This window comes from Bidens hawaiensis, unplaced genomic scaffold (genome assembly GCF_021521415.1).
Source record: "Bidens hawaiensis isolate Kalapana, Puna unplaced genomic scaffold, B.hawaiensis_p1.1 tig00002186_1, whole genome shotgun sequence".
Lineage (NCBI taxonomy): Eukaryota > Viridiplantae > Streptophyta > Magnoliopsida > Asterales > Asteraceae > Bidens > Bidens hawaiensis.
The window spans coordinates 2,355,142-2,427,230 of NW_027491117.1; the positions used below are offsets into that span (position 1 = coordinate 2,355,142).

General features: G+C 34.4%; 3 protein-coding genes and 1 pseudogene across 4 annotated transcripts; 3 read left to right on the forward strand and 1 right to left on the reverse strand.

The window, feature by feature from the left end:
* Positions 1 to 6,368: 6,368 nt before the first annotated feature.
* On the reverse strand, positions 6,369 to 9,393 carry LOC143609940 (uncharacterized). The gene is made up of 4 exons (XM_077084555.1): positions 9,310 to 9,393; positions 8,971 to 9,214; positions 7,161 to 7,305; positions 6,369 to 6,582 (listed from the first exon to the last, which is right to left on the reverse strand). The coding sequence occupies exons 1-4, from the start codon at positions 9,391 to 9,393 to the stop codon at positions 6,579 to 6,581; spliced, it is 477 nt and encodes a 158-aa protein (XP_076940670.1). The 3' UTR covers positions 6,369 to 6,578.
* A 7,359-nt stretch (positions 9,394 to 16,752) lies between these two features.
* LOC143609948 (uncharacterized) lies at positions 16,753 to 17,693 on the forward strand. The gene is made up of 4 exons (XM_077084561.1): positions 16,753 to 16,967; positions 17,093 to 17,160; positions 17,257 to 17,375; positions 17,511 to 17,693. The coding sequence occupies exons 1-4, from the start codon at positions 16,753 to 16,755 to the stop codon at positions 17,691 to 17,693; spliced, it is 585 nt and encodes a 194-aa protein (XP_076940676.1).
* Positions 17,694 to 28,421: 10,728 nt separating this feature from the next.
* LOC143610058 (malate dehydrogenase, cytoplasmic-like) lies at positions 28,422 to 33,996 on the forward strand (annotated as a pseudogene). Its single transcript, XR_013149521.1, has 7 exons — positions 28,422 to 28,560; positions 29,387 to 29,545; positions 29,626 to 29,798; positions 32,543 to 32,821; positions 32,915 to 33,050; positions 33,575 to 33,686; positions 33,885 to 33,996. The product of XR_013149521.1 is annotated as a malate dehydrogenase, cytoplasmic-like (transcript).
* A 5,181-nt stretch (positions 33,997 to 39,177) lies between these two features.
* On the forward strand, positions 39,178 to 50,844 carry LOC143610511 (E3 ubiquitin-protein ligase BRE1-like 1). The gene is made up of 17 exons (XM_077084975.1): positions 39,178 to 39,291; positions 41,071 to 41,232; positions 41,323 to 41,410; positions 44,093 to 44,320; positions 44,406 to 44,567; positions 45,166 to 45,359; positions 45,450 to 45,653; positions 45,734 to 46,081; positions 46,769 to 46,840; positions 46,939 to 47,015; positions 47,119 to 47,313; positions 47,435 to 47,507; positions 48,182 to 48,268; positions 48,339 to 48,476; positions 48,571 to 48,773; positions 49,397 to 49,562; positions 50,502 to 50,844. Exons 1-17 carry the CDS (start codon positions 39,178 to 39,180, stop codon positions 50,631 to 50,633), a joined length of 2,643 nt encoding a protein of 880 aa, XP_076941090.1. The 3' UTR covers positions 50,634 to 50,844.
* Positions 50,845 to 72,089: the final 21,245 nt, after the last annotated feature.

Consider the following 72,089-nt stretch of genomic DNA (forward strand, 5'->3'; position numbering starts at 1 on the left):
TTTTTAGAATCATATTCTTCCATTCACAAAAATATATTACCGTCTTTTGCATATTAAGTAGTCATAAGGTGTATCTGTATCGTGCAATTGGTTTTTTTTTTTCTTTTTTTTGCTATAACTAAAACATTATTGTTTTAATTATTAAGATACCAAAAATTCTTACTACAAATATCATATTAGTTCATCATTATTTTTATTTACTTTGTTTATATAAAGCAAGTTGATAATGGATTGTTGAGTTGTATGTGCAAGTAACTAATGATGAGTGTGGTTTTTTTATAATACTATTAGAAGTGTAGGTAATTGATCATCTGTGTAGGTTTCCGATCTATTTTTATATTGTTTTTAGCTATGTAGGAATATTATGCTATGTATAGGTGTATGAAGATTATAGTTTTATGATCTATTTTATATTGTTTTTTACTGTGTAAGAATATTATGATTTGTGTAGGTTGTATGATGCTCTGTGTAGGTGTATCTTGGATGTGTTGTATATATATGTGTAGGAATATGTCGACATTGTATATATGATAAGTAGCGTAGATTTCGTATAATTGTGTAGGAATATTGTCATGGTTTGTATAGGTGTTGTATATATAATGACATACTTGTTAATATTATTATGATATGTATAGGTGTATCATGATATGTGTAGGTGTTTTAAAATGCTAACCCATACGCTTAACATAGTAAATTTGTATGTTTAATTTGCTAACATTTTAGTTACATAATGCAATTTTACTTTTAGTTACATAATGCAATTTTACATTATACAGAAAAAATATTTTGAAAGTCACATGTAAGTCGTTTGACATTAAGAGGCAGATTTAATGAATTCTTGGACACCATTTGGTGTAACTATGATGTTGAAAATCTGAATAATTATTCGGCTTTAAAATTGCTGTAAAAATAGGTAAACATTTTTTATAAACAAACAATATATCTTAATGTTGGATGGAAATATCTTGTTGAATATATATGTTTTTTTATTAAAATAATAATTAATCAAAATTAAAAAAACTAATATGATCTAATACATTAATTATAAACAAATTAATGTAAAATAATGTTAATGTATTTATATATAATAAATTAAGACATAAATTAATTAAATAGTTAAACTGAAACTTTCAGACACATTAATATTTATCAAATATAAACATTATAATCTTACTGTTATATCCTTGGATTCAATGAAAAGAAAAAAATAAAAGAAAAAACCTGATCGGTTAGAACGACTTCTCGTATTTATCGCACTAAGATCACTTCTCGCAAATATATATATTATTAGGTTCATAATTTTTCTTACAACAATATATTAAATTATTATGTCTTGTTACTAGTTATTATATAAAGGTACTAGCTTTAGAAACCCGTGTATCACACGGTACAAGTTAATGTATAAACTACAATGAATAATTTAATACAAATAAAATAAAAGATAATTAATATAAAAAATATATTACAATATAGTTGCTTTATATCATCAAATGTATTTGAATTTTAAATCGAGAATGAGCTGTTCTACCATCGGTATACACTAATGAAGCAATACCACTGGAAGCAACATTTAAAACAATGAAGTCTTTAAATATGAAAGATATAGTTAAAGTCTTTTACAAAAATGTTTTTCACTCCATACCCTAAACCATAAACAAAAAAAGACATCAGATTTTTCTTTTTGAACAGCTTTTATGATGTCCTTATAAACACACTGTTATTCAACTGTCACAATAGTTTTATACTAAATATAAAAAATGAAAAATTTGTCTATGATTTTTAAGACTTATTAAACATTGGATATTTGTAAAAAGTAAACAAAATTATTATAGTTTTTTCAATACGAAGATAGCTCAAAAATTAAATGTTAGTGTATTCTTTAAACGCAAACTCTTTTATATACTTTTTAATTTTAAAGAAAATATCTTTATGACGCGTAATTATTATATATATTAATATTTTTTATATTAAGTATACTTACAATATAATTTATAGCATTAATAATTCAATCAATAGAGATTGACCAATTAATATGTTATGTTTAATTTATAATCAATACTATATTTACAACCAAGATATTTTTTTCTTTTCCATTAATAGAAGAAAAGTGATCTGGAAGGGAATTTGACAGTGAGGATTAATCGCAGAATGTCATGTGTCCAGATTATTTTCTTTTATTAGTATAGATAGATATATTCACGTTCACAAATAACTGTTTTCTAATTTACCAGCGTGACTATTTTTTAGGGACAAATAAAATGGACACATGAAAAAGACCTACTCAACAAAACAAAAATCTAGTGTAAACAGAAGTACAAAGGAGCTAGGTTTATTGTGTTATTGAGTACTGAGCATGTGTCAACATGTGTTGACGAACACATGCGAAATGATAATCTTATTTAATTCATAAAACACCAACTCAACAAAACAAAAATCTAGTGTAAATAGAACTACAAAGGGGTTAGGTATATTATGTTATTGACTATTGTGCATGTATTAGCAAACACATGCGAAATGATAACCTTATTTAATTCGTCAATCTCCGGCTCTACTAAAGCATAAATGATAAACCTTATTTCAGTTACATGTCCTTCAAGAGTCGAACCATTCTGTGAGCTCATTCATCCCCAGTACTCTATAAAATAATACAAGTAGATCAATTGTGCACAAATGGATCAACAAGTGTGTAGACCGCTGCGCACTTGTAACGGTTTCCTTTACAAGATCTAATAAACGGGTGATAAGGTTGTTCTCTATGGTGGGGGCATCAAAGCCCCTCCACAGTGCCATGTCAGTGCTATGTGAGCATTGGGGCTTTGAAGCCCTAACCTATGATGCCCTCTATGATGAGGGGCTTTAAACCTTTTATTTATTTGTTTATTTTTGTAAACAAACACAATATAAATAAAAATAAAAAACCATACAAATAAAAAAAACAAAAAAAAACATACAAATAAAAAACATAAAAAAAACAATGAAAACATAACAACTTAAATTAACCAATATATAACTAATATTCGTCATCGTCATCCTTGTCCTCGTTTGCATATCTGGCCATTATGCTTGTTTTTTTTTTCTCCAAAAATACCCGCGTGACCGGATCTAGATGCGATAGATCCTTTGCGAGACTCGAAATCATTTTCGCTCTGCCGCTCCAAGTAAAATTTTTTTCTTTCTTCATGTATCGCTTTGTATTCCACATGCATCATTTTTCTTTCTTCATGCATTCTCGTGAGTTCATCTTTTGAGTGTTTTTTTAGCATCGGCAATCTCGTTTGGTTTAAGCTCCAAGTTGTCAAAGCGCGAGCTCAATTCGGAACTCATTGAGGATGTAGTTCTAGACGAAGATCCTCCACCTCTAGCCGCTGCCCTGGCTTTATCTTTTCCTAGTAGACGTGGAACTCATCCGGTTCATCAAAAACATATTCGGGATCAAACTGTTTAGATTAAATTGACAACGACCATCCAACATGGCTTGAGACGGCGATTGATTGGCCGAAGTAGGCATTATCTTTGACCATTTGGACGGTCGCGGTGATGATGTCGGGACCGGATGCCACTTTAGCGAGCTTGTGCGTTGTCTCCAAATTTCCATCATATTGAAATCTACATTATAAATGGCCTTGTATTGTTTTAAGCAAGCCTCTATTACGTTGGCATTGCTCATGCCGCTTTTTCTATTGTTTGTAACGCTTGTGTGAATGCTTGAAGTTGGTTATTTTTTTGCGTATTGTCTTCCATTTTTTGTAGACGGAATCATTCCTGCTGTAGAAACCTCGACCCATTGTAGCAAAGAACTTAGTACGTATTTCTTCCCAAAACTCAAGGGTATGTTTACCATCGTCACCTTCAATACATATAAAAGCTTAGTATTAGTCAACAAAAAAATAAAACATGAAATTATATATATATATATTTTTATAATTTACCTTGAATTGAGTATTTGGATAAGTCAATCCACGCACTCGTCAACTCCAATTCCCCATTTGCTTCCTACTTTTGTCTTTCGACCTTTTCATTAGTTATTTGACCGTCAGCAGGATTCTTTTTTTTTATGACTTCTTTACGACGAACTTACGGTTCTGGTATTTGGGTTTCGGGTACTTGCGAAGACATATACGGCATTGGCAGTCGAAAGAACATATCGGTGGTAAACGGTTGCATGGGTGGAGGCATTACGGGTCGATGTTGGTTGGCATAGAAAGGGTCATTAGGGTCATTGTTAGTTGAGAGCAAACTAGCCCACAACATTTGAGTCGAGTGTGGGTTCGGGTTTGAGCTCGAGCTTGTGTTCGGGTTTGGGTTTGAGCTCGGATTCATGATTGTGGAAATTTGAGAGTTTTAGAGTGAAATGATGGTGTGAAAATTTGAGAGTTTTGAATGAAATGATGGTGTGAAAATTTGAGAGTTTGTTTGAGTAATGAAAAATGGTTTGAATTTATATAGAAAAAAGTTAAATTAATTAAAAAAAAACAACGGTCAAATAGCGGTTGGGTGGAAGGCCCCACCACTTTTCACCATTTCCGCGCCCATCGTGGGGTCCGCGCCTCCACCTTTCACGACTCCACCTTTCGTGCTCCTTAGCGGTGTTCGGCGCCTTTTGCCCCCCAAGGAGCCCCCAGTGACGTCTATAGCGAACCATCTAAGAGGGACACGTATGCGATGTCTTGACTGAGACTAGAGTGAACCTCCATAAATACAAATAAAACAAACACATAAAGTAGGTATGTATCACATGCTAGTATTTCTTTTTACTTTGGCAACATCTCCATCTCGAAGGATTGAAAAAGATCCACACAAAGTTTTACTTTGGTGATCTATGATGATTGTTTATTGTACTATGACACCTTAGCAATAATATCTAAACTAACAATGTGATGAGCACCGTAGCTAACTAAGCATCAAACATGTCCAAGATGTACTTAAATCGGGAAGATGTTTATAAACCAAACTAACTCCATGACAGTTATGGATAAACTTGAAGACCAGCATCAGTGCATCACCTCAAATATAAAAATAAAATCTAACTTCACAGTATATAAAAACATGTAACGTTAATCATTATCCAAATTTCAGTTAACAGTAGGAATTCTATTGTGGTCACTGTAATTCAATCGTAAGGTAAAGCAAACCAAAAAGAATTTAAGTTGTGTCTTTTTCTGAGTTTCTATAGATCTTTTTACCATTCAGTTATTGTTGCCCGTACGAGATTATACCGTTTGGTCATCGTAAGTTTGTAACTAGGTCGCAAGGTAAACTAAAAAAATAAAATCATTTAGTTTGTGTCACCCGTGTTAGATTCTATAGTTTTCTTGATAATTCAATTTCGATTGCCCAAGTGACATCTACAGCTTTATTTGTCATCGTAAAACGCCCATTCATTAAACCAACAAAAGTTATATCGAACTTGTGTTGCCGTTTGAGATTCCATAGCTCTCTTGATCATTCAGTTTCAGCTGCCAAGTGAGATTCTACGCTTCTTTTTACATTGTAACTTGGTCGTGCAGTTTTCCATCATTATAACTAGGTCGTACAGTAAAACAAGCAAGCAATAATCATTCAATTTTAGATGGCCTGAGTGAGATTCTACACTTTTCTTAGTCGTTGTAAGGTTGTAACTCAGTCCTAGTGTCAAAACTAACAAACAAAAAACAAATTAAAATAAATAAAGGTGTCATAGCTTAGAAGTAGGGTGAAGCCAATAAAAAAACCTCTTTCAATGATATGGTGAAATTTTAAATTAACATGGACCTCATCAAAAGGCTAGATGGTTTGTCAACATATGACACTTCAATCATGCAACACCACAGATAAACGACAAGCGACATATCATATGTCAAAACAATTGTATATACATCAACGGTTGGTTTGGTATATCAACACAACAAAGAACATCACTACAACGATATGTTTATGCTTTGGTGCATCTTTGATCCATTTTATATTATATATAAACTTCGGATGTTGACAGAACAAAATCCCCAACATACACTAAACCAAAGAAATACAATTTGTTGTAATATCTATATCTCTATATTATAAAGCAAATTAGAGGTTAAAATTCCAAAGTGTGACAACTTGACTAGGGACAATCATGCAACAAGCAATGACTTATTTTTATTCCAATCATAATGTTATAAAATATTTTGAAATGCAAAAATGAAAAATAGATGTTACTTCTCCGTTATAGTAAGATTACTCTTGGCAAAGAAGGGACAAGCGGAGCCACTTCTTTGCTATAGTGAAACTGCTCTTGGCAATGAAAGTGAAAATTAGTATAATCATCAGTCATATTGTTGGTATGTATTAACATTGGTCAGTGAGTTTGTGAGTTTTAAACTAATAAAATCCAACCAAATTAGCATTAAGAGGTTGTCTGTTTTGACTCGTTAAGTTAGCCCGCATGGACCATTTATTTTGTCACATGTAGTTTTCAGTTTTCAGGCATCTGATTAAACAAATAAAGGCACATTCTCGTTCGACCTTTTACCTAGACTTTCATTGGTTCACCACCACATAAGCTTCTGTATTCGCTTTGTTGAAAACGTTTACTTCTGTAAACAGTTTAACCGTTCGTTTTATCTGAATGCCAAATAAAGGGTTGGAATTAGAACACACAATTATCAACATTGTATATGAAATAAGCTCAGACTCGTGTAAACTCGGGATTCCAGAGGTTAAAGGATTTTAAAGATTACAGATTTATAAGTATTTAAATGGTGAAAGCTATTTAGATATAAAAACCAAATTATACACGCGTGTGCGTGTGCGTGTGCGTGTGTGTATTCGAGAAAAGAATTTGATAATTCTGTTAATTTGATTGCAAACACCATAAATAAATAACAATAATTATACTAATGTTGATTGTTGAAAGTGATAACTCGGCTCTTCAAAAAAGTGTCGATTTCGACCCATTTGCTTGATGGGTCAATTTGAGCTGTGTTCTATCTAACATGGGTCAGTTACAAAATCAGCTAAGAATACGAAACTGGCCAAACGCTCAAATTTTGTTTCTAATACATATGGCCTGACCCATACTAGAAATGAGGTGTTTCGATCCAGGCCCGTCTTCACCCAACCCGCCCATTTGTCTCCCCTAAAAATACACGTTATCAATAGAGAAAAGGATTTGACCATGATATAAAGTCAACAAAACTTACTTTGGTCTGTCTTGTAACGTCACCAATGACTTCAAAACACCGGGACCAATCTTGTCAGCAAGAACCCCTTGTTCCGATATCAAAAAAGACTTCTCCTTTACGTAACTTTGCAGTTTCTTAACATCATAATCAAGCCTCGTTTGATCTACAAACTTAATACTCATTTATTAACTAATAAATGCAAAACACATGCTGATAAAAACATAATGGATACGATAAAATGGTACTGTTGAGAAACATTGATAAGACTAGTCTTTCATCAGGCCAGACCTGTATTATTGATGATAGCAGTTATTTGGCATGTATGTCGGTAGTGGGTCGTTTCTATACATGGTAAAGATAGTGATACATCTTAAATCAACTTTGCCTGGTGTGTAAAATACAAGTTAAATAAGTGGGCCATCACATTCATGAAGGTCTGTGTGTACTAAAGGAAGCATAATTTCTACAAGAACATGCACCACTTACAAAGAGAATTCAAACGTTAAATACTGTATTATGAGATGACCTGGCAAGGAGTTAAAATTAGTTAGTGTCATGAGAAAATAAACAAAGACATAGCCTGATAGACGCTTTATTATTTGGTACGTTACAGCAATCAACTATTTGATCAATCAATGCCCATAATTATGAACTCACATTCGCTTTCAGTCAAATGTGGTGTAACAATTATATAGAAGCAGAGAAACGGAAGAAACAGAAGAGAATTAAGAAGCTTTGTGGGAATTCAACTTTTGCATACATTAACTAATAAGGGTTATAAACAAATTCAAACACTAGCACACTGGCCATCATAATTTAAGTAACTCAAATAACTATACAAGGAATCCAAGAAAACAATCTTGAAAGTGCGTTAATGTTGTAACGTAGGCATGGGAATGCTACAAGGGTAAGGTTGCATGTAACAAACTACATAAACCAACAAATAGTCTGCATAATTGTTAAGAAATTCAATAAATAAATATGTAAAAGAAACTGGGATAACATCTAAATGTTGTAGTAATTAGAATGGAGTGGGGAACCCTTAGTATATACTAAACCAGAAACCTTAAGAGATACCTATCTTGGTCCGCAGACTAAATGCAACTGAAGTAATAATTATAATTAACGGTATCTAATTGTAATCAATGAACAAAAAATACAGTTCCATTTAATATATGTTATGATGATACAAGATCGGATTCATTGTTTCATTGATGCCCACATAAAAGATAGAAAAAATTGAGGTTGATACAGGTTGACTAGAAGATAAGTCAACTGCTGATTTGCATTTTCTTGCAATAACGCATACTTATTCTACCAAAAATTCCTCTAAGAGACTTAATTGAGTTGATTTACAATCAGTAAATTCAGATTTCCAACAAGAAACATTTTTTTCAATTTTATTGAATTAGGTCAATAATCACATCATCCATGTTTTTTTCTTAAATGATCAAAAACTTTAGTAAAAATGAGGAGTGTATGAACAATCGAAACCAACTGCACAAACAACCCTACTGCTACCAACTGAACCGAAGTATATATGCTACAACTGAAAAACTATCCAACCTGATTTACTTTTAGATGTATCACTAGATTATCAAAAAATTTCAAAGCATATAGGCTACAAAAAACATAGGCTTATAACAGTGATTTAGTGAATCATTTTCTGAATATAATATAATGAAAAAACAAAATGATCAGTTTGCCTATGTTAGTTTTAAGCAGCACTAACTAAATGTCTAGATGATGAGAAAACTAGGCATGCTGATAAAGTTTAATGATTGTAGTAACTTCATAATGATTGGTTAAATTGTTGAAACCAATATACCTTTCTCCAATATCATATGAGCTGCATGAAATGGAACCTGCGCATACGCGTCGGTTCCAAAAAACGCCATCCATGTTTTTTCCTTAGAATCATGATTCCCACAAGTTGCACAAATCTCCTTAACTAAAGGCCTTGATTTATCAATTTCTTTCATCACCAACTCAAAAGGTGAAGAAACGCTTGTTTTTGTGGTCTGGGCTCGCTTCCTTAATGCAGTCAATGCTTCCGGTTCCCATTTCTCATTCTATCATTCTCAACTAACTGTAATTACTAATCTATGAACTTGTAACACATGAGAAAATAATAAACTAAAAGTGATGAAAACATGTTATTAGTTACCTGATGCCTTGCAAGTAGAAGATTCTCTGCTTCAGTCTCGATCTCGATCAGCTTTTCTTGGAATTGCTTCATTGTATCGTCCATTTTTAGTCTGTTAAATACAAATTTTCATCAAGAATAAAACCTAGACTGGTTGCAATAACATTAATAACGATTTACTTATCACGTAATACTAAATATAAAATGTGTGCTTGTGTATAAGGGTAACTAGGGTGTACATGAGCCGAGCCCTCATGAGCTCAAGATCCACTCGCTAAAAGATCGAACCAAGCCAAGCTTAAACAAGCTGAGCTTGATCTCGAGCCCAAAAAAAACTTGTTTAATAAACGAGCCTGATCCCAAGCCCGAGCTTCAATTATCTAGCTCAAGTAGGCTCCCAAGTCTAAACAAGCAGGCCCACAAGCCTAAACGAGCCATATCTTTTAATCTATTAAATACATTTACATTATTATTATTATTATTATTATTATTATTATTATCATATGTAATATAATGATTAAAAATAATTGAATATAAAAAATTTTGTTAAATAAAAACTAAAATTATAAGCAAACATAAAATGTATATAAATAAAGTAAAAGAATAATTAATAGATAATAAACGAGCCGAGCTCGAGCTTTAGAAATAGAGCTCGAAACCCCTAAGGTTAACCCTGTAGGTTCCATAGTTATTAAATGTGATAGGCGTACTTAAGGGGCCCAAGCCTCCTCAAGGTGCTAGGCGCAAAAAGAGCGTGGGCCTGAGAGAAAAAAAGCGCACTTAAATAAAAAAAATTCACAAACAATATTTGTAATGGCAAACAACACTTTATTCAAATACCAAAACATTTCAAAAGCATAATCGTCATCCATAGTTTCCAAAATCATATGAAAAGCCAAAATAACCAAATTGTTCATAATCGAAAGCAAAAAAAACAAAAGGTAATAAATATGAAAACGAATGCCAAAAGATCTTCATCAATCAGAACAACCATTGTTAGTTCCTCAATTAAAAACACAAAACAAAAAACCATTAACACAGTGGACTAAATAAACAAAACAACAAACTAAATTAACATAAACAGAATATTACTAACCTCATAATCAAAAACAAAAATTAAAAAATATATATATTACTAACCTCTTTTCTTCCGGTAGGCTCTATAATCGTCTTCTTGAGATGTGATAAGAATAACCAAATGTCGTTCATTAATAAGAGAGAGATTAAGAGTTAATTTTGTTAATCCCATGAATTTTAGGTAAGTTGTTCAAGAAATTAATCAAATAAAATCTAAGGTAAATAAAAAAATCAAAAAAATATACACTTGCGATTTTTCTCCTATAATTGCAACTTAAGTCAACCTAGTCGCTGGATGTGCGCCTCGCCCTAAAATTGCGCCTAGGCGCCCGGGAGTTACGCCTTTAATTACTATGGTAGGTCCTTACAAAGGTTTTCTACAATTCTATTATTGGAAACACAAAATGTTAAATTTACACAAGTAAAAAACAAGATAGCACAGCAATCAACTTGGTAATTATAAATATCACGACAAACTTTAAGCGGCCTAAGACGCAAGTTTAATCTTTGATTTCTGGGTACACAACTTGAAGCATTCCCTAACACCATTCTCAGCAACACATTGGTTTCATTTAGTTAAATATCCTAGTTATTGACCAAAACAAATAAAAAGAAAAAGTTAAATGCAGAAAGCTTTCAGCTTGTATATTCTCTTCGTTCAACAAAGGTAACCTTTTGAGTAGGGCTGTAAGCCAACCAAATATTCAGCAAAAGGTTTGTGAACTGTTTGTTGGGAAGTTCGTTTATGTTCGTTCATTTAATAAACAAACGAACATGAACAACAAATTTCGTTCGATTATTTAAACAAACGAACATGAACAGAACCCCGTTTATTGTGTTCGTGAATGTTTGGTAATGTGTTCATGATCGTTCATTTATGTTCGTTTTTATATGTTGTTCATCAAAGTTTTTTGTACATTTATTTATGTTGTCTAAACATTTTATATTCTTAAATTTATTACATCTAACATAAAATAGTATACCATATTTTCACATTGTTTTTTCATTGCTCCCATTTCCTTCCTTATCATTCACATTGATGAATACATCGACCTCAATCTGTAGGCTCCGGCGATTTTTTATTTGCGTTCGTGAACCGTTTGTGAACACATTCATTTCCTTAATAAACTAACACAAACATAAAATCTCGTTCGATAAGTGTTCGTGAACCGTTCGCAAACACATTATTTCCTTAACAAAAGAACATGAACAAGGCATTGTTCATGTTTGTTCGGTTTGTTTGCATCCCTACTTTTGAGTCTAAAACTAGAGGCATATGCAATAGTTATCTAGGCAGATGACTGGATACAGATAATGCACAAAAGTATAACATCAAAGACGAATCAAAATAGAACATTTTAACAATAATAAGTTGAAATCATGCGTTCAACACGCCATCCAATTAGAAACTATACTTTCGCTTTGACAGCTCATTAGGCTTCATCAATCCACACTAAAAAACAACTCACAGATTGCAGCAGAACATTCAAGCCAAAAAAAGTATATAACTAAAACATCAATGAGTGTCAAAAGCTAACAATAATCAGTTTTTAAAAATTCAAATTAGAAATTCAGTTGGGTCTTAACTGATTTTGTTTCAACACTCAATTGGCCTTAATGCTGTGGAGATTTAGAGCATCGAACTTTTTTTTCATCATTTTCTGTTTTGTATCATCTTTACAAGAATAGGATGCTGTGTGAAAGAGAGATGTGTGTGATTATAAAGCTTCTTTAGTCATACAGCACAAATTGCCAATGCGCAAGAAAAAAGTTTTTCTTTTGAGATTGTTCCGAGTTTTTAGTTGAATAGTTTACAATACAACATAATTACATGGCTCGTTGAGTCAACTACAAATTTCATTTTGGATCACACGTACCAAAATCCAATACAAACGCGTTCTGGGCTCACGTCCTAAAATTGGTGTTCCAAAAAATTAATTCAACCATACCTAATGCTATTGTGATGGCAAATTCCTTGATCTTGAAGCATGTACCACCACTCAACGGGAACATCGAACCGAAATTGGAAACACCTGCTGAAATTGTAAAGCCATTGACGTTTCCAAAAATTCAATTGAAAGGTCCCTCCAATTTATGCGTATTCAAGCCTTCTCTCCATTCTCATTTTCTATTCAATCATGTTATTTGGGGAAAAAAAGTATTGCCTATGAGGAAGATGATAGAGTTGAGCAGCAATCAGAGCCAGGGTCAGATGATTTTGTTGATCTTGGCAAAGAGGAACACAACTAGAACCAGAATGCCGATAAGCAATAGTTACGACCAAGGAGGTGCTAAAAGTGTGTATTTGAACACTGCAATAATAAGTAAAACAAGTTCCTACACTCGAATACACACTCATTTTTGGAGCTCGATTGGGAAAAAAGGTTGAAATTAAAAGGTGTCCTACTCTAGTTAAAGACCAAGGCAGTTACAAACGGTTGCAAAAGAGGCTGAGAAGCTAGGAGTTTCTAAATCGTTAAAAAGCTCTGTAGATCAATTTTTTCTATAATGGAGAGAAGAGTGATTGATTTAAAATTCGTGAAGGCTTTATGTGCAAACGGAATTCCATTTAACGTTTTGCATAATTCACAATTTCAAGAAATGATAAATGCAATAAAAAATGCACCTGAAGGTTATAAAGCGTCATCTAGTTAGAACGCAAGAACCGTCCAACTAGATGAATGTGAATGTGTCAGAGAGGAGAAGGATCTAAGACCATGTAGTTGTACCGTTAGAAATTAGCTATATATCATGTTAGATCCTTCTTCACATCTCTTAACACATTCATCTAGTAGAAGAGTTCTTCCTTCTCATTAGATAGCGCTTTATAACCTTCATTTGTCTTTCTTATTGCACTTATGATTTCCTGAAATTGTGGATTACGTAAAACGTTAAATGGAATCATAAAGCCCTCGTGATTTTTAAATCAATCGTGCTTCTCTCCATTATCAAAAAAGATCAATCTATCGGTTTCTTAAAGCCTAAATTATGTTTAATTGTCACCGCTGAGCTTTTCAACGATTTAGAAAATCCTAGCTTCTCGGCCTCTTTCATCATTTGCAACCGTTCGTAACTATCTCGGTCTTTAACTAGAGCAAGACACTTCAACCCTTTTTTTCCCTAATGGAGCTTCAAAAAAATGTGTGTATTTGAGTGTAGGAACTTGTACACTTATTATTGCAATGTTTATAAATCCACACTTTGTGGCTTTTACTACTACCAGCACTTATCAAATTGACTTCATCATATAAAGACTTATCATCTACTTTATGTGGTTGTCATTGCGTACTAAATTAGTATGTCACAAAAGATAATGATTCAATCATTGCAGTATTTTGCCTACAAAAAATATAAAGTAACTAAGAAGGAAGGAGAAAAGGAAATAAGAGAAGCTAGAGGTAACACAAATGGACCAAGAAAACTATACGAGAAATCAAAAGTAAAGTGAATGGGAATGTCGTTGGCCAAGTCTACCTTGTGACTGCTTATCAGCAGCATTTTGGTTCTGGGTGTCTACCTCATCGTCAAGATCAACAAAATCATGTTGACCTACCTCTGACTAGTGTCCAACTCTCCATCATCTTCCTCATAGGCAAAAACTTCTTTTCTTTCCACATACCATGATTGAATAGAAATTTAGAATGGAAATCAGCAACATAATCTGGATTCAGGAATGGATAATTGAATAGAAATCTAGATTGGAGGGAAGCCTGATATAGGCTTGAATACGTAATGAGAAACCGAAATTGGATGGACCTTTCAATTGAATTTCTGGGAACGCCAATAGCTTTACAAGCTCAGTGTGACTAGACAATTCCGGTTCGATGTTGCCATGGAGTGACAGTACGTGTTTTGAAATCAAGGAGTTCACGATCCCAATAGCATCAAGTACGATTGAATTATTTTTGGAACACCAATTTCATGATCAGAAACGCAAACCCAAAGCGTGTTCCTACCGTGTTTTGGTACGTGTGATCCAAACGAAATTCGTAGTTGACCAACGAACCACGTTACTATGGATCAAAGATTGAAAATAGTGCTATGTGCCTCCTTACAAGTTATATGACTAATCTCCCACCATTGAAGCATTCCTTTGTTTTATCTCCATTTGTGAGTAAACAAGCCTATTTCCTTATCTAATTCAGTTTTGGAAGATTAAAGTCCTGAGATTAACTTCAACCAAAGTGGTGTATCTAATATCTATGTATTAGTTTGAATTCAATAGTTGCAAAGTTGCCCTATAAATTAGCTCAAACGATCCTATGCAAGTCATAGTAATCAAAAACGCATCGCCTAGGCGCCTAGGCGATATTTTAGGGCGAGGCGCATGTGGACCTACTTGGTTGACTAAATTCGTAATTATAGGAGGTAAAACGGCATGTGTATATTTTTTTTATTTTTTTTATTTACCTTGATTTTATTTAATTAATACCTTCAACAACTAACCCAAAATTCATGGGATTAACATAATTAAATCTTAATCTCTCTCTTTATAATGAACGGCGTATTGGTTATTCTTATCACATAGCAAGAATTAGAGAATTACAAAGCCTCCTAACAGAAGAAAATAGGTTATATACATATATATATATATATAATTTTTGTTTTTGATTATGAGGTTAGTAATATTCTATTTGTTAATTTAGTCCAACTTGTTAATGGTTTTTTGTTTTGTTTCTTTAACTGACAAACAGTACAATGGTTTCTCAACGAGATGTTGGATCATCACAATCCAGAAAAGATCCAGGATGGAAGTATAAGAACTTGAAAACCCCCGAAAACAAAAACACTGTCACCTGCAAATTCTGTGAAAAGAGTACCAAAACAGGGATATTTAGAGCGAAGTTGCATCAAATTGGGGCAACAGGAATGTTAAAGATTGTGATAAGTGTCCTAAAAATGTGAAAGAGGAGTTAAAGGCGTATGTTGAAAGCCAGAAGTCAAAGAAGTCTAACGAGGGCCTACGTGACATGGAATTTGAAGACGATGCTGATGAGGATGATGTAGTTGAGATATCCAACAATCAAAACAAGAGGCTCGGAATCGTAATCGGTGGAATAGGAATAAAACAAAAGTCTAATGTGAAAGGACCACTGGACATGTTTGTGACGAAAGGTAAAAATTGTTCACTTTAGTTTGTAATGCTTTCTTTGTTCTTAATATTTGTTTGCTTTTGTAAATTTTTTTATTTCAATTATTGTCCATAGGTAAAGGAAAAATGGTTCAAACAAGTATTAATGATGCTTGTGATAAAGAGATGCGATGCAGAACCATACAAACCATCGCTACTTTCTTCTACCAAGCAAAAATTGCTTTCAGTGTAGCTAATATGGACTGTTTTAAAGAGATGCTCGCTGCTGTTGGGAACTACGGGCCGCATCTAAAGCCTTCGAGCTTCCATGAATTACGAGTTCCTCTCCTTAAGAATGAGGTAGAGAAGGTGGACCAGTGGGTTGAGGAGAAAAAACCTGAGTGGTTAAAGTTTGGATGCTCTATTATGTCAGACGGATGGACGGATAGAAAGCAAAGAACTTTGATCAACTTTTTGGTCAATAGTTCGAAGAGAACTGTGTTTATGAAGTCCGCTGACGTTTCCTCTTATATGAAGACTGATGAAAAGTGAACCGTTCCGTTCGCCAAGCACCGGCCCGAATCACTTGCTTATCGTAGAGGCTGTAAGTACACAATGCCCTGCAACTATGAATAGTATAGTGGGGTTGAAAGACAAGAGTGCCCACCCCTTCTTTCTCAAGTAGGCTACTTTTTCCAGAACGCAGTCCGAGATAACCGTAATCGTGTGTATATATAGTTCGAGCTTCTTGACAGATTTGTCGAATGAATTTGTGAAGACAATGTTGTTCAAATTATAACAGATAACGGGAGCAACTTCAAGTTAGCAGGTTAGTATAAATTTTCGTGTTGCATATATTTTCCGTCAACTATATTTATCATTCATATTATATTTATCCGATTATTATAGGCCAAATGTTGATGGAAAAGAGGAAAACTCTGTTTTGGACACCTTGTGCAGCACATTGTTTGGACTTTGGATCTTATGCTTGAAGTTATTGGTAAGATTCCAATAGGGAGAACAACAATTGAAAAGGGTGTTTTCCTTGTTGGTTATATTTATAACCATACAGTTGTGTTGAATATGATGAGAGAATTTACGAAAAACAATGAATTAGCAAGATGTGGAGTAACTAGGTTTGCAACACCATTTCTCACATTACAAAGATTGCAAAAGCAAAAGTCGGCGTCGGGAAACATGTTTGCAAGTGAGAAGTGGACGAACGGGAAATGGGCTAAAGAGCGTAAAGGAGTAAGAGCTATGACATTGTGTTTACTCCTACTTTCTAGAAAAATGTACTTCTCACTCTCAAAATCATGGGACCTCTGGTGAAAGTGCTTAAACTAGTCGACAACGAGAAGAAACCTGCTATGGTTTATGTGCATGAAGCCATGGAAAGGGCTAAACTTGCAATTTCATCAGCTTTGGGAGAAAATAGCAATGAGTACTCGATCGTGTCCAAGATATTGACAAAAGGTGGAACAATCAACTTCACCATCCCTTGCACGCGGTGGGTTACTACTTCAACCCAGTATTTTATTGCTATAATGAGGAGATTGAGAATGACAAAGAAGTGTCACTTGGTTTGCATGCTTGCATCAATAAGCTTGTCCCTAAAAAGCCAAGCAAGATTTGATAATGGCTGAGTTGATTCAGTGGATTAACCAAGAGCGTTTTTTTCGGTTTAGAAGCTGCAAAACGACAACATGGTAAAATTGCTCCAGGTAAGTTATCTTACTTTTTATCTAATTATTATTTATTTATTCTTTATTTATATATATGATACATGTTGAATGTCATTATATATTTATATGTGGCAGCTGAGTGGTGGAAATTATATGGCAAAAGAACCCGTAATTTACAACAATTAGCTATTAGGGTGCTTAGCCTAACATGTAGTGCATCTGGATGTGAAAGGAATTGGAGCACATTTAAGCATGTAAAAGATCTAACCCTTTTAACTTATTTAAAAAGTTTGATTATTATTGTCCAACACTTTTCATTTTTAACAGATTCATTCAAAGAAACGGAATCGGCTTGAACACCAAAATTGCATGATCTTGTGTGCTTTAAGTACAACTACATGATCAAGAATCGCTGTGATTCGGATGTTGTCAACGACGCAATATCATCGAATGGTATCGATCATAGCAATGAGTGGCTAATAGGGAAGATGGATGATGACCAGGTGTTCAATGATGAGGGAGATTTTGACATGGAATCTAGTAGGAGATGCAAGTGGAGCGGGCGAGGTTAGGGCAACGAGATCTTCACAGCCTTCAACTTCAAAGGATTCTACTTCAAGAAGTTTAATTGGATGAAGATTCAGAGGAGGACCAAGTGGAGGAAGCTAAAGATGTAATTAAACTTGATGGCACATCTGATTGATGAAGATCTTTTGGCTTTCGTTTTTATATTTATTACTTTATGATTTTTTTGAGTATGAACAATTTGGTTATTTTGGATTTTCATATGATTTTGGAAACTATGGTTGAGGATTGTGCTTTTGAACTGTTTTGGTCTTTGAATAAAGTGTTGTTTGACATTATAAATTTTGTTTGTGAATTTTTTTTTATTTAAGCGCGCTTTTTTCTCTCAGGCCCACGCTTTTTTTGCACCGAACGCCTGGGGGAGGCTTGTTTGCCTTGAGTGCGCCTATCGCATTGAATAACTATGATGTATGTAATTGTGTATTGATCAATTATACAACACAAATGCCTTAAAATAACCTAACTATAGTGGCTATCTACATTCTGTCAAAAGCAAGCCTGAGGTTAACCTTGCAAACACGAAAAACCGAAGCACAAATTTAATTGATCTTACCGAAAGAAAAAGATATCTGATAACACTACTTGATCTTACTTTACTATGTGATTTCACTTCAAAAAAATAAAAAAAAACTGAGATTAAAATTAACACCTATCCACTATATAAAATCACTAACAGTACAAGCACTAACCGAACTTAATAAACAAATAGTTGATAACAGATTAAACCTAAATTGATTCAAATGAAGGCTGTATCTACATCACAGTCCAACATTACAATACAACCTAATTTAGCCACATAAACAACACAATAAATTAATAATAATAGTGGCTTTTAAGCTTATGATATCTGAAATCGGAATGTTTGAAAAGTAAAACTGACGCAGTGAGGGGAGGATCGGTGCCGCTTGCTTCCGGTGGCGTTAGGGTTTTGTTTCAGTTTCTTTCTGTTATATTAATCAATCGCTTATATTAAATTAAAATATTTTTTTAAGTTACGTGATTGGGCCTAATATAGCATAACAATGTAACTTAAATTTATAAACTAAAACCCAAAATTCCGGTGTGTCGCGACGTGAACGCTCCCTTTTTTATGGAAGTCACAAGATTTCTTGATTTTTAAATGGAGGTCTCTCATTGATTTAACCCAAATTCATGGGTATGGGTCTTACCAAAACCAGATAGCTCTTAAACGGGTTATAACATCTCATTAAATTAAAAATTAATCTTACCATTTATTTGATATGAAAATCCTATAAAATAGGGATATACTAAAATTTAATATCCAATTTAAAAAGAAAAGATATTATTTATAATTAATAAACAATTTTATAGTAAAAAACATAAATGGGTACCAAATCCAGATAACTTTTAAACGAGTTATAACATATCATTTATTTATGAAACCATTTCATCATCAAACCCTGAGTATATTATTAACTTTCTTACAATAAAGAAAATTAAAATTCAAAAAAATAAATATTAAAAAACAAAGAATGTAAAACAACCATTCTCTCAAGCTATCAGATTGCTTTATTTGTAAATGAAGGCTTCACACGCATTTGACCCGAATTCACGGGTAAAGGTCTCACCAAACCCAGATAGCTCTTAAACAGGTTATAACATGTCATTATATTAAAAATTAATCTCATAAAATATTTGATATGAAAATCCTATAAAATAGGGACATGCTAAAAATTAATATCCTATTTTATTTAAAAAAGATATTATTTATAATTAAGAAACAATTTTATAATAAAGAAAATGAACGGTAATGAGTATCACCAACCCCAGATAGCTTTTAAACCGGATTATAACATATCATTTATTTGTGAAACCATTTTATCGTCAAACCTCAAGTATATTAATTATTAACACAATAAATAAAATTAAAATCCAAATATAAATATATAAATATTAAAAACGAATAATGTAAAACAACCCCGTAATACGAGGGATAAAATCTAGTTGAGTTATATATGTAGTTCTATTAGTAAGGTATGAAATGACGCAAATAGCTTTTATAATTTATTAAAAAAAATCCTGATGCGTTGGCGGAAAACATCATCGCAAAAGTTTTCAGTTTGGAGGTGAGTTAAAAGAGAAATATAAAATGGTTTTCGTATGATCTTATCCCATTTGTCAACCCCTTCACCCATCATGTAGGTGACGATTCCACCAACACCGTTTGACGTCATTGTCTTCTTATTCACGTGCATATCTGTAACATCTCGGAAATACCATATTCAAGTTTGGACTAAAAAATGGCATTTCTGAAACTTGAGGGGTGTAAAATAAAAATTTTGGTTTTTCGAGACCCATCGCGCTACGCGATGGGTAGACAGAATCATTCATCGCGCTACGCAATGCAGTTCCCCAGAATTCAGAAAAAAGGGGGCGCCGCGCTACGCGATGGTTCGAGATCATGTGGGCATCGAGCTACGTGATGACCGGATTAAGTAATCAGGGCCACATGTCCAACCGCGTGTCAACACGTGGCTGGACCTCATCAATTGCGGCGTCGCGCTACGCGATGGCCGAAGGGAAAGCCCATCGCGCTACGCGATGGTGTCCATAACTTTGCCTGTAAAAGGGAGTTACAGGTTTGAGGCTCATTCATCCCACGTTCACCTTCACTTCACACACTTAACATTGGAGAACGTGCCAAATTACCAAAAAGTTCCAAGTTCTTGTTTCCTTGAAATTCCGTGCGAGTATCGAAGTTTTGACACCCGTAGATCAATTAAGCGAGTAGGAGCGAGGTTCTGCCAAACAAGCAATCATTCTGCCTTAGTACTAGCATTCCCGTACATTCACTAAGGTAGGATCTAAGTTTAAGTTATCTCTAATCATATTATAATAGTCAAGGCTATGGCTTTTAACCTTGAAATGATTTTCAAAACATTCACAAACAATTTTCAATAAAATTACTTTAATAAAAGTAATATTATACAAAACTATATTTTGACGGGCATATAGTAACTGGAAGGGGGATATCATTAGTAGACTCTTCTTGCCTAAGGAAAGTAATTCGTACACATACCAATCAACCGCGGGACCTTTTTACTTACATAGAGAAGTTTTCCAACGTGATGACTCTATTAGGCCAAAGCATGCTATACCAAACGTCACACAAATACAAATATGATTTCAAACATTCACAAACCTAATCAAGGTTAAAACCAGACTTAATGTCTACAGTCTAATCAAGAAACATCATCAAGGTGATCATTCAAACCTATTTGTTTATAGGTTAACAATCAGTTGCAATCAAGAAAGGTTTTTCAAATCAATCACACCGACACTACAGGTGAATACGTTAAACCTTTATAAACAGTCAAACAAATTTATGCCCTATAAGATAGACAGGTTGTTGTCTTATAGAGTCAGTCAAACATTTACATGAGATTACGTGATCTCTAAAACTTTATTAGAGGGGTTTTCAATAAAATAACTCAGACCGAATACACATGTGTCTGGATCCAAACATAACTGTTAAGCCTATACAATCAAAGGCTACGTGGCCGCTGGCTAACGGTCATATTTAAGTTCTCCGGAATGGGCTACGTGGCTCGGAGACTTGTGTGTGTGTAGGGCAGTGTTACAAATACCGGGTATAGTAATATATCTGCTGAGCTTGTCAAGAAAACTATATTTGTATTATGATTATTATTTAAATGCTTTTAGAGTCATAACGATTTACCAGCACATAGCTGACGTATTTATTCCCCATTGCAGGTAACTAAGTTTGATATAATTAGCAAGGATTAGAGTCGTCAAGAAGATAGAAGCAGGGCCGGCCATTAGCAAGGGCGGGGTGGTCGACGGACCTAGACCCGAAAATTTTTTTAAAAAATTATATATAAATATTTAAAAAAAAATGTTCTTCTTTCTTTTAGCTGCTGTTAGGTTTAATATTAGGCCTAGTAACCCAGTTACACTTTCCTAGTTTCCTGCCCAAAATATGTTTCAGGCCCATAGCCCATTATGTTGATCAAATTATGAATTAGGAGGAGACCAGGAGGCGTAGATGATGTACACATACAAACCCTTAAACCACAGTCCACAACCACTGCCGTGAAACCGTTACCGCCGTCGTCCAGTCCGTCCACGGTCCACTCCGGCCCGCCACAGCGCCGCTACGTCGGTCTCTTGGCTCCCTCCGAGGCTCCGACATTCCAGCTCTCCAACTCTCCATCTCTCCTAACTTTTGAGTTTTTTTTAGGTTCGTAAGATACTAAGATTATATGAATTATTGTTGTCTTGTTGGGCATTGAATTATTGTTGTCTTGTTGATTTGTTGTTAAGTTATTTATATGCTAGTTGCTAAATTAGTAAATGGTAACAGTAAGCTGTAGGCAGAAGGGTTGGTTACTTGGTTTGTTGAATAAGACTAAGAATTACACATTTAACTAATTTAACTAATATATATCTATGTATATTTTTCAAAAAAAATGCCTCCTAAATACAAGTACCTATCGAGTAGTCAAAAACTTAAAAAGAGGAAACGTACGGAAGAATTAACGTCTCAAGAAAGACTTGACGGCTTGGCGTTAATATCTATTGAGAGCGATGTGTTGGAAAGCATAAATTATCAAGACTTGATCAAGAGTTTTGCTTCAAAAAATGCTAAGAGAGCATCCCGTTTCGTTTAGGTATGTAATTTAGATTATTTTTGCTACAATATTTATGTTTTGTGTATTGACATTACCATTATCATCGTATGATTTACTTTTATATTAGTTGTCGAATTTTATATTTTACTTAAGTCTTTAGGTCCGAATTTATACTCGCCTTCGGGCCAAATTTTTTTAGCCAATTTGGGAGCCGGGCCTGGATAGAAGTTCGCGACGTGTGATGGCTCAATTTTGATATGAAATCCTTGTAATATTTAAAAACAATATTTTGTAAAACTTATACTTAGGTGTTTAATTCCCAAGTAGATTTTCAATGTAAATTAATATTATATTAAACCAATAAGTCTTCCGCTAAAATTTAACCATCAGCTCCGATATATTTACAAAACAGGTACCAACTATTGGTCACACTCCTAGACCCTAAGTTGGGGTGTGACAATATCCTTTGTATTCCTGGCAACCTAAATAATCTTTTTCTTTTAATACATTTAATCTCTTATTTGTGCATGATTTGGAGACCTTCTCTTTCTTGTGCATTTGAGTTGATTAATAGATTTGAAGTGTGCCTTTCAAATGTACCCTTCATTATTGTCTACACTCGATTGGTATTTTTTACTGTTCGAGGAATTTAGCCCAGAATTAGCAACCCTGATTTTCCCCGAAATGGAGATATGTGAAATTTCACGGTGATATCAAAATGAGACTCAAAATCGTTTGACATTTACATTTTGATTATTACCCGTCAATCTGTTTGACATATTTGCGTAAATTAATTAAATGGGCCGTGATCAGGTTACGTGATTTTAAATATATACAAAGTTAGGAATAATGTTATTGAAGAAGATAAAAATCCATATGGTGTTCTGTTGTTCCATCAACAGTCCATAACAAACTATTTTTATAATTTTGTTTTCTATCATCAAACTCCGCATTACTCACCCTCTATTTTGAAGGTCAGATTCTCAAAATGTTCATTTTTGTAACATCACGAAAAATAAATAAATAATTATATGGTCCAATTTTGACAATAATAAAAATGATGGACTAAAAATATTCATGGTATAAATAATGAGTAAAGTAAGACAAAAAAATGGAAATAACTTATGTTAGGGAATGAAGTAAGGAGACTCTATCCCACATGAAAAGTGGTAAAGAAAATAAAGCACTTTATAAGGAGGGAACTTTCCATGATAATGTTCTTATATGGCCAATCACTCTCCCTAGTCCTAGCGGAGGGTGTTTCGCACCCGACGCGCACGCGCACGGGCACGGGCTCGGCATGGGCGGATCTTATTAAGGGCGGGGAGGGGTTGTGGCCCCCCGGGTTTTCGGTTCAGAAGTAGAATATATAACCCATGACTTTGTAATTATGCTATGTTTCATATCTTTTGTCCCTCATATTCGAAAGCTAACATTCATTTATGTGAAAGAACATGTTGTTTTTTGGGATTTATGTTCTTTATTTGATGAAAAAAAATTGGTTGCTTTATATGTATGAACTTATGACTAATTTAAAATTTTTTGCTCCTCCAATGTAACTGTTCAAGTTCCGCCACTGGGGCTCGGGCTCAGGTGAAGGGCAATAGGTGCAATGTGGCGCTTTGATGGCGCACTTTGCACTTCCTTTGTATGATGAGACGAGATCAAGATATGGAAAGTTACCAAAAGATCAAGGACTGAAAATGAACATATTTGAAGTTTTGCATCTTCGCGATACTCGAAGTTGCAGGATTTTCGCTATAAATAGGGCAGCCATGGGGGCCTCTCATCCATTCTCACACTCCAAAACACACACACAAACCTCGATAAGTGTGCCATAACCCCGATATGTCGATATTCCGATGTTTTTGGCCTCGAAGTGTGTGCTAGAGTTCTACATCGTTACTCTCTCGACTTTCCTTCAAGTAGAAGTATGATCCAAGTAGAGCATAGGCATTTCATAAGCCATACAAGGTAGGGGTTCTGCCCGATAATTATATTATAAATGGCTTAGATCCTAGTCGGGGATATAGCCTATACCTTGAGTATATAATAAAGTAAGAAAATAGATTTTTATAAGTCAAGATTACTAATGGGATATTATTTCTTTATATATATATTTCTTATGATAAAAGAAATTGAAATGTACGTTTCTTCATGAAAAAGAAACGTGGTTTATAAATGATTAATAAAAGAAAGGACTAGAGGTCCTTATATTTTATAAAAGAGATAAATGTCAAGGTAAAGGTTATGCAGTCGGACTAAAGGTCTGAAGCTATATCGTTGATCTAGTACTTATAAAACGTTATTCTCGTACTATAGGTCCAAGGTAACAAGACAAATCGGTGAGAAACACCAAACAAGAAGAAAAGGTGAATACGTCCAACTTTTTATAAAACAAGTCTGTGAATGTTTACAATGGGATTATATCCCTAAAACTTTATAAACAAAAGTAATCGCTGGCCCTTAGGCTATTGTATACGTTTGTTTGGATTCTTACATATGTGGGTAGACGGTGGGCACACCGCACCACACTTGCTAATGCCTCCGTCACGTTGGGCCGAACCTAAGTAATGTCCGAGAGGGGATTATCTCGTGTATATTGATAGTTGCTAAGATCTCGATGCTGCAGTATCGCTGAGAGATTTCAAGTAGAACTAGATGTTTATAATAGTAAATTTAATTTGGTTGTTTCCTAAGCCACGATGGGCCAGGTCATAAGATACCCGAGGGGATAACTCAGTATTAAAATATTTTGTGTCAGCGTATTCACCAGCATGTGTTGCTGACGTATTTTATAACTGTTTTACAGGTAATGAAGAGTAGGTGTTTGGAGATGAAGGATAGCCGTTAGACGATCTGATGGCTCAATGGACGTTTTATTATTAAAATAATGTAAATCATGGTTTTATTATCCAAACAATTCTGAACAAATTAACGAGTATTTTAAAATCCGTCTTTTGAATATAATAATATTTTAAACAAAGTCTTCCGCTTTACGACCTTAAACTCTGATATATTTACAAAACATGTACCAACTTATGAGTCACACGCCTAAGCCCTAAATCTGGGTGTAACAATTTGTGTGAAGAGAGTCAAAGATTTGTTCATAAACAACGATAATTCCCAGAATGTCCATACATATACAATTGGTTCCTATTTTTTCTTACAACCATCCACATTTATACCACATGTCTAGTAAATAGCCAACTATATTGGCTATATATGTGAAGTAGTTATTGTTGGTGTTAGGGATGAGTTCGGGATGATACCGATATCAATCTCGAAATTTTAAAATATTTGGTACCGGTACTGAAATGTTCAGTTTGGTACCAGTACAGTATTGATACGGTATCGGTATTTCATACAAAATTTGAGAAATGTTGGTACCATATCAAACCATATCAGTACTGAAAACTTAAAATTTGACATCAATTCGGTACCGATAGTGAAGTAGTTTACATTCGTAATATCATACGTAACCTTAATTTATTACCACCTAATACATACTTTTTCATTTTATTTCTTTTTTCGTTTTGTGTTATTCATTTCCAAACAGATCATCAATTAAGTTAAAAATTCCTTCTTAAACTTACAGTAATTCTTTCTTATACATAATCTTATATTTTGAATTTTCTTGTATAAAGATTAAAATACACAATTTTAAAAATTTTCGGATACACCTTTGCAATCAAAGACGGATATTGAGCATCTAGTATGAATGGGCCGAAATTCACGATAGCCAAAAATTTTTGTTTCCCCTACTTCTATGTTTCAAGTCAGCAATCCGGTTTGGACCGGGTCAAACAATAAAAATTATATTCAATCATTCAACTCAAATATCAATTCAATAACTTAAATTTAAATTCAATAATTCAAATTACCGTTCTTACACAAAAGAAATCAATATTTTAAACAAACAAAAACAAGATGCAAGGAGAAGAATGATACCTGAAAAAGAATCATAACTCAGCCCGGCGACTTTTAAGCTCTTTGAACCCATCAACTACGGATGTTGAATCAAAATTTTCAGCAAGTTTTTTTTCCGATGTAAATCACCAAGTTATTCTCCTCCTTTAGATTAACATCAACCTTTCTTTTAAAAAAAGAGTCAATCATTTTCGACTTTACCATGGTTTAACCTAACACATAACCACAACAAATATTTAACAAATTAACCTAACATGGTAACAACAAATATTTAAGCTATAAATCCAAACCTTAACCTACAAAATTGAAAAAAAAAAAACAAATAATGAAATGCTTTTGGGAACCTGATTTTTTAATTGCTTTTATTGCAAATCGTATGGGCTCCTCAGCTCCTGGCTTGCCTCTTCAAAAGTCTAAAGTTGCAAATTGATTTCAAGACTCCAATGGCGCCCAATCTCTGTTCGATTATCAATCAAAGGTTAGGGTAATAGGTTTAATTGACCTTGGCTAATAAGTTGTTCAAAAAAAATAATTCCTTTATAATGGCGGAACCAGAAGTTTTCACTTGAAGGGTCAAAATAAAAATGTATTGAATTCGTTATTGTACATTACACAAGTTAAGTAAATGAAAACTTTACCAAAGAGCCTCTGGCCTAATGTTTCCTTAGTGATTCTCGAGTTCAACCGAATAATAACTAATCGGTTTACACAAGGTTGGATAACTAACATATTTTTCTTTTTTAATAATTAAATTACTTGAATACTTTATTATTATTATTTTCATTAGTATTTTATTTTTTATTGCACAATCAAATAATGCAAAAGATATGAACAAAACAATAAGTATATAAATAATAAATATAAAATAAATCCAGGACAAATTTAATAACTTATTTAATAATATGCAGTAAACTTTTTTTAACAGCAATATGCAGTAAACTTGATTTATAAAAAACAAAGCTCATTTCCAACTTTTTAACTAATATAGTAATATAGAGTATGCAAAATTATATTTAGCTATAGAAATTGGAAATAAATAATTAAAATGGTAATTAGCAAACCTAGCCCTGCATAGTAGGCTTGTAAACCTTTTTTCACAACGAGCAGAAAAAAATATATATATTATAACTTTAGCCCATATTCCAATAAAACCTCCTCCTCCTCCTCCCTGTTACGTCGGAGGCTACCGGAAAAAACAACGAAGAATTCCCACTCTTGTTTTTTAACTTTAGATACTCAAAGAGAGATAATAGAGGGTCAAACAAGTGAATGCTTCTCGGTTGAGTTATCTAATAAATGGGCGGCATGGTTGGGCCGGACTTAATAAATATAATTTTTTTTTGGAATTTTTTCGGTAAAAATACACTACTAAACGAAAAAGATGGTGGGGTCGCGGCCCGGTTCGCCCCGAAGAAAGAACCGCCCCTGTTTGCAATGGTTTCTTTTTATTTACGCACCGACATAAATTCTACTCAAAATCGAATCTAGTCAAATTTATGTCAAAACGTTCGATTTAAATTTGACCCCGTTCGATTTTGAGTAAAATTTACGCCGACTTGTAGATAAAAGTAAGGATTCACAACCGTAAATTCGAAACTTTATAAAACCTTGTTACTAAAAGTTATAAAACAAATTACATAAGAGTAAATTAATTATATTAATATAATATTCAAAATAAAACTTAATTTAATGCAATTAATTTGTTGAAAATTGGTCCACTTTCATTTTGAAAACTTAATTTTGGAAAGTTTTTGTTCAAATGGACAAAGTCTTATGAGTTGATATCATGGACGTTTTATAAATTTTCCCTATTTATGTTAAATCATATATATAGTTGTTTCCAAAACACCAACATATGCGGATTGCAAACAGCTCAATGGAGTCACACTTCATATTCATACGTGAAAGTTGTAACCCATGTGATCTACAACTCCATATTCATAGTCACCATATATGTACCTTCCTCTACAATGAAGTTACCTCCATTAATCATGTTATGTTGCATGGCTTATGGGTTATGTTTTGGTATTCCTCAATCAGGGTTTTCAGTTTCTTTACCTTGCCCACCAGGTTTTGATAAATTAACTCATTCATTCTCTATAAATAAATACTGGTTTCGTAAAACGGATTGTGTATTTGCATATTGCATTGTGTGTTTAATTGAATAATCAAATGGAGCCTTTGGAGTTGGTTCAGAAAGTTGTGGTTGTTTTGGTTTGCTTGTATATGTCACGAAAGATGTTTCGATACATATGGAGCTTTGTCGACGTTGAAAAGGATCCTCTTATCGTGCTCGTCACAGAAGCCGCAGGCATGTCCTTGATTCATTTATTAAATTGTCGATTACAGTAGGGGGCGCATGGGTCGGTTTTAGGCTCGAACCAAACCAAAACCAAAATTTTGGTTTTTGGTTTACGTATGGGTTGTGTTCGGTTATGAGTCGTTTTTCGTTTTGCATGTCGGATGTTTGGGCTTGAAAAAAACTAGCCCTAGATAATGAATTTAGGCGAAAAGAAAACTTTTGTTAACCACTTATTATTAGTGAGTTTGATTTTGAAACTTTGCTCAAAAAAATGAATTTGGGTTATAAATCCAATAATAATCATTCAGACAAGTTCAATGGTTCGGTCCCCACATTCAGCGGCAGTTCGATTTTGGAACACGGTATAACCAAAATTGAACCATAAATTTCATTTTGCAAAAGAAATAATATAAAACAAAATAAAAATGCAGATCGTTTGTTATTAGTTTGGGTTGGTTATTTCGGTGCGGTTTTTGGGTTAACTTGATTTCGGTTCATCGGTTTTTTACTCACCCCTAGATTCTATATGAATAAACTATAATCATATAATTGTATCTTAAATGTTTGAATTTGATTATAAGTCATCACATTTGGCATTCCTTCTAACAGTATCTTGTAAGCAAAATAAATTTATTATCTTTTGGACAAGAATCGTACCTTATTCTCGGTTTGATCCGCTTTCATAATATTTTGCAAAAGAGTTCACAGCTTTCTGGAAAAAAAAAAAGTAAAATTTTGACTAGTAGTACTATCTAATTTCTAAGTCATCATATGTTTCTTTTATTTATTTGTTAGATAACACCTTTGAATGATTAATAATCAAATTATTTCTCAGGTCAAACTGGATATGCTCTCATACCAATGATAGCTGGAGGGCAAATGTTGGGTCCGAATCAACCGGTTATATTACACATGCTTGGTATTGAGCCTGCTTTAGAAATCTTGAAAGGGGTAAAAATGGAGTTAATGGATGGAGCATTCACTCTTCTTAAAGGTTAGTTTTCAAGACATATTATGATATTCATGTACAATTGTTTGTATAAAGTTTAAATTCAGGTCTAATATATTTTGTAGGCGTTATTGCGACAACCGATGTTATTGAAGCATGCCAAGGTGTTGATATTGCAATCATGCTTGGCGGATTCCCTCATAGGAAAGGGGATAACAAAGATCTGATATTTAAGAATGTTGGTATATACAAGGCTCAAGCTTCGGCTTTAGAGCAACATGCTGATCCAAATTGCAAGGTTTGTATCTATTGTTCGGTTAAATGGTAAAATGGACGGGTTGGGAAGTGCATCAAAATGAGTTTAAGCAGAATTGAGTAATATTTTGTACTTGAACTTAGATTGAAAAAGTATGATTACAAAAGTGAAATGATTTAATAATAAGTGTAAGTTTTAAATCAAATTGAACAAATGGTTTTACCCGTAAAATATATGACTTAGGAACTTTTGCTATGGCTGTGCATGGATCGTTTTGGGCATAAACCGAACCAAAGACCGAATTGAAAGGGCGGTCTTTGGGTTTTTTGAAAACCATTTGGTTTTTTATTTTAACAGTGGGTTTGGTTCGGCTTTGGTTTTCTCGGTTTCAGTTGGCCTTGAAATCTTTGGGCCGAAAATACAAGCCAAAATAATGAATTTGAACCTCAAACTTTGGGTCTAAAAGTTTTGTTAAGTAATTGATTAATAGTACCCATTTGGACCTAAATTTTTCGTAATACATCATATATTATTTTTTTATAAAGTACTTTGTATACAGAAAGAAAAACTATAATCTATAAATTCTATAACAAAAATCAAGGTTTTTTGGTTTTTACATATTTGGTTTGATTTTTTTGGTACATGGAAAACCGAAACCAAACCAAAAGGTACTTGGGAAAACATCAAACAAACCATCATTTTGGCTTGGGTTTGATTATGTCAGTTTTTTCAGTACACTCAGTTAATTTAGTTTTATTCAAACCATACTTTTTAGGTAGATTTTATTTTGCCTGTGTGATATGATAGAGATAAAGCATAGTCCAAATTATTTACACATTCATGAGTAAATAGATCTTGCCACCTTTTGAGAGGAAACAAGTATATGTGATAATTTGTGTTGGCTCAATTGTTGTTTGGCCCAAGTGTAAGGCCCGGTCCAAAAATTAAAAGGGGTTATTAGGTTTCGTGTTAGCTAAGTTGAGTTAGCATTATAAATATGGACAACCAAGTTATTGATTGTCATGAAGTTGATGCAACCAAATTAGGGTTAGAGTCAAATCGAGTTAGGTTTGAGAATTGTAATTAGTTTTTTGAGTTATATTTTCTGATTGAGTTAATAGCCATTTTCGTCCCTGTTGTTTGCTACTTTTGCCACTTCAGTCCAAAGTTTGAAAATTTGTCAATTTAGTCCTTATAGTTTTAAACATTAGCCTATTACGTCCCCCCGTATAACGGCATCCAACTATGCCGTTAGTTTTAGGGGTATTTTTGTCTTTCTCCTGTTTATATTTAGTTAATGGTCAGTTTCGTCCCTGTGGTTTGATACTTTTGCTACTTCAGTCCAAAGTTTGAAATTTGTCAATTTTATTTTTAATTTATACAGTTTTTTTTTTGCTACTTCAGTCCATGATGGAATTCACTGGTAAAGTGGTCAGGGTAATTCCCTAAAACCGAACTATACCGAAAAACTAAAATCGTTTATCTGATTAATGCATAATAGTTAGGGTTTAGAGATTAACATATCATAGCAAACATTTGGGTCGAAATCAACATCAGGTGGTCGAATATCCCGCATTTCCATGTTTGCTCAAGAAATCGATGCACTAAATCACATGTGTGTTCTTCAAATCGTGGTATTGTTCTTGAATTCGTCGAATTCAACCCTAGAATTGTAGTCGATATGAAGAATTCAAGAACAACACCACGTTTTGAAGAACACACATGCGATCTAGTGTATCGATTTCTTGAGCAAACATGGAAATGCGGGATATTCGACCTCCTGATGTGATTTCGACCAAGATGTTTGCTACAATATGTTAATCTGTAAACCGTAACTATTATGCATTAACTATTATGCATTAACCAAAGAAATGATTTTAGTTTTATCGGTATAGTACGGTTTTAGGGAATTACCAGCTTGACCACTTTACCAATGAATTCCACCATGGGGGAGAGTTTAGAAAATGTCTATAAACTAAATACGATGGGGGTATGATTATTGTTATCGAAAGAGTAAACGTAAACCTGTTTTGGTCGATGCTCGATTGTTTTGGGCTTGGATTATGCTCTTAAGGGCTATAGACAAAAAAAAACTGAATAAATTAAACATAAAATTGAAAATTTTTCAAACTTTGGACTGAAGTAGCAAAGGTATCAAACCACAAGGTCGAAACTGACCATTAACTAAACATAAACAGGAAAAGACAAAAACACCCCTTAAACTAACGGCATAGTTGGATGTCGTTAGACGAGAGGACGTAATTGGCTAATGTTTAAAACTATAAGGACTAAATTGACAAAATTTCAAACTTCGGACTGAAATGGCGAAAGTAGCAAACCACAGGGACGAAAATGGACATTAACTATTTTTGATTTATATAAACGAGAGTTATTCGTTAGTTCGTGTTTGATTATCGATCCAGGACTTGAATTGGTATCAGAGTTGGTTATGTAGGTACGTCATAGTTGGTTATGTTTCTTAATTACAACATGTTTCCTAATTGTTATGTAATTATACTTGGTAATATATTGGCTAGCAAGTTAGGTTAGTCTATATAAACCGAGTTATGGCTAGACATTAGAGAAACACGCAAGATGTAATAGAGTTAGGGTTCATCTAGAGAAACACGATTTATGTGTAATAGGGTTTTTGAGTTATATTTTCTTTATATAATATTGAGAGTTATTCAACTTTAATTATTGTGTGTTTACGTTTTGGTGAGTTATATCAATTCGTCCTTGAACTTGTTTAAACTAAAATTTAAAAAATCAAATGAATTACATAGGTGCTTGTGGTAGCTCATCCAGCAAATACGAATGCACTAATCTTAAAAGAATTTGCACCTTCGATCCCGGACGAGAACATCACATCCCTTGCAAGACTCGATCATAATCGTGCATTAAACCAGATATCTGAGGCTCTTAATGTGCATTATAGTGATGTAAAAAAATGTCATAATTTGGGGAAATTACTCGTCAAATCTATATCCAGACGCTAATCATGCTACTGTTGATATTGGGGCTGGACATAAACCAGTGAGAGAACTTGTTTCTGATGATCATTGGTAGCTCTTCATTTAATTTATTTTCTTTGAGTAAAATATTTTAAGTATGCTTTTAAGTTTTGAGTGTTGCTAATGATGATGAATATGTTTCAGGTTGAACACTGAGTTCATCACAAATGTGCAACATAGAGGTGAGGCTATAATTAAAGCTCGGAGGTTGTCTAGTTCGTTTTCTACTGCAAGCGCTGTTTGTGATCATATGCGTGATTGGATTCTCGGGACACCAAAGGTTCGATCTCGTGTGTGTGTGAGGGGGGGGGGGCATGTGTTTTTTTATGAGAACAAGAACAAAAAAATAGAGCATTGTTTTTTCAATCTTAAAATTTTCAAACATATAATAAGAAACTGGTTAAAATTCGATGTTTATTTATCTTTTATGAAATTATACATACATATATATATATATATATAATTCATTTTTTATAGAACCTACTCATATGTAAGTTAACGTTAAAATTTAATAAAACATATAAACAAATTAGTTTAATGGTCTTTTATGTACTTTGTGTATAGATTTATGTGTGAGAAGTATTTTTTTAATATGAGGGAATAGCGATTGATAAAAATTAAATGAGCTAACTTTGTTATCTTGTTCTTGCAATAATGAGTGTTTAGTAATAAACCTCACCTATATATGTGTGTGTAGGGCACACCCGTTTTAGAACAAAATATATGTTGAGAAACGTAAGACTCACATATATTTATTTATTTACATCATTTCCTTAATCTCATTTTTCCACTTTTGGGAGCCAGGGAACATGGGTGTCAATGGGAGTTCATTCTGACGGGTCTTATGGCATCCAACCGGGCTTGATTTATTCTTTTCCGGTCACTTGTGAGAAAGGCGAATGGTCAATTATTCAAGGTATGTTTAACACAAAATAATGATTAATTTAATTCTAATATATGAAATAAAACAATGTAGTATGTTTTGCACCATTTGGATACACATAGGGTGACTTGAGTTTTGACCTGTTTGGGTGTTTCACCCTACCTATTCAACCCGTTTCGAAACTATTTAATCCGTTAGAATAGTTATTTTGAAAATTTAATAATGGTGTAGGGCTAAAGATTGATGAGTTCGCAAATGAAAAGATGAATGCTGTAGAAAGAGCACTTGTTGAGGAGAAAACCGTTGCCTACTCTTCCTTACATTGTCTTTCATGTATATAAAATTGTGGGATTATTAATTAATGCAATATTTAAATTAAATTAATTTCCATTGTTGCAATTATGATTTACTAGGCTAGTAACTCGTTTATTACACGGCTGAAAAATGATATAATGTCAATAAAAAATGTTTGCATATTTGATACAAGTTATATGTAAAATCAAATATGAATTATATGTCATAGCATATGAAACAATTATAATCTAACTAATCTATTAAATCAAAACATGCTTTCCACATGGCTTTTAAATATGTCATCCACATGGGATGACAACTAACTTAATTTTCATTTATATATATTTTACCTAATTAACTAATTTTTTAATTACCATTCCTTCAATTTAATAATTTTATTTATGTTAAATGATATAACAATTAATGCATTTATTACTATATAATATATATTAATTACCTCAATTAAACAAATTATTACTCTCTTAAAGTTATATTATCAACAATTTCTAATTACTCTCTTAAAATTATATTATAAAAAATTTCTAATTAAGTCAATTAAGTTATTACATCGGAAAGAATAGTTGGTTTCAACAGCTTGATTAATTGGTTTCAACAGTTTCTTAAAATTATATTATTAACATCGGAAATAATGGCGGGTTGGGTTCATGTTTGGTTCAACAAGTTTAGGTCAGTGCGTTTTTTTTAAAGAGTATCAAATTAGTTCAGGTCAAAACAGGCGGGCAAATAAGAGTTATAATCAGAATGAGTTTGAGTCGAAACATGTTATTTTAAAGGATAGTATTTTCTAACTTAAAATTCAAATTTATTATCCATGTCCTTTTAGTTTTATGTTAATTTGAACTAGCGGTTTATGTTCATAGTTGGTTCAAAACAAGTTTATTGAAACAAACGGTATTTTCTAACCCGATGGAAACTTTTTTTATTGAATTATTTCATTTATGAACAATTTATGTTCTAATCCTTCGTCACTATTATAATCTACTATACTATTATAACAATAACTTCTTCGATAAATAACATATATTCTCATAATTTCTTACCAATAAAATAATTAGAAATTAAATTCAATTACATTCAACTTAATTAGATTCAACATATTTAATCTATTATACTATTAATACATGTGCTCCTTAATGAGTTCGAGTTTTTCTTTTCAAAATTTCATTGTAGTTTTTTTTTATTTTGGTTTTATTTCGGTTTTTGATTTTTTGTTCAGTTTTAGTTTTTATTAATTTGTTTCATTTTGGTTTGATTTTGTTTTTTTAGTTTCGTTTTAGATGGGTTTAACTTTATTCAGTTTTTCGTTTCAGTTTTTATAGTTTTTGTTTTTGGTTTGGTTTCAGATTTATCGGTTTTAGTTTTTCAGTTTCATTTTGGTTTTTGTGTTAGTTTTATTTGTTTTTGGTTCTATTTAGGTTTTCGGTTTTCGTTTTGTTTTAGTTTTTTTTTTCAATTTAGTTTCGTTTCAATTTGTATAAATTTGTTGGGTGTTTGGTTTTAGTGTCTATTGAAAAACTGAACAATATGGAGGTTTTACAAATTAAGTGAAAGGTTCATATGAGTATCAACTTTCAAGTGGGTTGAAGTTATTGAAGCTATATATTTTTTTTTGGATCTTCATAACCAGTAATAATGAATTCGCATTTGGTATAAAGAATTTCAAAAGCTAAGAACGTTGTGTGTGTTACCTTTCATATTTCTTCTTAGTCTTCAAGTATGTTATTTCAATTTTCATTTATGAAAATGGGCCAATTTAGAAATGTTTTGATTTACTTTGGCCTGGGTCAAAATGAGTCATTTTAAAGGGTATCAGTTTAGTTCTGATTAACGAGTCAATATATCAATTTCGTTTGGGTTTCAACGAGTCTTTTTAAAATCGTATCGATTTGGTTCGGGTCATACTGGGTCAATTTTAGAAGATATCGATTTGCTTTGGTATAAAATGAGCCATTCTCAAAACGTATCGATTTGATTATGGTCAAAAGATGTCATTTTAAAAGGTTTTGATCTGGTTATGGTTCTTAAATGCACTTTGGGCGTGCTTCAGTTTATTAAGTTGCAAGACAGCAAAACTTTTCACATGAAATGTAAACACGGTTTTCGTAGTCAGTTAGTCACTATGTTTGTTAGATTGGTGTATGAATATTTATGTTATCAGTTGTGTTCCTTGTCAACGAAGAAAAGAAGCCCGAATCATTCTTGGATACTTATCGGGAATCTTTCCTGGATGCTTATTTATTATCTGTTTGCTTTCCAGACTAATGTTATCGAAGTTTGTTTTTTATTAATATTATTTTTAAAGTTTATGAAGTTTATGTTTTAAAGTTTTAAATTTTCTTCGTAAACATTTTATTATGTGAAGTCATTCTTTGTAAGTTTAGTATTTCAGTATTTTGTTTGCATATGAATATGAATTGCAATTACAAATCATGTTATTGTCTCAAAAAATATATTAAACATAACTTGTCGTATGAAATTATATATGTGTTTACCTGATGATTTCTATATTTCTACCCGTGTCGTGCACGGGTTAATAACCTAGTTACGGTAATATATAATTTCATTTATGAGAAATTGTTATACCTTGCTAAATTATTTTTGGCATTATGAATTTTTTTAAATAATTATAATTGTTTTATATGCTATGACATATACTTTATATATACTTCATGTTTAATTTCACATATAACTTGTATCGAATATGTAAACATTTTTTATTGGCATTATATCATTTTCAGCCTGTGTAATACACGGGTTACTTACCTATTATATATTTAAAGCAAAACATGTTTTTCGCATAGCTTTGAGATATTTCATCCAAATTGAGGTAATTAGTAATTGTTAATAATATAATTTTAAAAAGTTATAATTGGTTTAAATGATCTAATTAATATATATTAAATAGTAATAAATGTATTAATTTTTACATCATTTAACATAAAAATTTATTAAATCGTAGGAATGATAATTAAAATATTAGTTAATTAGGTGGAATATGTATAAATGGAAATTAATTAGTTGGCATCCCATGTGGTATTTGAAGTCCATGTGAAAAGCATGTTTTGCTTTAGGGAAAATTCCTAAAATAAGCATTTAGGAAAGCAAATTTCAAGTTTTAAGTATCATTTGCATAAAATTCTAGAAATGGGTATTATAAACTAGTCATGACGAGTAGTTGTAGAAGCAATTAAAACTTGCAGCGTGCCCTTAAACTAACCGTAACAAGCACGCTCACTAATCATTTACTCGTCACGACTAACTAAGTTTTATGTCTCGTAATCAATGCCCATGAATAATTCATAAGTTCTTTAGTCGTGACGATTAGTTTACCCGGTTTACATTCCCTACACTAGTAGTTTATTAGTAGTTAACTCTTCGTGACTACTTTAATCTTATAATCTACTCGTCGCGACTAAAAGATTTATGAATTACTCGTGGGCGTTGATTACGAGGCATGAAACATATTTAGTCGTTACGAGTAAATGATTAGTGAACGTGCTCGTTACGGTTAGTTTAAGGACACGTGGAAAGTTCTAATTAGTTTCTACAAACTACTCGCCACGACTAGTTTATGATACCTATTTCTGGAATTTCTTGCAAATGATACCTAAAACTTGAAATTTACTTTCATAAATGCTTATTTGGGGAATTTTCCCTTTGCTTTAACAGATTAATTAGATTGTTTTGTCCTTCATTCCCACTTTGATTATTCATAACCACTAGGGCAAATTTGTAAATACATCACGAAAGTCCATAAGTAATTGCATGATTTGGCTTATCTAGGACTCGCCTTTTCCTCTTTTATAATAGTTTAGTCAAGGCTAAGTTTTCAGTTATCACCTCATCAAACTGTGACTTTGTTTGTCCTCGAGCAAACTTCGATACGTAAAGATATGCGAAAATTAAATGAAAATATTTAAGCATGAAAATCAAAGATGTTAATTCGACGTTTTGAACATATATTTATTTCTTAATATGACGATTTATCATGTAAATATTATAGAAGAATTCACTCAAACGCTAAGTGTATGAGATGACATATATTTTTTACTTTTACCTTAAAAATGCGAACTAAAAAAACTGTATCTCACTTGATTTTCATCAAAAGCATTCAATGGTAAATTGAGATGCTTTTATATATTAGGTTTGATTGAAAATCAAAACTATCATCACTAGGTACGAAATACATGCAAATATCATAAAACGGTGTGACTAAGGCTTAGGGCATGGAAAAAAAAGGCATACAAGTATCCATATATAAACAAAAACTCGCAAACCATCAAGATATTATAAGTTAAACATGGATACTTACTATATAATTTGTTCCCTTCTAAATAAAACCTATCCTCAATTCAAAATATATTGACATGGCCGTAACTCAATAAGTTAGATTTCATAAGACTAAAAAACAACTCAACTTCAGTCACTAACCAACATAGCCATCCAAATAAATATTCATAGCTTACCAACTAAAACAGCTCACTTAATTATAAGTAAACTGTTTTGGCCCTTTCATAGCCTTTACTCAAGTCGAAACCCGTCTTAGATCAACTTGATATAACCCAACTCAATAAACCCAATAACCATATAACCCGAATCTAGGATGGTTCAATACTCGGCTCATGTTTCCACATTTGAAATATGAAAACCCGACCTGATAAACGCAAAATACTATAAAATGACACAAATAACACCCTTGGACTCTAATTCTAAGCAGCTTGATTATTAGAGCATGGGTTTAAGTGTTTTAAGACGAACATCCATGTGTCACCGGCACGTGCCAAAAGTATTCCCGATATTATTTTTACCCTAAAACTAAAATTCATTTCATTTGGGCCTTTTTATCATCTATTCAATCGGAGAACAACCACCTTCCAGTCTCATTCTCACACACACACACACACACACACACACACACACACACACACACACACACACACACCTCTGTCTCTGTATCTATTCTAGAGAGAGAAAGAACCTTTATACGCTTAACAATAATAATCCATACACCTCACCTTCAATACGCATATATCCAATACACACACACACACACCGATTGCTTGTTTCTTCGCAGTAGTCAATTAGGGCTTCTTATTGAATCAATTCGATTAAGTTCACGAAATTCGTGATTACTATCGATAAGTGTTGATGAATCGAGAGTAGTGATGCTATTATACAGGACTAGGTTTAGCTTTAGGTTTTGTGTTGTATGATGGGGGGAACTGGTGAAGCTGACCGCAAGCGTCAATTCAGTTCCATATCGTCTCCGACTGCCGCCGCCGCTAAGAAGCATCCGATTGTGCCTTCGTCTGCCGAAAAGAAGGTATATCTATCTATGTATGATTGTTGATTTACTTTCATTAGGTTTTCTAGGGTTTATCAATTGATTTGTAGAGGTTGTATTGTTTCTAGAGCTGATTGTGTGATAATATCTGCTTAAGGATGCAATTTAAGGTGTTGTATTAGTTGCTGTTAACCTAACTGAATAATATTATTATGTTTAGAATTTGTTTGATTTTTGGAAGTTGCATTGCAAGCTTATGTTACATTATGTGAGTACTATTCGGGCATACTGTTACTAGTGTTGAAGGCATTTGTGGAGACGTAGGATTACTATACGTGTTATTGCTTATTTCTATTTCATAGTTACTTGCGTTGAAGGCATTTGTGGAGACGTAGGATTACTATACGTGCTATTGCTTCCCTCTATTTATGTATATATATGTTACATATATTTTTCTTTTACTCTCCCCAAACCCTACCAGTAGCTTCGCTATGGGTGGGATTTACCGGGTATGGTTGTTGTTGTCGTGTTGATGGCGTAGGTGATGTATGGTTATGGATGCATGTGGTTAGTTTTCGATCTTGTGGTATATGCCGTTATATAGATATGGCGTGATGATCATAGTTATATAGATACTGATTCTGTCACGGATGGCATATCAAAATAAGAATGTTTCTTTGTATGGGAGACCGCAGTTAGGAGCTGATACTTGAGTTTGAATCGTATTTTGGGCGATTTCTTACTTTGTGTATCTGAGTCAGTCTTTACACCAATATTAATCGCACAATCTGCATTATGTAGCATTTATGCACTATTTTCAACCACAGTGACTCAGGTTAGGTTGAAACTTTACTATGCAGCAAATAATGTGTGAGTACAATTTGGGCAGAGTATTCTATAGTTACACGTGTTGAACTTGAAGGCATAGTTGATGTATGGCTATGTTTGCATGGGGTTAGTTTTCGATCTTGTGGTATATGTCGTTATATAGATATGGTGTGATGATCATGGTTATATAGACATTTATTTTTTTACGGATAACGTATCAAAGTAATAATGTTTTCTAGGGTTTATGTTGAATTGCTGATTAGATAGATCTGATTGTTGAATTTTATGATGTTATTGTGTGGTGTATTTTGTTGAATTATTATATGATAAATTGATAGTATATGGATGAAGGATGCTGATTAGTTGATTACAGAATACAAATGCAAAATTGCAAATGTTTCTTTTGTATGCGCATTTAAGGTGTTGTATAAGAGTATAATAGTTCGGGATACTTGTTTGGAACCGTTGCGAGTCTATTATATTATGAATTTGTTTGATTTTCAGAAGTTACATTTCAAGCTCATGTTACGATATGTGTGAGTACCATTAGGATAGAGTACTGTTTTACTCGTGTTATGCATGGTTATGGATGCATGGGATTAGTTCCTGATGTTGTGGTATATGTCCTTATATAGATATGGTGTGATGATCATAGTTATATAGAGATTGGTTTTGTCACGGATGACGTATCAAGGTAATATGTTTCCTCATTTGGGAGACCGTGGTTAGGATTTGATACTTGAGTATGAATTGTATCTTGGGTGATTTCTTACTTTATTTATTTGAATCTCTCTTTAAACCACGGGTAATCGCATGGTCTGCATTATCTTGAGCTTTACTATGCTTCTCATGAGTTCTCATCAAACCCTAAATACTTGATTTGAGCCCTTTAGAACTTGTTAAGATTTTGCCACTTGTTTGTAGGTTAATTATGTATACACGTGTTTGTTTTACTTTACTTTGGAGTAATGTTTCATTTTATGCTCACAGCTTGACACTGTGGTACTCCAATTCCAAAACTTAAAGCTTCTACAGAAGTTAGAATCACAGAAGGTTGAATGTGTTGTTCTAGAGAACAAGCTTCGTCAATTGAGAGAGAAACAAGCGCCATACACCAAAACTTTAGCGATAGTAGATAAGTCCTGGGAGGAGGTACTTAAACCTGAATCTTTTTATATCGCACATATACACATACATCCATTGGTTGATGAAAAACTAAAAAATTAAATGTTATGTAAATAGCTTGCTGAGAAAGTAGAGTCATGCTCTATCCGCACAAAGGATTTGGTGAGTAGTGATCGTGTCAGTAGTCATCATGCAGCTGCAGAAGGTAAGAATTGTTTAACCCTTTCCCTTTCAGTTTCATCTTATCTAGTTTCTTGTTTTGCATGACGTAGAGAAGACATGCCTTTGTTATTTATATTTCATACATGGGAAATCCAAAAATGTTGACATTTTACTGAGTTATAGAATCAATTTGTAGCTCTAAGCACAAAGTGGTTTTTATTATCATTTGATAAGTGGCGTTTAGTTCTGTGCATATTAAGACTATTAAGCTAAAAGCAAGTTATTTAAAATTATTGACTACAAAGGATGCTTGTGAGAGTCACACCACTGGTTCTCTAGAACTCATCGCAATTGGTTGTAACATGTGCTTATCAAAAAATTTAAAATGATTTACATTTTTATTACATGGTAATGGAGGAATTTTATATTTTATCCAAGTACTTGAAACGAATATATGGTAAATGAGTCAATTATAAGGTTCTTTTTGAGACCAATAATTTCCATATGGAATTTAGCATGTGCAGTTTGCTTTGCCTGAATTGTTAATTTACGGATTGGATTGTCCAATTAAAGTATGTGTATTAGTAGACGGCACACACAAAAAATGGTTCTATGTTTGTCATGTGATATCTGCTATGGTAAGTATTTATTGGTAGACTTGGCATAACAAGCCCAATTACTAAATTTTGGGTCAAAAGTAAATTATTAAGTGGGTCTAGATGGGCTGAATTGAAGAGAAGAAAAATCCCCACGGGCCACAAACGGGGCAGAATGGGTGCTCTTCAAATACGTTTCTGCACTGTAGACGATCTACTTATTGCGCAGAAACGCTAATTACCCTCGATTCATATATCAAGTGATACCTACCATTCTCTTTAGATGAATCAGGCACCGCTAAAAACCGAAGTAGAGAAGACAGTGGTGGTATCATCGGGGGTCATCCCCGACCTCTTGGCTGCTGCTCAATCACTCAATCGCATAGTTAGGCCTCCAGGTCAGCTGGTTATCATTGCAATTGCTACTTCATTCTTTTGATTTCTCGTTGACGAAGATTGCATAACATCAGCGAATAGGTTTCTGTGGCGCTCTCTTAAATCATTCAATTATTACTTGTATCTGTTTTTGTTTGCTTTTTGCTCAAATTGATCATATCTGTTCATTATTAACCCAATTTTCTCGATCTATTATAGTGATTGTCTCTCCGTAAATCAATCAATTTTTACTTCGATCTGTTTGCTTTTCGCCCAATTTGATTACATCTGTTCATTAGTAACCCGTTTCCCTCATCAATCATCCCATATAGTGATTTCATTCATCTGCAGTTTCATATGCTTTCTTGTCTGTAATTTTACCTCAAATTGTACTTGCCTTGCTTTTGGTGTTTGTAGTGTTATTTCATTTCTGGGTCCTTAACCTGACAGCAGTTTGTACATCTCTATCCCCATTTGGAATGTTATCAATTTTGCTAAGTTTTGATTGATGCGGAGTAGTAGGAATTTTATTTATTGATGATGACTTGGTAAGGAGTTATGTACATAGGTGGAAGCTTCTTTAAGTCAACAATGGATTCTGTCACTTTCAAACTGAATTTTTAAGTGCAGATAGAATCTTAGTTTATCAATGGGTTTGCTAAGACCTATTTGGCTACAAGGTACCTGTGGAACGACCCGCTTTTACGGTTTTACCCAAACCTATGTTGGCGAGAACCCATTTTGACCTGAATCAAACAGAACGTTTTTAAATGGCCCGTTACCCGATCACTCATTTTGCAAGGCTTAGACCATAGTAACTTACAATGCATTCTAAATGTCTGGCTGCATTGTTAAGGTGTTTTAGAGTTTTATCATTCTCAAGTTATTTTATTAATTTATGTTGCAAGGCCCATTTTGATCATATTCTAGTTTTTATTGTTGCTGTTATTTTTTGTGGATGTTCATGATGCTAGTGCTTTAAATTGTTGCTACATTCGGAAATGATATCATATTCTGCTTTATATTTGCAATTGATATTGACTTCTCATATTTTTGGGTATTGTGATTTTTTATGGAATACCTAAGTCATATTTGTTGATCTGCTTTGGTACGCTTTGGCACATATACATTTTGTCTTTTTTAAAATGGCTCGTTCTGACCTGGACCAAGTTGCACCTTTCTATAATTTGGTCCGTTCTGACCCAAACTTATGCTGACCTGTTACCCTGCCAAACCCTATCCGCCTGTTTCTCAGGTATATTTGGCAGGCGGACATATATCTTTTGTATTTTGAATATTGGATTTACTATGTAAGCTTATAATTCTCAGTTTCTAGTGGAGTTTTCAATTATGTAATATGTTATTTCCTGTTGTTTAGTTATACATTTATGAAATCATACCTGATCTTTTATATTTATTTTTGGATTATGCCTGCTGTTTTCTCACTTTCTGTGTTACCCGGAACAAATACAGATTACATATCAGGAACGACAAAGAATGTTAGGAAATTCTTAATGCAAAATAGACGAGTTTTAAGAATATGCAAGTATCCCTTATGTGCTGAAAACACCTTTTTTAGGATCTCTTGAATTTTTTATCTTTATCTTGTTGAAAGTTTTGCTTACAAAATACTTGCATTTTTTGTTACATACTTGTAGTCTTGTACATTTTGCTAGTTATTTACTTTCACTTTCTAAATGAATTGGCTTTAACTGGAATGTCTTAATGTGTTGAGCGTATAAATCTATTTCCAGAACAAGCGTCATCACCTCCAGAGGGTGACTTTCTGCACAGACTTCTTGAACAAGGTGCAACCGAGAGTAGCTCTCTGAATAATGATACCCCAAGTCAGCTACAAGAATTTCGGGACTCTGCTGGCAACAAAGTTCACAGCAGTTTAAGCAATATTGTACACACCATTGATAGTCTATGGAATTTGAAGGACAAAGTGCATGCTGAAGTAATAAAGAAACTTCCAGAAGGTTTAATACTAATAACTAAATGCACTGATGTGTGATTCGTGTGTTGTCTGCTTAGTTATTATCACAAGTATTTCTGTTTGTGTAGGGTCATGCAGGCGAGACTCGTTGATTGAGTTACAGAAAGAAGTAAAGAATATGAGGTTAGCAATAGGTGATGCACATTTAACGCATAGATCTGTTTTAAAGCAGTTGCAGTTCCACCATGATACTGATGCTAAGAATAAATCTGCTCTCAGACGACTGAGGGGTAACTTCTCAATTCTCATTTTCTTAAAAGTTATTGGTCAATTTTTTCTCTTGTGATGAATACTACTAATATAAACTCTCATCCTTTATAGGCATGCTCTAGTATACTAGTTAGCCTGGTGTAAGTTTTTATGCTAAACCTGCAGTCTATTTAGAGTTTCCATATGGAATTCTTTGGCATCTTAGCAGATGTAGCAATTTTGACTCATATACTACGAATAAACTGAGTTAGGTTGTGTTTTATTTCAAACTACTAGTTCTTTTTTCTGTAAAACTAGAATGGGTCAAATGGGTTGAAAGTAGCTCAAAGTCTAGTTTATTGAAAGATTTAGATTATTACTTCAAAGGTATTTTTTTCAAAATCGTGATAGCACATAAGTGAAAAAAAATAAGAGACTCTGTATTGTTTTCAAAATCCTAATAGCACATAAGTGAAAAAAATGAGAGACATTGACAATAAATCTGTACAAACGGACAACCTGTATCAGTTACATAGTCTGTTGTCCTGCAGTCACTTGTGATTTTTGTTTATTAACTTGTATTTTCTAGATTGGCTTTGAAACCAAAGGTTGAAGATGATATTTTGATATCTGTTGAAGGTGAGCTGGAGTGTTCCAATGTAGAATTGAAAGAAAGCAACAAAAACTTGGCTGCCCTAAAAGCAAAGACGGATGCAGCAGCAAAAGGAGGCGTTTTTCCCGTACTTCTCGGAAATAAACGTGTCGCTAATGATCGAGCAAGAGAAAAAGAAAAGAATATACATGATATGGAGTGCTTATTGAAGGAATTACAGGTAGACCACTTGTCCTTTTTTCACATCTTTTGTTATTTTAGTTGCACAATAAAGTAAGACTAAGATAAACTGGTTTAACTCTTTGACTAGGATCAATCTTCATCTCGACAACTAGAACTTAAACGTTTACATGAAGAAAAAACCGACATATTAAAAAAGTTATCCAGTTTGCAGAGTTCCTTAAAGAATGTGAAGGGCATTTTTTCATCTGAAGCTTTTGTTTCGGTGAAAGATCAGATTGCTAAAGCAATAGCGGACATTACTCAGTATCAATCTGTATACGAGAAATTGCAGGTTGTATATTCTTGATAGTTTCATTTATATTTTGTATTATATTTTAATAAACCATACTAATAACAATTTACTATATATAGGCTGAGAAAGATAACCTTGGGTGGCGTGAGAAAGAATTCAGCATGAAGAATGATATCGGGGATGTTTTACGCCAATCGTCAGCTATTACTGATTCTAGAATTAGGGATCTGCAAATGGAGATACAAACACAAACTAATAAAAAGAAGTTGATTGAATCTAAGTTTGAAGAAGCGTTAAGAGAACCTGGTAGGAAAGAAATCATTGCAAAGTTTAGAACTTTTGTATCTTCTTTCCCTCAAGATATGGGAAACATGCAAACTCAACTAAGAAAACACAAAGAGGATTCTTCAGATGTTCAATTGTTGCGTGCTGCTGTTCAATCTCTAACCGCCATCCTGAATAGGAAGGTGGGAAGTTTGTTTATTTGATAAACAAACGAACATGCACAAAAAGTTTTGTTCATTTAGTTAAACAAACGAACATGAACACATGCCATGTTATGTTCATGAATGTTTGTTTATGTTCGTTCATTAAAAGTTGTTTATGTGCATTCGTTTACGTTTGTTTTAAGTTTTTTCTTTTACGTTAATATATTCATTTAAATGTTTTGGCCCATTCCACCTTAATCTAACTTTAAAAACTTTTTACGCCCAACACATTTTTCTTTACATTACTTTTAGCTGGTTTAGCTCAATCATGCTAGTTCATCTATGTTTATTTATGAACGAACATGAAAACCACGTTCATGACTCACTTGTTTATATTGTTAACTAGTGGGCATAAACAACGACGAACATGCTCATTTTCTTAATGAACGAACATGAAAACCACGCTCGTTTAATTGCCCGTGTTCGATCATTTGTTTGGCTAAATGAACATAAACAAACATGAAAACGTTCATTTGTAAATGAATGGACATGAAAACCCTGATCGTTTAATTGTCCGTGTTGATCGTTTGCTTGGTTAAACTTAATGAACAAACACGAATATGCTCTGTTTGTGTTCGTTCGGTTCATTTACAAGCCTAGGTCTGCCTTTTGTCCTACATAGCTTAAGTAGCAACTTTTTAACTTTACTTTGGTTGCATTACACAGACAAAAGAGTTGGAAGCGTTATCTGTCAGATCCTTTGCACATTCTGTTGAGATACAGAAACTGCATGCAACTGTATGTTTATCTATCCCCTTTATAACATTTTCTATAAAAAAGATAATAAAAGACTCATATATTTGATTTCCTGTCTGATACTGTTAACCTTGATATAGATACATGACTTGGAGGAGAGTGACTTGGAGTTGAAGGTTGTTTTGGACATGTACACGCGGGATACACCACATTCCAGGTCGAGCAAATCTAGAGATTATTTTTCAGTAACTATTAATATGATTTTATATGAAATATATTAAGTATTAAAATAATTTGGAAATGGTTTTTGGTGATGGCAGTGACTTTCTTGAGGCTATGAACTCTGAATCCAAGGCTTGGGCTCATGTTCAAAACCTAAGTTATGCGCTTGATGAACATAATTTGGAAACACGAGTCAAGATGGTGATTGGAGCAGAAGCAGCATCTCAACAAATGTTAGCTGCTGCAGAAGCTAAGATTGCTGATCTCAGACAGAAATTGGAAATATCTAAAAAGTAGTTTCTTTGTTTCATGATTCATAATTAACATGTTTTACATTATATCAATATATATATGTGTGTGTGTGTGTATTCTTGTATTTGCTGAATTTTTTACGTTCTTATGGTCTGCTTTCAGGGAAAAATGTAGACTCACGGATGCCCTTGAGTCCAAACATCAGGAAAATGAGGTCTACCTTTCTGAGATTGAGGTTTGTTATAACAGAATTACATTATATTAACAATTTATATATTATATATATGTATAAGTATATATGCATTACGCAATCAGCAAACTATGAATAGTAACTGACCCATTCATTTCTTGCCAGTTATCCCACTTTTATTTTATTTTTTATTGTTTTATTATTTATGCGTAGTTTAGACATATATTGTTTTCCTTGTATAACTTTTAAAATTTAACGTTTTATCAAATTCTGAATATGCCGTTATGATACTACATTTTGTTATAATCTGTATTCAAAACCAAGTCAGATTAAATATGGTATATTTTTACTTTTTTTTTTCACAAAAACTTACTATAATGATTTTTAAATTCTGAGTATAAATGTATATTTGTACGCTTCGATATAAGTTTTATTCTGTATATTTTTTTCCCTACGTTTCGATACAAGTTTTATTCAAAATCGACAAACATAGTACAAATTTACTATTTTATATTTGAATTCAGTGTTGTGTTTCTTAACACTCATTTTTATAACAACGCATATTTCTAACCTGCAAGTTTATGTTTGTGGATGCGTAACTTCAAAATTCATTTTGGTGTTCTGTTTGTGCTTGCAAGTTTATGTTCATGTTTACTAGTTCTTTTTTAAAATTAGATTCTGAGAATAAATGGTAATAATGTTGGTTTCTGTTTGTGCAGACAATTGGCCAGGCGTATGATGACGTTCAAACTCATAATCAACAGCTTTTGCAGCAAATAACCGAGAGAGATGACTATAACATTAAGGTAAATTTTTTAGCCACTTTAATAATAACACATTAAATCATTAATGTATTAACGATAATCCTCGTTTTAGCTTGTTTTGGAGGGAGTGCGTGCAAAACAGCTGAATGATTCTCTTCTCTTGGATAAACAAACAGTTGAAAGGAAGATTCAACAGGGCAATGCATTGGTTCATTTCTGTGAAACAAAAGCTGAGAGGATTGGTGATCAGGTCTTTTCAAACCACTGATTTTAACCTTTTGTCTGTTTATTTCAAACCAGTGGTCATTTTGTGAAGATACTGAGTCAAGATTTGTGCTTTATAGATGAGAGCATGTTCAGATCAAATTCAGAAGCTGTCTGAAACTAGGTTTCAAAAGACGGCTGCTTTAGAAAATACTCAAAGGAGACTGCATGATATTAGAAGAACGTCTCAGCAGGTAACATATTCTTTGGAGGAATCGCAGAGTAAGGTTGACAATAGTCGAGCTGGTCTTGTGGGTTTGCAGATCGAGTTAGAGAAAGAGAGGTAAATGACATTTTTGTTCATTTAGTTAATTGAACGACTCGATCATTCATTTTTGTTCATGAACGTTTGTTTATATTTGTTCATTTACGTTTGTTGGTTTAAGTTCATTAGTTTCTAAATTATTTGAATTTTTAGGTCCATTACAATTCAGCCTCCTTTTTGAAATTAAAATAACATTCATTACAAGTTGGTCTAGTTGTTTTTTTTAGGCGTAAAAGATTGATATTCATGTTTGCCTTTATGAATATACTGAACGAACATAAATGAACATGTTCATTTCCTTAACAAAGGAACACGAACTAGAAAACTCTGTCCGTTTATATGTTCTTGTTTGATCGTTTGTTCGGCCAAAGTTAAATGAACGAACATGAGCATGCCCCGTTTATGTTCATTTGGTTTGCTTACAACCTAATAATATGATAATATTTTTTTTTATCTGCTTAGTTGATAGTTATTGTTTTTTTTTGTGTATTTCAAATATTCAATCAAAACTCAGTTGTTTGCCCGTTGGTAATCATTATAGTTACGTACTGTTAACAGTTGTGTCAATCTCTACAAGGTTTCCCTGTATGATCTTTACTGAGGGGTACTTTAGCTATTTCAGCTGTTATATTGTTACATAGGTTTGAGAAAAGGAGAGTTGTAGAGGACTTAGAAGCTGCGAGGAGAAAGTATTTACATCTAACGTCGGACTTAGATGGGTCATCAGTTGTTGAAAAGCTTCAGCAGGAGCTCAAAGAATACAAGGAAATACTCAAATGCAGTGTTTGCGTTGATAGGCCAAAAGAGGTAATTTTATGTTTATGTGCATGGACATATAGGTTTATAACTAGAAGGTTATCTCATATATCTTATATTATATGTATAAAAATAAATCTACACGTTAATCGAGCTTCATCATGAATTATGGTCTAAGCTTTAGGAGTTTTAGGAAAAACATGTGTGAAAATGATCTCTAGTAGAGGAAATTTAGAAGTAAGTATTTTTGAGAACAAATTTTGAAAATGATGCATTTTTTATCAGGAACTTTTAAGAATTTTTTAACAAATGATGCAAATTTTGAAGTTTATTCTTGTTGATCAATTTGGGAACTTTAGAAGTATAGAAAATTTTTAACTGGGTTCTCTCTTATTCGAAATGTGAAAAGTTTTATTTTTCAAATTTTGTTTTAAGATATATTTTAATTTGTCTAATGGTGTGTAATATTAAGTATACATTTTTCTTTGAAAAAGTTTATCTGTTATAATTTTTTTTTGAAAATAATGTATATTTTAAATATAACAAGACCAAAAAAATACTTATGTTGGATTAAACTTGGTTCTTGTTAAAACTAATATCAATTTGTAGACAAAAAGAATTGGACAACTGCATAAACATATTATTAAAAAAAATTTAAATATCTTTTTTTTTTGGAAATTTGAAAAATAAAGCTTTTACCATTTTAAATGTAGAGAGAATCGTTATAAGCATAAAAAAAGGTCGTGCATTAATTTTATTTATTTCTTTCTTTAAAAAAAGTTCAATATTTTAAAAAATGTTCCAAGTTTTTAGTAATATTTATGTAAAAAAACATGTTCAAATCCATCCCCCCCCCAAACCGAAAAAAAAAAAGCGAAAACAGTTTTTGATTTGGCAGTTCTAACCAGTATTTAAGAAGTAATTTTACATCTATAATTTGTGAATTTATCTGCGTTTAATGTTAATAATCCTAACTTTACATGTTGGCAGGTGGTCATCACAAAATGTTATCATCTTTTTTGCAACACATGTGTCCAGAGGATCATTGAAAGTCGACATCGTAAATGCCCTCTTTGTGCTGCAAGCTTTGGTGCTAACGATGTCAAACCTGTTTACATTTGACCGGAGTTTTCAGGTCAATGGCAGCTTCAGATGTATAATATGAAAAATGTTTCTCGGGAATGATACCGAGAAAATCAAATATGGATTTAGTTTTTCTGGTTTTTTTTTGATTTTGCAGATTGTTTTAGTTTTTAGCATAGTGAAAGTTTGGTATGATTTTAATCTTGTTTTTAACAATTTGGAGCTTAATAATATTAACAATTACCGACTTCATGAATCATAAACTTTTGGTTTCGCTGCTTTTCTCTTCAGCATGTTATTGTAGCCTTTGGTCGGTTTTGCTGGTTTTAACTGTTTCGGTTTGGTTTGAGCTGTTTGAACAAATCTTTTTTATTTAAAGAAAACTGTTTTGTTTTAAAAAGTTTAAAATGATGATTTTTATGTGTAATACATACAATAGATACGTATTTTTTTTTCTTCTGAATACAAATTAATGAAGTTCAGTTGATTGGTTTGGTTTAAATGACGGTTTCAAATTTCATACCGATCCAATTTCATACCGGCCTGTATTGTTATATTGTCAAACCCAACTCAACCAAACTGTTCGGATCGCGAAGCGACGAAACCTGCCAAGTTCTTAAACGTTTTTAAACACCATTAACTTGCATTTATCAGTTAAAACCTTTCCAGTTTCCATATAGGTGTTGTATTTAGAACTAAAGTTTCACCCAAGAAATAAATTTTTATTTGAAATAATACTTCTATTAGTTTAGAAATAGTAAAAAACATATCCGGTTTGTTTAAAGTGAGTTCCAGCCAGGATTAGAACATGCGTGTATTGAAATAAGTGGCTTCCTAAATTTGATTTTGATACTGCCACGGCTATTGATAACGGGGCAACGCCTCCTGCCACTTTTTTTTAACGGCTAACTTTGATCACTGACGACGCAATAGCCCACCCATTCGTCTCCATTACCCAGTACTCGAGATCACCTACAAGAGGAAACCCATCATATGTGAGAAACTCCCCTGGTCTAACATGAATCCCTCTATTTTTATGTCAATGGCAAGACCAAAGACCTTGCTATTTTTAAATTGAATTTTTTAAGTGTCTCACCTCAACTACTTGAGCTGGGGATCATTGAAAATGCGTCCCGTCATGCAAGCTTAAAAAGCATTCCAACACCATCCAAGAGCATCTCCAACGCAGTACATCAGTTTTTGTTTCAAACCGTCAACTTGGCTTGCCACATCAGATTTTAAACCAACCAAAAAAAACTTTTATTTCTTCTCCAGTGGTTATTACATAGTTTGTATTTCAAACCGCTATATATATATATATATATATATATATATATATAAGGGAAATATAAAATGAAAACCCACTTGAGTTGTGAAAACCCGTGAAAACTCTATGTAACATCGTTTTTTTACGTTTTTTTTGTTACACATGTAATATATGTTGTAACATTTAATACAAAACATCGAAAACTAAAAAAAAATTGTTTTACTATTTTTTAACTTTTTTTACTAAATTTTATATATGTTTTAAGGAGAGAGAAAAAGTTATATTTTTATTAACTTTAATTGTGGATCACAAGATTCAAACTTTAATTAAAAACATATGGTTGAGAATGAATTTTAGAGTTTTCACAACTCAAGTGGGTTTTTATTTTAACCTTACCCTATATATATATATAATAAATATGGTTATTGAGGTTGTTGGTCACTTGGACCCACATTCAAAGCAGTACACCAGTATTTATTTTTAAACCATGTTCTATCTGATAATTAACTTCAATGTTTTAACTCAATGATTTGTAATTCAAAACTCTTCTATATAGGATTCCAATACACCCATTGAAGATGCCCTAAGGGGTTAGTGAAATAGGGTGCTGCCCAAAGTGAAAGTTGGGTGTGGCCTTCCATCATGCTTTCGTTTAATTGTAAGAGCCAATAAGAAATTACCACATCACATGTTTTTTAAATTAATTATTTTATTTAATTTAAACATTATTTTAACTAACATGGTTAGTGTACCATTTCCTGGTGTTTTACTCAAGTGAAACCTTGTTTTTTTGTTTTGTTTTGAAAAGCATTACGGATGCCCAAGTATGCGCAACAAGATATAAATAATAAATGGGTTGTCGAATAAAAATATACTATGGGAGTGACAAGGCGGGCCCCCCATAATGATGATTAGCCATGAGATTATCTTTTGGATTTGGTGTGTACTTACATAGTAATATCATGGTGTTTTATGCTGTGATTTATATTGAGAATAACATGTTCATAGTGACAAAAACAATCTTGTTGGAAAAGTTCTGGCGCTGTTGCAAGTGATTACTTATGAAAATTATGGTTGTAAGCAAATATATCGCTTGATGTCTAGTTTGTGAACAATATTAATTTGCTTATTTAATAAATAAACAGACAATAGTATTTCATTTAGTTAACAAATGAACCTGGATACATGCTCTATTCTTTTATTTTATTTACGCTCATTCAGTAGGGTATGTTTATGCTCATTTTGTTATTGTGTGTCTACATGTATATATTTGTTAATAGAATAAAGTATTAATATATTTTGTTATTTACGCTCATTCAGTAGGGTATGTTTATGCCTTTTTTTTTTCTTGTTTCCTTTCCCTTTTTTTTTCTTGTTCTTATATAATAAATTTTTGTAAAAGGTTTGTTTTTTAGTTTTGTTTTTTAATTTATTATCAATAAATTTTTAAATATTTGTTATTAACAATCAGCTCGATTTCTAGGAGTTCATTCAAAACAATACACACATATATACACCAAAACAATAAACGCATATATCACAAAAACATGTATTTTATACAAAACAAGGAGTTCGTACAAATGAAACAAAATTTAAAGATCTATATAAATGACCATCGTCGCCCGTAAACGCCGCATCATGAATGTCGCCGTGGTCGTCGCCCCTGCGTTTGACGTCCGATCCCTAACCGGCGTCGTCCACGTCTGACGCCCAACGTGCTCGCCTCATGGTCAAAACTAGGAGTGTGTGCGTGTGTTTGGGGGGGGGGGTACTGTGTACATCTCACCACCTTGAGTGGCGGCCAAGTAACTAACGACCCAGGTAATTTGACACTGCATATGTAGCATCCCCTGCAGCATCTGTATCATCAACACTGAAATACGACTCCAGGGCGTACCCTCACTGATGTACTCGGTCGCCCGAACCTGGACGACACAATTGTCTAAAAACCGCCAACAGATAACCGTATTATAACGCATGGTCTTCCGTCGGAGGCGTAGCTATCAGACGCAATGGTCGGTAGTAACCTGAAAATGTAGATGTGGGTAATAAACTAAAACGTCGTCACCCTCTATCTGGTGCTCCAACTATTATAATACAATATATTATTATTATAATAATAATGACATAATAATAATAATAAATTATAGATCAGAGGTGGCGTATAGCACTGTACGCCGTCTCTGGTCTTCCCTACCAAAATGACTGCCCAGATTCTGGCCGTAATATGGCCGCAATCTGGCCGAGTATTGTCGTCCCTTACAAACCCCGTCCAAAATTACCAAAACTTTAACAATATTTAACCCCTAACCCTATAAACCTAAAATCTACATTCGAGATAACAAAACCGAAATATAAATTAATGAAACATACCTCATGTCGGTTGTTGGTGGAATCGGAGGTTGACGGAATATGGCCGGGGGTTGTGTTTGTGATAGATCCAGATGGGGAAACAAGGGGTTAAAATGGAGTATATACGCCGCGTATATAACCCCTTTTAACCTCTCGTTTTGTTAAAAGGGGCTATATATTATTATTATTACTATTAATATTATTATTATTGTTATTATTATTATTATTTTAATTACTATTATTACTATTGTAATTATTATTTTAATTATTATTATTGTGTTATTATTATTATTATTATTTTAATCATTATTATTATTGTTGCATATTATTTTAATTATAATTATATGATAACCCGAACATTGTTACAAATGATAATTACATTCTTACAAATGATATTACCACTTTTAATGTAGAATTAGATCATTCTAAATCAATGAAAGCTTTGGGGGATTGCCAAGTTTCGTTTAGGTTCTTATACTCATTTATGCGATCTTCGTAATATCTTTCCCATTGCCGTACCTCTGGTTGCACGTACCTTGCCGAATTACTTACTAGCCACGTCATTGGGAAATCCTCTTCCAATTTTACATTGATCCAGTGATTACCTCCATAATTATTGACGGCTATAACATGAATCTCAGACAGCTGGTTGGGACCATGTCTCATCGGGAAATAAGAATGACTTTTACTGCCATGTAGATTCACTAGAACACACCCATATGCCTGAGCAACCAAGTGTCCATAAGGGGGTACGTGGACCAACGATTTTCTGGTGTCGGTCTAACAGTATTGAACCAGTCTAGCTTGGAACGAACCGTATCATAACAATCGTTATGCTCTCTATCAAACACGAGCCTCCACCATGCTTTGTTCGTGTCCATCTCATTCAACAATTTTTTCCTAACATCAGCCCAGTGTTTCTGATTCATCCCTAAACCCAGATCGACTTCTCGAAATCCACAATTACTGTCTAGGTTTACGTCTCTAATGCCTGAGATGAACGGGTGTGCTCACTTGAGAATAACACTCTTAAACCTTTCTATCAATGGGACGAGCTTTGGATCATCCATTAAAGGAAACCCGAGGTGAGACAGTTTCTGAATAGAAGAGCATTTCAATTTCTTAGGACGCATGCTCAGAATTTTAAACCGGGACTAAGACTGGGACATCGAACGAGACAGCGTAAGGGTGAGGGTTTCATGTGTGGGCACCCGTGATGAGGAAGGGATGTAGGAGTTGTCTTGTGGGATCCGATTTGTTTGGACACCCCCAAGGGTCGTCTCGTTTCTCAGGCTCTTTCTTAATTGATTAGCCTGAAAGAATAGACATTAACTTTGAGAATATACTTTCTTTTGTTTCCGGTCATTTATTAATGAAAGTGATTTTTTGATATCCTCTACTCCTGCTTCATAGTCTTGTTCTTTGTTATGTGGATACGCTGGATCAAAATTTGGCCTCCTTTAGAATTGGTCTACATCTTTTAATGGAATACATCTATTGTTAACTATGTATCCCTCCAGCCAACAAGCGCACGACAACCCCGTAGACGTAAACAAATGGTGACCGCATGAAGCTTTGCCCTCATGCATTTTTTCTAGCAACTCATACTCGTTTACAATTAGGTTAAGAGCCGCAATCGACATTAAGTAACTTATGTAACCGGTTGTGCACTCGATGGTCATCCATGACCTTAGTACAAGACTCTTCAAACATTCCACCGATTTCTGGTATCTGAATATCATTAACCACTTGAAGGACAAATCTGTAACATCTCGGATTTTCGTATTTGAATTCATTTATGTTTAACCCAACTTGGAATGTAATTAAGATCTTTTGAATTATTTAAAATTTTGTATTTATCAGTATTTAATTTGGTTTAACTTATTTTATATTATCATAACTTTCAAACTAGTCAAACAATGCTAAGAAACTTTTAAAATCACTTAAAATGGCTAAAAATGCATTTATGAAACTACAGGGACTAAAATTGACATTTTTGAAACTTATTGAAAAATCTTTCACTCTGCCCCACGCGGGGAGAACTCCCTATGCTGGCCGCGTGAAGCCTAGAGCCTCTTTATGCAGTTGGTTGGTTTTAGTTCGTTTTTAATGCAAAATTGGGTTACTTTAGGCTTAAATCACATGCATTGAGCTACAAGAAAACCCTCTTGATCCCGATTCATGTCCATATTCATTCTCTCTATTATAAAAACGTATTTGATGTTTTACATAAGTTGATTTCATTATTAAACGAATATTCTATTGCCTAAACGAGTTAATTGCCTAAACGAATATTCTCTGAAACCTAATTCTTATTGCAAAACTCAGTCACCATCCCTAAATTTTGTCACCTTGGTCTCCACCATTAATTTCTCCAAGTTCTTCAAGCTTTTCAAGACAGCTGACTTTTTGAAGTTCAAGCATTAATCGTTTGACTCGTTTTCTAGCTCTATCTATTGTGAATCCAGGTAAGTTGTCTAAACAAAAAACCTTTGTTTCATCATATTATATCTAAGCCCTTTATTAATTTCATGAATCAAAAAGGGTTTTGATGGTGAATTTGATCCCGGCCCGTTTTAGGGCATAATAGTCAAAGTATTTCATTATTCAATTTCTATATCTTCTGGTCAAAACTAGCTTTTGGTCTAGAAGAATTTTATGTTTATTTTGAAAATTTGAGTGTAATGGTTAGAACCCGACTTTCGAATCGGAGTTCAGATTCTGAACAGTACCAGCTCGTTTAAATCTTTAAAATCTCATAACTTGAGTTTTACACACCCGTTTAATCGATTCCAGTTTCATTATTCTTGGTTTTAATTCTAGTTTAATATATCATATTTGCAGGTTATTGTGTCTGGATCAGTATGCACTTTAATTTCCTCGTTTACTATTATTTTATTATTATCTCGCCTAACCTTTAAGGTGAGTAATCACTCCTCTATTTTACCACTTTTAAAACCATTTTGGGGACTTTATGCGTACTGATATTCATTTGTTTCATTTAAACTAGCAAAGCATGTTTATTGTGTTGTTGAACGATTAAATGTTAACTGTTTACTTGATTACATGTTTATTTTATCGCATTTGAAGGGGTCCATCATAATATATCGTAGTAAGTATGATCATACGCCGTCTTAGTAGCCAAAACCCGATTCACTAGGCAATGGTCAACCGACACCTTTATTTGTATTTCTTTCGTCTTAGTAGCCAAAGCCCGATTCGCTAGGCAATGGTAAAATGACAACAATTATTGCTTATTATTTGTTTAATATTTAATTGTTAATACTCACAATATTGATTTGCTTATTTATTATTATATATTATATTATTACATCAAAAAATCTGGTGATTACTCACTCAACATGTGTAACAATTCGCGCCCCGGCCTTTCCACCGTAGGTTCGGGTGTGACAATACCTTGCAATGGTGTTGAGCGTATTGTTGGTTCCTTGGATGTACATTTTCAAGTTGGCGTGCTGGCTCTCAACTCGGTTTGTTGTGTGCTTATCGTAGTTTCGGCGGTCGTCAATCCAGCAAGCTACAAACTTTTGTTTGTATGGCTCTAACTGGTTGTTATGAATATAAAACCAGACCTCTGACAAAATAAAAGGGAAATGTTAAACGTCTTTCTAGACTTTTAGTAACTATAAACACATGAAAGGCTTACCGTGTCTCTCGTGTTCTTTTGGTTAGCGTTCCATCTGAAGGCAATTATAGTCGAAGTCTTCAGTCGTCAGAGACCTGTATAGAACCTTCCACCAGTACGCGAAGTCCTCTTCGATATATGTTCTATAAAGACTCTTAAACTTTTCTTTATGTCTCGGAGATGTGCCATCTACATAAATGTTTGGTGGCTTTAGGGAAGACTACGTTACAACTTCATAAGGGTTCGGTCAGCGTCAGTCACTATCATGCGTGGCTCCATACAATCATCGAGCATTCCTTTAAGTTTCTTGAGGGCCCATATAAAGTTCTTCTCTGTTTCCATAATTAAAAATGCGCGGGCGATATAGAACGACTTTGATGTCGACGTCAAACCAACAAATTGAACCAATGGCCACTTGCATATGTTGGTATTGTACGTCGTGTCAATCAACAACACCTCGGGAAATGCACGCCAAATTTTATGCGACTTATTATGACAGAAGAAAATATCCTTCGTCCTGTCAGCGGAAGAATTCTCCCGGGTATAGGACATGAAACCATTATTATGAAAAAAGTTTTCCAGTACCTGCATTGGATTTAATAAAACTTTAATAAATATTATAATCATAGGTTTTATATAGTAAACCAGGAAGGTTTTCAACTAACTTCATGGGGGTATCATCAATTTTCTTCTGATCTTTAATCTTACTCAAGGCGTTGTATATGTCCTTAATTTTACATTTGGAACCGAGCAACTGCTCACATACGGCTGCTTGAATTTGATTGGGCTTCAAGCCGTTCCGGTTTAACGTCACAGCCAGAGCAAGATCAACGCTGGTTATTTTCTTGAGCTGCGCTTACCCCTCCTCAAAGACAACGAGATCGTGGTTGTGTGTCTCATTTACTATCAAGCCTCCAACAATTACCTGCCGCATCGTGCCTCCCTAGGAGTTTAAATTGACAACACTTTTTAACACTACCGGTATACCTGACCATGACCTTCAGTTTTGGTTCCCATCCTCGATTGCATGCAAGGTCCACACCGTCTTACCTTAACCGTTGGACCACAATAACACACCCATGCTCCCGTCCTCTCTTCTTGGCCCAATCCTCCAACTCATTGCGGGACTCAAAAATCTGAAACAGTTTTAAGTTCATTTTTAAAACATGTTCAAAAAAATAATAATAACATAAACAAAACATATGGTGTCTTACAGTATCTGTTTTATACGAAACTGTCGGCTCGCGTATGTAATCATCATAATAATTATCTTCATCATGTGAGTTTCCCCCAGCATCATAATTATCAACATCATGTTCGTTTCCCTCGTAATACGGTGGCACTTATACTGGTACGTGGCATGAAGACCGGGTTCCGTAAAGCAGTGCCTCTACTACGGTAAGTGGTATGAAGAAGAAGACCGACTTCCATAATCCGACCCGACAACAGGTAACTGGTACGACGACTGACTATCATAACCGAAATACTTCTGATAAACGTAATGATAGCATATATTAGATACAAATCAAACTAACGAATTTATATTAAATAAATATACAACAAAATCTGGTTCAAATTTGGTAACCCCGACGTGCTAGACTGACCATTAGACTGTTCGAGCTGGATATCATAACCGAAATATTCCTGACAAATGTAATGTAACATGTCTTAGTTAAAAAAACAACTAACGACTTAATACTAAATAAATATACAACGAAACCTGGTAACCCCGGCGTGCTAAGCTGATCGTTAAGTGCATAACCCGGCTCTTCCTCGTTCGAGTCTGGAAATAAATGGTTGAACCACGACATTTTTTTTGCTTCTCGCTTCTCGGTTGTATGTGATATGTGTGTGTATGCTGTGACATATAATAATAAAGAGAGGGGAGCCGGTGTGCGTAATAATTCAAATGGGCATAATACGCCTCGCATAGCACTATACAGAGCGTACGACTTGACAATCTAGGACTGTCATAATCAGCCCTATGTTTGATGGAACCCTATACGACGCGTATAAGGGGTGTTTGGGGTGTCCCATAAGGACCCATATATATGAGCTGGTAATCAATATCATGTATGAATGATTCTTATAATAGTTGACTTAGTTTTAAATAACCAAACTATCTATACTTGTTAATAGCAGGGCCGACCCTGAGAATTCACATGCACCCGTCGAGCTGAAAAAAATGTGTTCTTGAGTCTTAACATACTAAATAATGTAAACAAATTTTTTTAAACAAATATTAAATTTATGGCAATAGACATAACAATTAGCAAAATAGTAGTATTATAATTAGTTTATGGCATACTGAATAGGTTAATAGATAATCGATGGTTTGTGAAGCTCTCTTAGCATTCTTAATAGCAATTTGGTGAATCAACTCTTCGTAGTTTATGCTCTCTAATATTTCGTTCTCGATAGCTATCATCACAAACCCGTAAGTCTTTCTTGAGGATTTGTGGATCGTAAATAAGATTTCAATAACTACAATTTCGAAACACTCTTTTCTGCAAATGCTACCGTAACTGCTGGTGTTTGAAGTCAGTGCTGTTGTTATCCTGCCTATTCATTTCAATTTTCTTATTTATTTAACTTTTATTGATTATTTAAAATTAGTGGGAAGCCTTTTTCAATTTTTAATTGGCCTATAAGTCTTTGGGTAATTTAAAAACGTGGGTTTAAAATTGTTTGGGTATTGTAGAAATAGTGGTATTATAAGTGTGGGTATTCTTATATATATATATATATGTGTGTGTGTGTGTGTATAGGTATTGGGTTATTTCAGAAGTTTTTTTTTACAACGAGAAGTGACCACAACCAATCAAAATTTTTCTTTTTCTTTTATATTTAAATATGTATAAGGTTATCATTGTAATCTCTCCAAATATTATTTTTGATAACTAATCATTGCAGGGGTTACAAAATATATTAATTATTTGTATTTGTTTTTTTTATTTATGTTTAAATTAAATCTAAGAAGAATCATATTTTTACAGATTTATAGTATTATATTTTTTAATAATTTTTTTATTCAAATTCTATTATCATATTTAAATTTATTTTTTTTTACTTTATCAATCAACCAAAATTCCAATAAATACAGAATTCGAAATACCACCAACACAGTACATCGATGAACCTACACATGATAAAATTTACAGATATGCAATTCAAAATATCACATACACAGTACATATATGAACTATGTGAGAGTTGTAAAAAGGAACCGTCAACCCTATCAACTCGGGTGACATAATCATGATGAATGAAAAGATTAAAATGGGAATTTGGTCCGTTTGGGGCTGATTCGTTTAAAAAATGGTTTTAAGGTTTATTATGCGCGTATTCGACTCGATTTGATTAGCCTTGGGCCAAGTTGTTGGGCATTGGGCCAAGTGTTGGGCCTTGGGGCAAGTTTTTGGGCATTGGGCCAAGTGTTGGGCCTTGGGCCAAAGTGTTGGGCTTGAACGACCCATTAGGCAAGAGTGTCCTTACGGTCTAATTTAGTAACGCGTTGTGTATAATTTACAGGCCCTTGCTTGTGATTGTGCACTTAGGGATTTCCTAACTCGTTGCAGGTGTTCGATTGATTTCAGGTGAGTTCATGATGCCCTTTTTTAACTCTTTTTAAATTTTGGGCTAGCATGCACACTTAAGTGTTTTCTTACATGATGAAACGTTTTAAACGATTTTATATAGGCTTGCTAGTATATGGTAGGCCTTGGGATGTTTTTTATATACACACACACACATACACACACACACACACACATTATTGCTTGGCCTATATTTGGCGATGTTGTAGTCGTTTCGACTACTGATGTTGCGTATGCCTACTTTTTGTTTGCATGCGTTGATGTTATGTGTTTAGGTTGTACGTTTGCTTGACCCTGATGTTATACGTGGATGTTATATATATATATTGTTATATATATAGGGATGTACTTGAAAGGATGTTTATATATACATTTTGTATATGTATGTATGAGAATGTTTAGTTTTCGGTAATGATGATTTAATGGATGCACTCTTTTATTTTTAAACTTTTGGTATGACTATCATAATTGTTACTACTGATATTCTTTACTTAAAACTTGAAGTCACTCAGCTCAAGCTGACTTTGTGTGCATGTTAGTGTGAGTTTCAGGTTAGGAAGAGGATGCCTTATCGCTTGGACGTGCACGAAGCTACTTGGACGGTGAATGGCATACAGGAATTGAAGATTTTATTATTAAACATTTATTTTAAAAATTTTTATTTAAAGATAATTATGTTGATTTTGGGCAAAATTCCCAGGTTTTGGGAACTCATTTACTTATTTACGTTTTCCGCCGAATTATACTCTGTGATGCTTATTTTAATGAAAAGAATTGTTTTTAAGTTTAATTATTTTTACGAGTGTTTTGAATGATTACTGATGTGCTAAAAGTAGTTATATAAAAACACGCTAATCTAGACACTAAGTAATAAATTCTAGGCTCTTAAACTTAACTAAACTATTAACCGGCAAGTGAACCGGTCGACTCTAGTACAGCTAAGTAAGTCCGGTTATCGAACCCACGAGACTCTTTAAATTACGTTTACTAGCTAATTAGATTCGACTACAAAACACGACTTATTATTTATATTTGTTTAAGGGGGTTTTTATTTAAAATACTAAATTAATACTATAATTAAAACTAATTAAGAAAACAAATAAATTAAACGAAAACAAAGTTTGTTATGAAAATAAGATGATGATGAGAAAACTACCTAGGCTAGACTCCCCTAAATTTTGGTAATGAATTGACTCGCGAAAATCTTTAGTTATGAACTGGGATCGTAAAATAGACACTTAAAAGAAAAACCAAATAGGACCCCTGACCCTTCTCAAGAGAAAGCCTATGGATTTCTAACAAGTTTTAACGCACACCAGTATTAAAAATCAAGTTCGCTTACGGTCACCCAATTGTTTACAATTTAGTTCCTTTATACGAAATCCTACCTTACAGCGCGGAAATCAAAGGCAGTTTAATATATCGAATTGATTCAATAGACAATAATTAAATAATCAAACCTAGAGGAACTCCTTACGAAGAACTAAATCTAGCAAGATCAAATAATAAAGATCTATCAATAACCTAGCACCTTACAGATTTAGGTTAGCAGCACACTTAGGTTTAATTAATTAATAATTATTATTCCTATGATCTTAATGCATATCAATAATAAAATAGTCAAAAACACAAAGTAGATGACCTAATAGCAACCTATCATAATGACAAACAATAATCTAGGCAACTATGGAATAATAAGAATTAATCAAACAATCCTAAATATCCATATGCATCAATTTAATATGATTAAACCTTTTACTAAATCATAAAAATCATAACGATAAATAAATCCCAAATCAAAACATAACGTCAAAATAGGTTCATCATAAGCCTAGGCAGTCTATAATTTTTAGCCTAACATCATAAAATAAAAAAAAACAATAATAAAGGAATTCATGGTGGAAAACAAAATAAACGAAAGATTAAAGGCGATAAAACCCGTGGTTTTCGTTCTTGGATGATAAGCACGCCACTGTATGATTCCAAGCCTTCAAAACCTCCAAAAGATCACCTCTTGAGCTCCAAATTTTGTTTATGGCTTTCAGGTTATTATTAGGGTTAAGTTTATGGGTGTTTATATAGACTTTTAAGGCCCATAAACTTAAAATTAGTAGAAGATTCTGTAAATCTAAGCCCATAAACTTAATATTTGTAGAATATTCTAGAAATCTGAGCCCAAAGTGCTGCGCGACGGGCCTTCTTCCATTTTGCTTGTTTTCGCCCTCTTTTTGACATGTGTAGGTTCCCTGGACGGATCGCACGAGATATCTCGGTCTACTCAGGTGCGGAATCCTTGCGTAGATCGTTACGAGTATAGAACACGAGTCACACGAACTCACGAGACGAACACACGTTATATATTATAACTCAAACACGTGATGTAATATCACTGTTACAGACTCTCGTCCTCACGTTACAATGAACTCGAACAACTGACACGAACTTAAACCACCGATTACCAACCAAGCCGTAACCTAGGACTATATATACACGACAACTTCGCCTGGCATGTGCAGGCGAAGTTGTCCATAACTTCGATTGACTAACAAGTTCGCCTGTTAAGCGAACTTGTCAGTAACTTCGCTTAAACATACAAAACATAATTAAACATTACAGACTCGATTACAGAAACTAGACTATGAACTACTGACATTATGCACCAACAGACTCCCCCTTGGCAGTAGCTTCATATCTTGATCTTTAAGCACTTGTCTTGTAATCTTCAATCTTGTATCTTCACGCATGCACTCCTTCTCTAACACAAACTGACACAACTCTTTGATACTTCCTCGCTTCGTCCTTCCAAGCAGGAATATAAAAGATTTTCTTCTCATTAAGCACCTTCAGATCAGCTTGCGATTAGTTTACCAAATGCATCGGATCGTAAACTCTTAGGAGCTCTTGTTCATCCTCGTCTTCCATCACCGCTTCTGCTGTCTCACAATCCACATACCACCACTTTAGGTCTTTAAGCACATCCTTGGGCATTAGCTTCATCGGTACTTCTTTAAGGCACCGGATCGATTTATACTTCATGACCATCCAAGGTTTTCCATCAGCTCTCAAACCTCTATCCTTTTCTTCAACAAGTTTTCCCTTCTGCGGTTTCAACAGCTCAAACTTCTTCTCTTTTATACTCTCTCTCCATACAATTTTCTCAATGACTCTAGCCATATTATCGTCATTTCGATTGATTAACCCCAATCTGGCTAAGTCTTTCACTTCACATTCCGGCAGTGTATTCAACGACCTTAACATTCTTTTAAAATACTGAACGCCGTCATACCGTTTAATCACAAAGAGCTTCAACTGCTCATCATAGATCCAGCAAATAATCCCTTTCTTCGCTTCAGCATAGCCTTTAATATTGTAACTCTTCTTAAATATTGTAGGGACCGCTGGTTTCTTCGTTTTGACGAACCACTGAGCATAGCCTTCCTTCCACCTAGGCTGCTCTTCCCATTCAGTCTCATCATTTTCCATCTCATTACCCATATCGGCTTTCTCAATATCTGGGATCTCGTGTTCAACATTTTCTTCTACTATTTCACCTTCTTCAACATCTTCTTCAATCACAATCTGTGCGCCAATCTTCTCAATCTCCTCAATAGGCAGCACATCATCATCAAACATCACATCATCATCTAGCATATCATCATCTAATTCTTTCAAAGCATCAATCACATCATCTTCATTATCAACCATCACCACCTCATCACCACCAACTGCACCTGCAGACTCCCCCTGAGCTGTGGAAGTCCCAAGAGCTTGAGTAGTTCTTGGCAACTCACCACCTGCATCTTTCGATGCATTGGGATCATCGTCTCTATCATTTCTTTTCTTTGTCCTTAACTCGTCGCCTCTACAGCTTGTCTCCCCCTGAGATGCCAAGAACTCCTTCATAGCATCTATAATTCTCCCCTGTTCAACCAGGAGGGACGACTGTAGTTGATTCTCTGTTACTAGGCGCTGAATAGCCTGGGTCTGGATAAAGTTTATCCTCGATTGCTCTGCCACGACCCGTTCAAGTGCAGCTATTCTCTCCGAGTCTGAGAGGGTTGCATCGAAATCAAACCTCATGTTAGATGTGTCTTGAGTATACTCAGCAGGGATCTCGAATGTAACCGGGACATCAGAAGCAGTTGTGGACGTAACCGCAGGTGGTATCGTGACCGAAAACCCTGCAGTTGCAACGACTGTCGACTCTACAAATTGTGCCACCACCTCTGAAGGAGTAAGCATTGGAGGTGGTAAAGACACAATCTCCGGAGTCGTCATCTGTAGTGGGATGGATGGGATGCCGACAGCTGATGTAGCCACCACGGGAACTTCCGCGGCGCTTAAACTTGTAACCTGTACAGATGTAGGAACAATCGACATACCTGACAGTGCGGATGGAGCGAAACGTACAACTCTTGAAGTCTCTCCAGCTCCCATACCTGCACCTGTCCTTTCCCGTCTTGAACGTCTAATCAACTTGTGAATATCCTCTTCTTCTTCTTCTGAGTCAGTATCATCAACTGTCCTCTTTATCTTCCCTAACGTCCTTTCTCGTGTCACCAACATCCTTCTCGCCTCATCCATAACATCATCAAGATCTGAGTCAGCCACCGTCGTAGCTGCTCTAGTAACATTCACTTCCCGAACCTGTGCAGTAGAGACCTGCACCTCTTCTTGCGGATCAGACCGGTCCATGTCGAAGAATCCTTGTTCGCCAAATGCAGCATCAAGGTCTACATCCTCCTCAGCCGACACAACAGGCACAACAGGTACATCTCGAGGTGCTCCTACCTGTCGTGGTTGAGGGTCTCTGAACTCATCCCCACGAGCTGGCACATACCCCGGGTTTATTAAGTACCCAAAGAGTGGAGTATGCCTTGGACGCAGTTCAGGCTTGCTCCTCGCACTGGATGTGCGGCATTGAGCGAAGATACGTTTGCTCACATTCTCCACGTATCGTATTGGACGTCGTTGAGGCAACGTGGGAGCAACATGATTCAAGATCATCTGAATGAATCTTGGATACATGATGAACCTTTCACGAGCCATCGCTCTCCTCTGTCTATCGATCTCATAAAAGACCATCTGACTGAAGCTATAATGTTTGTTATAAGTCAGAGCAGTCATTGCGGACTGCATGGTCGCACCCATCCCGTCAGTGCCCGCCTTCCTCCCTGACATGCAGACAATCATTACGTGCATGAGGAAGCGCCACTGATCGAGTAGGAACCCCTTCCTCCTCTGAGTATCACCTAATGGACCAGAATAGCCCATTCGGAGAAACGCTCCATCACGGAACGGAGCCACAAACTCTGTAGGGTCATCCCTATTCTCCTCACCGAACCGTAAAGCCACTCGTATTTGTTCAGATGAGAACTGAACCTCTTGATTGTTGACGGTTGCTCGCATAACCGGGGGCTCAACGCGGCAATCGTATTCCACCGTCTGCCAGAAATCCTCAATATTGGGTAAGGAAATCGGCAGAGTCGTAGTGATTGCGTGGAATATCCTCGAGCGAATGAGGAATGTGATTATCTCGCGGTAATCCTCAACACCGCTCGCTTCCGGGTCTAAGGTGATGAACATGTTGTGACCTGGGAAGAATTGCCTCTGATTATCTCCATCGTCACCTCCAGCACCTGCTACTGCAGCCATATCTGCAACAAACGAACCAAGTTAGATGAACGTTAAGGCGTACCACAAGTTCGCTTGTTACCATGTGCGAAGTTGTGATAAAATCTGTATAGGCGAAGTTAAAGTTGGGGCGAAGTTGGGGACAACTTCGCTTCATCTTTAAGTTCGTCTAATAATTAACAAATTAAAAGGTCCAGGCGAAGTTAATGATAACTTCGCCTCACCACAACATCGCCTCAGACGAAGTTGAGCCTCAAGCGAAGTTACGGATAACTTCGCCTAAACCTTAAGTTCGCCTGAATCTGAAACGGCGACAGTAAGGTCGATTCAACATCGAAAATTTGGTGTTTCGGATAATTTTGACGATTAAGAACTCCCAAACACAAGATATTAAGGAAATCCGGACGATCAGTTTGCTCATGAACACGTAAAAACAAGCTTGGAAAATGGTTTCAAAAATCCGACGGTTCGAGGTTTCGTAACGGTTCGACACGTCCTTTGATAAAACACCAATGACAAGATTATTAGCAATGACGACACTACGAACCTTGAATCGGTAACGGAAACTGAGAAAAAGAACAAAGATGAAATCGAAAGACAAGATCGCTTGTTTATCGGATAAGTTCGCTGGAATTTTCGGAATAAGTTCGCTGATAATGAAAATAATGAACGAATGACTTTAAGTATTCTTTATATAGGGGCGGAGTTATACAGGCGAAGTTACGGTTAACTTCGCCTAGGCGAAGTTATTCACAAGTTCGCCTGTTTAACAACATCGCCTATATTTACAAAATCAACCCTTATAATTTGAACATTTTGCAATTAACTTTTAAAACTTCCCTTTAAGAATTAAATAACACGATCAAGTCCAAGTAACCAGATACAAAATTATAAAACTACCTAAGAAAAAATTAAAGTATAAGGGATCAAATTTCAGTCTCGATAGGGACTACTACGTTTTAGAAAAGATCCGAACAAGAATCATACTAACTACGTGACTGTCACATAGATCCGTGTTTAGCTGTATTATGACATAAAGAAACAGGTTGTAAGCAGGTAAATAACTTAAGATGGTTTTCATCGTTTTTGTGATACGAGTTAAGTTCAATTAAGCTCAAAAATTAAGTGGGCAACAACTCAGAGAATATGATGTCTCCTATCTATTCTCAAAGCGTATTTGGCTTTCCCCAAGTCACCCCGAATTGACTTCGACCCTTAGTGTCTGATTAAGTTTGTAAGTACTCTTCATCTGCTTCCCGTTCTCTTTCTTACTCCATGATTGGGAAGTCTTGATATTTTGAACTCTAGAATGTTTCAATAACTCATAAGTTTTTTTTTTTTTTTTTTTTTTTTTTTTTTTTTAATCAAACATTCATATAGACTTCAGAGTGTAAACAACTGCAAGTCCCGAATCTGGATCACTGCAGTTTCTTGAAACGCTATCTTCACGGGAATCAGAACACTTACGGGCTCGTGTATGACTGGGTAATCGCTTTTCTGCCTATCATTCGGAAAGATATATATGAAGACATGCAAAACTCGTAAGGAGTTTCCACGTAAAATCAAGTAGATTTAGTTTGTATCACATCTACTTTTACGCACCATAAAAAGCTACCATGACATACAATAACTGTCCTAAAGCCTTTTAAGCCTAATAACTTCACTAGTTAAGCACACAGAATCAGTATATCTATCATTTTCCAAAGTTGGATCAATTTCCTGTTAAACATAGTACACGAACTTCTTACGAAGTAGCAGACTTGAAAAATAATTTCATTTCCCTTAAAAAAAAATTTTAACATTAATCGCCCCGACCAAAACAAAGTCTTTAGGTAAACGGCTATCACGAAGATCCAATGGATCAGCTGGACCGACCACATACTTGTATGTGTCATTCTAACTAAGTATGGTCGACTAATTTTAAGCGAAAGAATGAAAACTCATCATAAACCGCCCCGGTCACTTTCAGTCATCTGGTTAATAGCTATCCTCAAAATCTACAAGTAGAAAATGAGGACCAAACATATCCGAAGACAAGTCCTTCAAACTGAGGCAACCGACATATTTTTAAGCGATAGTGACGTTTTTTTTTTAAATATAACATGAAAAGCATGGTTACTCGGGATTGATCATCCCATTCAGCTCGATAAGGTTTTGAAATCTTGTTTTGTCAAACGCTTTAGTATAAAGATCAGCGAAATTATCAAGCGTATTCACCTTTTCAAGCACAATCAGTTTCTTCTCAGCACAATCCCGTATAAAATGATGACGTATGTCAATATGTTTAGTTTTACTGTGCTTCACGGGATTGTTAGTTACTGAGATAGCAGCTGTGTTATCAATGCAAATAGGAGTAAGTAAGAAGTTCAGACCATAGTCGCGCAACTGTTGTTGAATCCAAAGAACCTGGGAGCAGCAGTTGGATGCTGCCATGTATTCTGCTTCACAGGTTGAAATTGCGACTGAAGTCTGCTTCTTGCATTGCCACGACACCAATCTGCCACCAAGAAACTGACATCCTCCAGTTGTTGACTTCCGACTCTGATTGCACCCTCCATAATCAGAATCTGTGTAAGCGACTAGCTCCAAGTCTCCTCCTCTCGGGTACCACAACCCCAGCTTCGGTTTGCCCTTGAGATACCTCAGTATCCTCTTCACACCCTTCAGATGAGATTCTTTTGGGTTTGCCTGAAAGCGTGCACAAAGACAAACAGCAAACATTATATCAAGCCTAGAAGCAGTTAAGTACATTAAAGAACCTATAATAGCCCGATATTGAGTTGGGTCCACATCTGCATCACCGTCTGACTCAGCACCCAATTTGTGATTGACGCAGATTGGAGTGTCGAATGGAGTGCTGTCCTCCATCTTGAAGCGTTTGAGCACATCATGGAAATACTTGGTCTGATGAATGAACATCCCATCCTTCTTCTGATCAACCTGCAATCCTAAAAAGAAAGTTAGTTCACCCATAGCACTCATTTCAAACCTCTTTTTCATGACGGCCTCAAAATCTTGACATATGGAGACTTTTGATGCAGCAAAGATAATGTCATCCACGTAGACTTGCACCAGCAGGAAGTCGCTTCCATCTCTCTTGAAGAACAACGTGCTGTCTATCTTCCCTCTTTCAAACCCATTTTCAAGCAAGTAATCTGATAAAGTTGAATACCAGGCACGAGGTGCCTGATGTAGTCCATACAATGCCTTGCTTAACTTGTACACGTGATCAGGAAAGTCTTGTCACACCCGGCCCTGAGCGGCGGAAACAGCCGGGCGCGCAAGAGTGGGGATTGATAATTAAGCACGGGCCATTGCAAAACATTCAAAGATTTTTATTGCGCATGAGAAGTTTAGTACAAACACGTTACATTGTTCAAAGATTACAAAAAAAACATCCAAGTATAAAACTGAAGATTTCCCCGCCATATCCCCTTGCGCGGCGGGTAACCGTGCGCATCGAGGGGATAAAACCAAAATCTTCCAAAAAGCTTGTTTTAGATGTTCAGCGTGTGGTGCTCTAAGTGTGACTCCATGCGCTACCTAGTTATCTCCTGAAAGACACGTAAAAACATTTGAATCAGTATAAACTGAGTGAGTTCACAAGTTTTAGTAACTTGATAAATCGTATTGCATCATGATCATTCTGAAACATAATTCTGTTAGCATCATTAAAACACATGCTTGGTAAAACATAGCTCTATCAACATATTCTGATAAAAATCGTTCCGCGGGTTACGCGCGAACATTTCTGGGAACTGTGCTCGTCTGTGTAAGTGGCGCTGCCACTACGAGCTAAAATAACGTAATACCGTCCCGCGGGTTACGCGAGGACACTTCTGGAAAACTGTGCTCGTCTGTGTAAGTGGCGCTGCCACTACGAGCGAATATATGCTGTAATACCGTCCCGCGGGTTACGCGCGGACGTTGTGCCGGAAAACAAGGCGCTCGTCTGCGTAAGAGGAGCGACCTCTACGAGCGGGCTCAAACCCATAGTACTGCCCCATGACCATACTAGGCACTCGTCTGTGTAAGAGGTGCGACCCCTACGAGTGGGCGGATCAAACCAGCAGTCCCTACCCTTAGAGTTCCAATGGTAAAGTGATCACTTACTCGAATCTGGTGCACTATCATCGAAAAACCATAGATAACTGTTCGCATTGTTCATCATGAAACATAACTTAAACACGTAATCGTTTGCTTAGCTTGTAAATATACCATGATAAAACATTATTTAAATACGTGTCCCTCGCCCCGAAAACAGTTTAAAATGGTGAAAACAGTGAAAATAGGGGCTGTGAGACTCACCTGTGGTTCTTGTTAAGGGATTAATCGAGATTCAGGTTTTCTTGGTGTTGGCCTCGGAATCGAAGGTCTAGAATACGATTAAATAACAAGTATATATATTAAGATCAAGATATAGGGGTTGGAAAGTAGATCTCAAGGTTATAATCTCGGCTTACCTAGTAACAGGATCGGAGCTGGAAACAACGGATGCTTGGGAAAGGATTAGTGCAAGTTTGTAGTTCTTTGAAGTGTGTTTTGGGTGATAATTTAGGCTACAAATTTATAGGCAAACTCAAGGGAACATAATCCCTTGCTTTAGGGAATTGTAATCTTTTGAAATGATGATAAAGTATGGAAATTATTATTATTTATTAAAAAGAGTAGAAAAGTAGATTAAAGATTCTGATTTGATATGGACAGGACATGCAGGGCTGTGGCTGGTGAGAGTGGGTGGCTGGCAGTTGACTTTTACAGTTTGCTTTTTCAGTGCTTTAGACAGTGTACAGTAAAAAGTAGAAGTTTTCTGAAACACGCAACCGCCCTCTTTTGGGCGGGGACAATTTCCTTAAATCTGATCATTTTGACTAAGTGTTCTGCGCGTATAACTTGGTGCGCATAGCTTTCTGCGTATAGAACATTTCTTTGCTGCGGGTAGGTGCGTAACCTTCTCGCAGTTAGGGACATTTGAGTTTCATTTGTAGATTCTCCAGGTG

Coding starts and splice junctions, on each gene's coding strand:
- LOC143610511 (XM_077084975.1), top strand. CDS start 39,178: ATGATGGGGGGAACTGGTGAAGCTGACCGCAAGCGTCAATTCAGTTCC. Junction 45,360..45,449: donor GCTTATTGAAGGAATTACAG/GTAGACCACTTG, acceptor CTCTTTGACTAG/GATCAATCTTCATCTCGACA. Junction 47,508..48,181: donor TCTACCTTTCTGAGATTGAG/GTTTGTTATAAC, acceptor CTGTTTGTGCAG/ACAATTGGCCAGGCGTATGA.
- LOC143609940 (XM_077084555.1), bottom strand. CDS start 9,393: ATGGACGATACAATGAAGCAATTCCAAGAAAAGCTGATCGAGATCGAG. Junction 9,215..9,309: donor TTCTACTTGCAAGGCATCAG/GTAACTAATAAC, acceptor TGAGAATGATAG/AATGAGAAATGGGAACCGGA. Junction 7,306..8,970: donor TCATATGATATTGGAGAAAG/GTATATTGGTTT, acceptor TTAAGTTTGTAG/ATCAAACGAGGCTTGATTAT.
- LOC143609948 (XM_077084561.1), top strand. CDS start 16,753: ATGGGACCTCTGGTGAAAGTGCTTAAACTAGTCGACAACGAGAAGAAA. Junction 16,968..17,092: donor TGGGTTACTACTTCAACCCA/GTATTTTATTGC, acceptor GAGTTGATTCAG/TGGATTAACCAAGAGCGTTT. Junction 17,376..17,510: donor ATTGGAGCACATTTAAGCAT/GTAAAAGATCTA, acceptor GTGTGCTTTAAG/TACAACTACATGATCAAGAA.